This window comes from Candoia aspera, chromosome 7 (assembly GCF_035149785.1).
Source record: "Candoia aspera isolate rCanAsp1 chromosome 7, rCanAsp1.hap2, whole genome shotgun sequence".
In the NCBI taxonomy this organism is placed as follows: Eukaryota; Metazoa; Chordata; class Lepidosauria; order Squamata; family Boidae; genus Candoia; species Candoia aspera.
The window spans coordinates 16,694,832-16,755,779 of NC_086159.1; the positions used below are offsets into that span (position 1 = coordinate 16,694,832).

General features: G+C 38.6%; 2 protein-coding genes across 4 annotated transcripts in view; one reads left to right on the top strand and one right to left on the bottom strand.

Moving 5' to 3' along the window:
- The window catches only part of CCDC77 (coiled-coil domain containing 77), a 19,535-nt gene extending 10,582 nt beyond the window's left edge, over nt 1-8,953 (bottom strand). Inside the window, exons 1-5 of one of the 2 annotated variants that reach the window (XM_063308551.1) lie at nt 8,746-8,953; nt 6,102-6,157; nt 5,423-5,639; nt 3,449-3,591; nt 2,033-2,129 (exon numbers count right to left, since the gene is read on the bottom strand). In XM_063308551.1, the coding sequence (XP_063164621.1) occupies nt 2,033-2,129; nt 3,449-3,591; nt 5,423-5,639; nt 6,102-6,157; nt 8,746-8,760 (528 nt within the window). In that variant the 5' untranslated portion in view covers nt 8,761-8,953. Of the gene's footprint in view, nt 1-2,032; nt 2,130-3,448; nt 3,592-5,422; nt 5,640-6,101; nt 6,158-8,717 lie in introns of both variants that reach the window. The other variant, XM_063308552.1, reaches the window with a different exon arrangement.
- Nucleotides 8,954-13,059: 4,106 nt separating this feature from the next.
- KDM5A (lysine demethylase 5A) lies at nt 13,060-60,746 on the top strand. 2 transcript variants are annotated; one of them, XM_063309264.1, is made up of 28 exons: nt 13,060-13,660; nt 16,237-16,314; nt 17,563-17,685; nt 19,960-20,130; nt 20,557-20,691; nt 24,291-24,396; nt 25,678-25,766; nt 28,054-28,212; nt 28,801-28,920; nt 29,978-30,136; nt 30,727-30,908; nt 31,778-31,940; nt 34,211-34,330; nt 35,837-36,031; nt 36,151-36,332; nt 36,513-36,637; nt 37,532-37,682; nt 39,062-39,176; nt 39,839-40,194; nt 41,293-41,431; nt 42,051-42,230; nt 42,649-42,810; nt 46,245-46,796; nt 47,961-48,104; nt 48,482-48,641; nt 49,655-49,875; nt 50,756-51,166; nt 58,960-60,746. In XM_063309264.1, exons 1-28 carry the CDS (start codon nt 13,484-13,486, stop codon nt 59,170-59,172), a joined length of 5,088 nt encoding a protein of 1,695 aa, XP_063165334.1. In that variant the 5' UTR covers nt 13,060-13,483; the 3' UTR covers nt 59,173-60,746. The 2 variants fall into 2 exon arrangements, with proteins under 2 accessions (XP_063165334.1, XP_063165335.1); XM_063309265.1 differs by lacking the exon at nt 20,557-20,691 and having other exon boundaries at nt 13,061-13,660.
- The last annotated feature ends 202 nt before the right edge of the window (nt 60,747-60,948 follow it).

Sequence of the window (60,948 nt, forward strand, 5' to 3'; positions counted from 1 at the left end):
GTTTTATTGACTATTCTAAAGCCTTTGACTGTGTGGACCATAACAAATTGTGGCAAGTTCTTAGTGGTATGGGGATACCAAGTCATCTTGTATGCCTCCTGAAGAATCTGTATAACGACCAAGTAGCAACAGTAAGAACAGACCACGGAACAACAGACTGGTTTAAGATTGGGAAAGGAGTACGGCAGGGCTGTATCCTCTCACCCTACCTATTCAACTTGTACGCAGAACACATCATGCGACAAGCTGGCCTTGAGGAATCCAAGGCTGGAGTTAAAATCTCTGGAAGAAACATTAACAATCTCAGATATGCAGATGATACCACTTTGATGGCTGAAAGCGAAGAGGAACTGAGGAGCCTTATCATGAAGGTGAAAGAAGAAAGTGCAAAAGCTGGTTTGCAGCTAAACCTCAAAAAAACCAAGATTATGGCAACCAGCTTGATTGATAACTGGCAAATAGAGGGAGAAAATGTAGAAGCAGTGAAAGACTTTGTATTCCTAGGTGCGAAGATTACTGCAGATGCTGACTGCAGTCAGGAAATCAGAAGACGCTTAATCCTTGGAAGAAGAGCAATGACAAATCTCGATAAAATAGTTAAGAGCAGAGACATCACACTGACAACAAAGGTCCGCATAGTTCAAGCAATGGTGTTCCCCGTAGTAACATATGGCTGCGAGAGCTGGACCATAAGGAAGGCTGAGCGAAGGAAGATCGATGCTTTTGAACTGTGGTGTTGGAGGAAAATTCTGAGAGTGCCTTGGACTGCAAGAAGATCAAACCAGTCCATCCTCCAGGAAATAAAGCCAGACTGCTCACTTGAGGGAATGATATTAAAGGCCAAACTGAAATACTTTGGCCACATAATGAGAAGACAGGACAGCCTGGAGAAGATGCTGATGCTAGGGAGAGTGGAAGGCAAAAGGAAGAGGGGCCGACCAAGGGCAAGGTGGATGGATGATATTCTAGAGGTGACGGAATCGTCCCTGAGGGAGCTGGGGGTGTTGACGACCGACAGGAAGCTCTGGCGTGGGCTGGTCCATGAAGTCACGAAGAGTCGGAAGCGACTAAACGAATAAACAACAAACTCCATGCCTATTCACTTTATTACATGTTTTCTCTGGATCAACAGATATAAAAGAAACTTTCTCATATTAATTTTTCTATGACCTGCTGAAAAACAAAAATCTGGTCTCTACTTCTCTGGCAGTAAAAAGCTGCACTGCGCTTCCTGAATTTTTTTTTTCATTTATCATCCTATTTTAATCAGTATTCTTCCAAACAGTTTCCTAGCACACTTAAACTAATTTGCTTCTGACTGTGACAGTACACTGCATATACCTCCAAGCTGATAGGATGTGTGTAACAGTATACTGGCTTGCAAGGTAGTCTTTAGATTAGAGGTCCTAGTTTGCTCAAAATACTGTGAGAATACTTGTGGCACAACTGGAATTAGGTTGTGTTTTTAACATACTAGTCAAATTATGCCAAAACTAAAGGATGCTGTCCTTACCATTTGTAGGTAATGTTGTAAGTAGCACAGCTACACCTTCTCTATCACTAAAAGGCATTCCTGTAAAAGCCAACCTATACAAATTACTTACTTTTAACAACTTGACTTGAATTATAGATTGACCAGCCCTTGGCTTACAAGGCTTTCTGGAATTTGTCACCTAGAAAGCACTGGATTTAGGCCTATGAAATATAAATTCATCCATTCCATTTAACCTTTAATCTGTTGACCTCCATTAGCTTTTGCCTGAAGATTTACGCATATGATTATGTTTATATCCTGCTCTTTCTCTGAGAACTCAATGGTATTTTTCACTCCAAAGATACATTCCAGTTCCTTGAATGCTGCTTTTTAAAAAATATTTTGTTGTGGCTGCATTATTTTATGTCAAACTATGATTGTTTAATCTCCTTTATAAGCCACCAGCAGTAATGTAGCTAATGTAATTTATCTCTTTTATGTTAAAAAAAATTAAGATAAATAAAGTAAAAATATCTAGGTTAATTGATGGATGTTTACCTTATCTGGTGGTTCCTTGTGAAAATAGGTAATTTCACCACTGTCTGTTCCTAATAAAGCCAAAAGATGCTGAATCTTCTTTCTGTCCTCCAATTCCCTGTAATGCATTGAAAATAAGGCATTTTGTTTCTGTTCCTAAATACTGATGTATCCTGCACTTTTTTGTTGACTTCAGGGCCCATCTATCTCTTTGAAAAGCATACCTTTTAGTGCACACACTCTAGAAGTTCTCTTTCCTGTAGAATCTAACCATGCAAGATCTCATGAAAACTCATGGCAAGTGAATGGTTGGAAACACCACCTTTTGAATACAATTTCTCCTCTGCTGAAGATATTCTCTAAGTTTCTTCTATTTCAGAAAGAACTAAGGGAGATTATAGTAGCATCTTATTACTAAGAATGTGAACTTGAATCTTTAGCCACCAGGAGGCAATGTTAGCAAACCATTTTATATAGCACAGCCTTTAAAGTCAAACTGTTTCTGAAATTACTTTTTTGGAAACAAGTCTACATGATGCAAAGACTAGCTTTGGAAGGGGAGGTTCTATTTTAGCACTAAGACACACATATAGCAGAGAAGTTCCAGAGTGTCTCCTGAAGCCCCTATCAGACCAGACTGTAATTCTGAAATTCCTATCATCATGGGATTGTTAAAAGTAACATGCCACAGCATATGCAGGGTAGTCAGGCTGGGTTACAAAAACAAATGCATTACAACAATGGAAGAAGTCCCGTGGGCTTGACTTGCAACAGTGAACAGCTGACAAGTATGAACCATCCATATGTGAATGAGATTGTTTCTTTTTTTTTTCCAAACAAAGAGGCAAGGAAGACGACTTCTGAGCAATTTGATCCAATTTCTTTGGAATTGTTTTTTATGTGAAATGGATCTCCTGGTCCTTTACTTCTTTTTCTGGTTATTTTTTTATTATTGTGTTAGCAGTCTAGTAGTTTGAACCAAACAGATATCTCTCTTATTCAACTAAATGTATTTATTTTCAGCATTTCTATCCAATCAATCAAGACAATGTTTTAGGTAAGAGAAAAAATTATATGCGGTGTCCTACACTGATATATACTGTAGTTCAATTTGTAGTCCAGTGACAAGAGAGAAGCTTCATTTGCGGTCTTCTCAAGACAGCAGCAGAGGAATCAAGTGTTTTTTAAGTTCACCTTATCACTGATAGTATGTACCATGATCTTTGTCACAGATCTTTTCACATGAGAAGCAAATACCAGTTATCTTCATAAAACGAAAAGGTAAGGAAGAAGCATATTGCTCTCCTCTGTAATCCATTCATGCACATCTTACTTTTGTCCATGTGCAAAACTTCAACTTATTTTAAATCTATAGATTCCATCAAAGGCAATCTCTTAGCATCTCCATTTTTCAGTCTTTCAGACCAGGCCACAAACCTGATTTTCAGCCGATCATTTTCAGCATAAAGGCGAAGCACATGCTCTCTTTCTTGAAAAAGGTATACCTGCATATCACTCAAAGCCTTCTGCAGTTCTGCAATTTCTTCTTCTCGCTGACGCATTTCCCATTGTAACTTGTGCTGCACAGAAAAAATATTATTAATCAACTGGCAGTTGAAACAAAAGTAGAACACAAGTTTCCTCATTATCACGTTCCATCTCAGTTCCAAGGCAACTTCCTGGCAGAATGCTAGAATTTAATCTCTTCTGTCAAGAAGGTGATTAATCAAGTTCTACAAATTGTAACAAATATTTTCTTCACTCTTACTACCTATTGTATTTGCTGGGAACTGCCTTCTAGACTTCAAACTTCAATGGAAGTTCTAGTAGCTTTTGAGCAAACTGTCCATGCCTCTCTTAGCCCTGTTACAATTATTACATTCTTCTACACTTCTAATATTTCTCCTATTTTCTTCTATCTAGTTCCACTTCCTTTCTCTTAGCATCTCAGATCAAATTCTCCAACTGAAACTGCTTTATTCTCTTTTCTGCATTTGGTCAAGGCCAAGGATGAGTAGAGAACATTGATGCTGTGGCATCTTCAATAAAATGCTTCTAAGTAACAGGTTAGAGAGGACCTCTACCTAGACCTAGCAGAGCTACTGAGCCAAAATAATTACTATAGTATCGGCTTAGCTGAATCAAAGATCAGTAAATGAATCAAGAGAGAAAAAAAGTGGCTTAAAATATGAATACAAAACTGCTATGCTAAAGGTATCAGCTGTCTACTTCAGAACAGCAACTGTTCTTTCCCATTCTTGAGGAACAGAATCTACAACTAAAATATACAACTGTGGATCAACTTCCCAGCAGGATACGCCAGGAAGGGACTGGGCCATAAAATCTTGCTTCATATTCCTTCTTTACTTGTACATAAAAACTTGCTCACTCTCCTGGCTGCCTCCTTTTCTTGCTGGGAAAGGCAGTACCCTAAAGAAAAGCAACACTTCATCTTGCCTCACAGAACTATTTGTATTTCCCTTTTTCCCACAATGGGAGTATAGGGTGTAATAAAGTAGGGAGCAATAAAGCAGCAACAAAGCTATCAATTAATTAATGTAGCATAGTAGCTTAGGATTCACTAGCAATGCATGTGGACACATAGACACAGATACACACACACACACACACAGCACTTTGAACCTCTTTGACATCACATGTGCTCATCTATAAGAAAATGCATAAATATTAATAAAAACATTTTTTTTCTTCCTGCTTTCTTTCTAAATCCACCTCCCCCCCCCAAATATTACGTATTTTAAAAATGTAATATAGTTTGGCTTAATTTAGGCCAAACTATAATTCATTCTCTTAAGACTCTGAAAGAAAAAGAAAGATGGAAGCAGGAGAATAATGCTTCAGCCCATGTTGATGCTTTTAAAAACTAAGCTGGATGAAGACTTCTTTCACTATCAATGATTTAAAGCAGTTTTTTTTGAAGTATGAGGATTCAGGTAAATACAGTGTGGAGTCAGGGTCCAGATAATTCATATTTCTCTCTCTCTCTCTTTTTAATTATCCTGCCTTTATTATTTCTATAAATAATTCAAGGCAGGAACATACCTAATACTCCTTCCTCCTCCTATTTTTCCCCACAACAACTCTATGAGATGAGTTGGGCTGAGTGTGTGTGACTGGCCCAAGGTCACCCAGCTGGCTTTCATGCCTAAGGCAGGACCAGAACTCTCAGTCTCCTAGTTTCTAGCCTGGTGCCTTAACCACTAGACCAAACTGGCTCTTAATATTTTTCAGTGGAACAATGCCCTCTATGTAGCTTTTGCAGAAAATTCAAAGTGGTAAGGATATCATGATTGCATTAAGAAAAAGGACAAAGGAGTAAGCCTTAAAACTTCCTTAAATGGCTTTCCAATCCACCTATCTCTTGGTGGATTATCACTCCCTTTTTCCTACCTGATCATCATAAGATGCTTTGTAGGTCTCTAACCGTTTCACCAGCTCTGCATGCTCCTCATCATATTCTGCAATCTTCTTTCGATAGTATTCTAGCAACTCCCGGGAGGGGCGAAGATAGGCCAGACGTTCATTGATTGAAGGAAGAGGGGTAGAATCACTTTGGTGAGGAGAAGGGGGCATGGCACCCTTGGAAGAGCCACATGGAGTGTTTGATCTGAGAAACATTATTAGATACCAAAAGAACAGTTAACATTACTAAAACTGTAAAACCCAGTACTTGCATTACAACAAACAAATGCACAGCATGCTATCTTAGACACAGGTGGGACACCTGGGGGAGAGGTATTACAAGGCTGGGACGGATCCCTGACACAGAAGGATTCCTGCCCATGATCTGGGGTTAAAAGGCATAGTATAATATGCGGTTTTAAACCCCCCAAAGAGAAACAATGGCCTGATTGTGGAGTAGGTGTCACACCCAAAACAACAAATAAATTCATAAACTCCAACAAAGGCCAAAAATTTCAGTTCTGCCTATTCCTGAGTGTGTGGCTCTGGAAACTAAAAATGGGGTGCTGGGAGGTCTATATGTGCTCTGCAAGATTCTTACTCTTGAGATAAATGAAAAGGAAAACAACAAAGATATTTGAAGTCAGCATCTAATTCTTTGACTTACTTTTTGGAAGCAGAGGGTGTTCTTGGAGAAGTAGCCATGGTGCATATTCTCACCACCTGCAATATATTCAATATATTGAATTACTGAGCCATAAAACATTTCCCACCATTTGGCCTTTATCCAAAAGATCAGAAAACAAAAATGTTTCTTATGGAGTTCTTTCTTGACAATTCGTCCCTGTATGCCATAATAAAGAACATAAAGAGATGACTTATGCCCATTCAGGCCAATAGTAGGCCTAATCCAACTCAATAAAAAATGGAATGGTTCATGAAATAGAGTCAAATAAGATTAGTCCAGTTCAGCTCTGCTCTGTAACAGTTCTAAAAGCTGATTATTCAAGTTTTCTTAGGTTTATTTATGACACCTACTGTAAAACTATGGCTTGGTTCATATAATGCAGTTATGTGGTTTGTTTGGTTTGTCTTAGAATGCTCTATGAAATATTGCGGTTTGTAAGCTATAGTTTATGGATGAAAGTCTTTTGTGGATCCAATCAATTGTGGCTTGTGATTAAGCAACAATGACCTAAACAATGTGGATATGACAATAATGTTTACATTATATGCTACACAGCTCCTCCATTAATATTTAACTTCATTAAAATGTTCCAATCATTAAAAACAAATAAATCCTCCAGAATCTTTATCATAATTTAAGAACTTGACTCAAGTTAGTTCTTTATTTTCAATTCATATTTACTATTCAAATTGTATGGAGAGGTTTTGTTTGTATTCCAATTAAATTTAGTTGCCCTTTTCAGCTTGGGTAATCCTCCAGTGAAACTCAATCATTCAACACACATACCTACCACCTTCTCATAATCCACTTAATGGTTTCTGTCAGAGTCCTTGGGGTTTATTTAGCTCACTTTTAAATGCAAAATTTCAGTCTGGAACACATTAAATAAATATTTCTTGGTGCATAAAGAGTATCTTGTGTGTAAAGCTACTTCCTCATCAATACAGTGTTATACAACGTTTATATATGTGCAATCACATAGTTTTTCAGTGAACACACTGCAAAATAAATACAAGAAACTTCAGACATAATGCATATTTAATTGTTGCACTGTGCATAACTTCATCATAAAATTAGACTGAAATTATACACAAGCTCAATTTTACCCAAATTAAACATCTAGGATCTCCTACCAGTCCATATTAATAACTATATTAACAAATAATCTATATTATAAAACTATTGTTCTGTCTCTGGGCCTCCAAGACAGCACTTGGAAGTTAGTGTGCCCACCAACATGTTCCTTGGTGCTTATCTTACCCTGTGTCTTACCCTATACAACTACATTCATCTTCCTTTTTAAAAAAGAATGGGAAACTAACATGGTGCAAAGCAAAGCACCAGCCTCAAGTTTAGCAATGCTTTTGAAACCCACATAGATCTTGGAGACGTTCTTAGAAAATAAAATGGCGGGAGACTGCAGCACAGTGCTTTGTCTGTTGGTGGTTGGCTGCAAATATATTTGAAAGGGCCATAAAATGCTCTCAAAATTCTAAACATATCCACTTGCCTAAAACAGTTGGGGATCCATATATGAGTCTATGTATGAAGCAATCCTTTCTATTACAAGTACAAAACAAGAGGATAACTTCTTTCTGCACAAAGGGCACACATTCTTTGCAAAATTAAGCCCCATTTCTTGTGTTTTTGAAAATTAAGGACTGGTATCTAACTGGATAGGTCAGACGACAAAAAGCAAGTTATTCCCTGGAATCCTGTAGCATTCATTTCCTTGGCATTTCACAAAGGGTAATTATGATAAAATATAGAGTCCACTTTATATTTAAATCCTGACTATCAAATACATAGCCTTCTAATCCTTAAGATGTATAATCTGTATAATAATACATGTATAATCTGCCTAAATAAATGGAGGAAAGTAACTCCATTAACTATAACCTGCCTCATCACCTTCCTCTATTCCACTCAAATTAGCAAGTTATTAGTAACAGTACTGGGGAGCACACAACCTGCAATGTTCAAGGATTTGCACTCAGAAGGAAAACAAGAAACTGACAGTGGCCATGTTTAGACAATACTGTATCCCATATTTAACCATGGTTTACTCAACCTAATTTTCTGGGCTCCTACCACATACTGGACTAGAAGCTAACAGTGTGGCTAAGGCTTGCATCAGATGCCAAAATACAGTTGTCTAGTTTATAGTGTTGTATAAACAAAGCCCATAGTGGTATTGGAAAAAATGGCAGTTACATCCAAGACAAGCAGAAGTGAGGTGAGGGCTGAAAGGAAATTTAAGTTCAGCAGGTAAGGGATTCACTGCTGGTGAACTGCTTCTGCAAAGTGAGCAAATGTTCGCATTTTCACCCAATAACCCTGTGAGTTCGGCTGATCCGAGGGAAGGTCACTACACAGCTGGAAAGGGATGACTCCCATTCTCCTCAAGCTCAAATGCCACACCGCATCTATTGCGGGCCTCCACGTAGCCTCCTTACTAAGAACTGGAAACAAAACGAAGCGTGTATAGCCTGGACATCTACCTGGTGGAGAGAGCCATCTGAATGGGATACTTCTGGTTTAATGTCAGAAAGCATGAAAGTAACCAGAAGCTACGGTATTTTCCCCTTATCCTACCAGAACGTCGTGCAACCCCGTGACACACCCTTCTCGGTCCCATCCAGAACACGAAGGTTGTACTTTTCTTCTACGCGCTAACTCTCCCGTTCTCGCCGCTACTACCGCCGGTCTCAACGGAAAAACCAAAAATCAAACAACAAGCTTTGAAAGTCCTCCAATCCGCAGAAAGCAGACAAACGATGTAGGATATTTTGTCCAATCACAACTCTCTACTCATCCACGCGGCTTCTCTGCTAAGAGTTCATTTGCAGACCTCTTCGGGAAATGAAGTCTCGGCGAAAAAACAATGAGGGTTGATAAAAGCCTAGTGGATTGCCTTGGATTATTTTGGCAACGGATGAAGAACCTAAACCGACTGATGAATGGAAAGCAAAGATGGTTTTAGTGAAATTATGTTTCCTTAAGGCTGCCTGGCATCTCAAATTCCTCTTTTAGTAAATAATAATTTGTGTTATCACTCCCGGAGAAAGTCTCTCATTCACTTCGTTGCAATAATAAAAAACGTGTGGCACAATTTTGTCTCAGAGATAAGCATCCGTGAATTCCCCAAAAGTTACTGTCTTTTATCCTGTGATCTAGAAGTCAGCAGCACTAAATAGGATGGAACTTAATTTTGAGCTTACACTCAGAAGGGATCCTGTAGGTTACAGCTCAACTCTGCTGCCTATGTTAAGGTATTGGTGGTTTTATCTCTCAGGACTTTTTAAAAAATCTACATAGAACTGCTGAGCAGTGTCACTTGAAGTTTGGGAGGAGGTGTCATTGATATGTTGGTAACCCCCAAACGTATTTTTCTTTTCTATTGATTCAGGTGTGATAAATGACAGTATTAAATCATTGAGTGGTAGTGGTGAATAAAATCAATAAACTGAAGCACAATCCAAAATTTTGGATTCTGTCCAGATTTAGCATCAGTTCTCCAGATGGAACTGCATTCTTCTGAAAACTAAGTCTAGAAGTCTGTATTGATCCATTTTGGTCCTTGGAAGTACAGATTGGCTCTGTGGTAATCAGCATTTTCTGCCAGTTTAAAGTGGTGTATGGTAGAATGACTACTCTAAATCTAGATTACAGTGGTCTAATACAAAATTTATCAGAGGATAAATAGCCATTGATTTATAATCTAGTAAATTCTAGAATAGACTACTGTAAGGCATTAATACAAGAATTGCATTTGAAATAACTGGCAACTGCAATTATTTGTGCAATATGTTGTGAACTGGAACTGGGTTACTGTTTATATTATATATACATTTATCAACTGAGTTGTCTCTGCTTGTTTCTGGGTTTAACTTATAGTTCTGGCTTTAAATTCTTCCTAGCGCAGAATAAGGATACTTACGGACTTTTTAAAATGCTAAATTATGGGTGATTTTTATATTGTGGCATTTTAATATTACTTTTTTTCATAGTTCATTTTCATGTGAGAACTCCTTGAAGATTAGGCTTTGCATTATATTTATATAATTATATGTATTTTCAGCTCATTTTTTTTTCAAATGCAGTCCTTACAAGGCTGTTCTCATAAGAATGAAACATAATTTGTTCTGATACGTACTCCACCAAAACATAATTGAGAAGTCATATGTTAACAGTTCACGAGTTTGGTAAATTTAATAGCTTTTTGTCTTGTTTGACTAAAACTGGGGATTAACAAGCACTGGGCAGGCATGTGCTTAATTTGGTCCATCAACTGTGCTTAATTTGGTACCTCAAGTTGTGTAACCCTCCATCTTTGAACACATTAACCAATTAATTATTCTACTTAACAGCATGGTTACTAATTGGCAACAGGTTAAATATAGTCAAGGTTAATTGTAACTCTAAATATTATTAGCAATTATAAATGTCAGTAGCATTGCTCCTTATCCTATAAAGCAGAACAATTCTCCTTTATATTTATTGGAAAAGGTGTAGGCAGATCTTTTTGTTCTTCCAAATTGTTATCTGCATTTTAGATTTTGTGATGTTTTATTGCTACTTCTACTTTACAGTATTGTAATGTTAACGTTTTTTCTGGTAATTGCTTAATAAGCAGTGTTGGAAGGTGGTTTATAAATCCTTAAATAAACTTTAAAAACTGGGTGGAGAAGATTTTCTTTCTTACTTCATTAACAAAAGCAGAATTGTAGCACTGTGAAGCAAGCCTTTCCTGGAAGTGATACCTCCTTCCAAAACAAAGTGCATGATTTCTGGCGACTGAGGTACTAACCTAGCCCCAGATCTGTCTTGTTAGTAGTAAAAATATAACAATAAATGCAAACAATCAGCTGCTTGAAAGTCTCCTTTATCTCTCTTTAAGGAGTGAAAGTCAAAGGTTTCATCTGTGTTGTAGAGCTGATCAGAAATGGCAGGATATTTTGTTTTTATAGATTTGGAGACTTCTGCAGGAAATCACCTAGAAAGTAAGTTCTTTACATTATTTGGAACAATGGTCCACTTCCAGATTTGAAGACACTAAACATAAGGAGTTTGGCATTTCTCCCTCAGGGAATCCTTTTCAGGATAAAAAAGAATGAAATATCCTTTGAGTCAAGCTCAACTCCTTCAGGGACATGTCAGTGTAGTCTTTTTGGCAACAATGCAAAAGTGGTTTGCTGTTGCTTCTGCAGTTTGTTGTGCTTTCCTGGTGTAGCCTGCAGTCCTGGTGGTCTCCCAGCCAAGTACTGACCAAAATCTTTTCCCCACTTGCACTTAACTCCATTTTTTTTCTGCTGTGTCTGCATGATGTTCCCTTCGTCATGTCCTCAGCTCATGAGTGAGAGAGACGACAGTAATCCTCACAGGCGTACCTTGGAGATATTGCGGGGTCAGTTTCAGATCACCTCAATAAAGCAAGTATCACAATAAAGCAAGTCACACAATTTTTTTGGTTTGCCAGTGCATATAAGTTATGCTTACATTATACTGTAGTCTATTAAGTGTGCAATAGCGTTATATCCAAACAACCAATGTACATACCTTAATTTAAAAATACTTTATTGCTAAAAAAATGCTAACCTGTTGGAAAATTGGCACCAATAGACTCGACACAGGGTTGCCACCAAAAAAAAAAAAGCAGTATCTGCTAAGTGCAATAAAACGAGGTATGCCTTAACATTTCCCCTTTATTCCAACAAGGTTGAGGATGTCTGTGAGCTGTGTGCAATCACCCATGACCTTGGAGAGAAGTTAGGCGACTGGCAGTGACTTGGCACAGAGGCAGGATAGAGATCAGGAACAGGGGGCACCAATTTCACACTGGTGTAGTTTTCTGATATTTAAAAGGTGGGTAAATAGTACTGTAACTACAGTGACCATATGTGCTTGGAAAAAATAAAGGACAGACCTGAAAAAGGGGCAAATCTTTAAGAGGTTGGTAAGGATAAAGAAAATGTTTATAACTTTGCTTTACAAAGGAAAACGCAAGAGCAAAACCAAGAAAATAATTATATTGAATAAATCTAAAGAACACCTTTCTGAAAAGAAGGATGCATGGTCGTTGCAACTATAACTGAAGACCAGGAAAGAGGCCCCTGGTCTGACCCTGCTTAGCTTTTTCAGAGCCACCGACCCAAACGGATGAACCATCCAGGCGAGTTTTTTCGGGAAAAGGGAGGAAAACAAATGTAACCATTCCAAGACACAATAACTAGTTAGGCTGCATGGATGTTCTCCTCAGCTGATAAGCAGTTTTATGGCATGGCGTTCAAAGATGCTGAGGGAATGCTAATTACAGTTTTGCAAAAATTCTCCTCTCAGGAACCCAACACCGCCAGCTCCCCTGAGGAAGTTCTCCGAGGGACTGAGAGGGGGCCGGGGAACTGCGGTGCCGTGTTTTTGGTGGGGGGCGCGAACGGTTACCGTGGAGACGTGGGTGGGCGGGGCCTAATGGGGAGTTCAGTACTGTACTCGGAGAGGCTACGAGAGGCTTGTGGGAATTGAAGGTGGGCGGAGTCCAGGTTTCTCTCTATCGGCGGGAGGGGAATGTAAGGAAACTGACGGGGCTTCTGAAGGTAGCTTGGTGAGAGAGGAGCGTGCGACGGCCGGTGGAGGGGCTCGCGGCCCCGCGAAGATTCTACGGACGGGCGGGGCAGAATTTGTTCACAGATCCCGAAAAGGGGAAACGAGCTTTCGGCACCGGAAGTTCTTGTTGTAGAACGTCTCCGCCGAAAGACAGACGTGCGCGCGCACATAACACCCCCCCCACCTCCCCCACGCGCACCCTCGCTCCGCGAAGCTGAAGGCCCCGGCGCCCTTGGGTCTCCTGTAGCATTTGCTGGGGCATCATAGCTTCGTTGGATGAGGTGCTAAAGCTGATAATGCGGATGGAGAGACGCGCTTCAGACCGGGCGGGAGAGAAAAATAGAGAGCCGGGACTATAAACATATTTTTTTAAAAAGACCAGCGGAAGGATATGATTAGTCGCTTCCGCAAGAAAGGGGATTTAACTGAGACGCGTCACTTCCGCTGAGCCTCAAGAAGGGTAGGAAAAGGGAAGGGGAAAAAAACATACACACACGCAAAGCAGCAAATCCTTGTGGGGGGGCGAACAAAAACAAACGGGGCCTGGACTGGCCGAGGGAGCTGTGGGCCTGCCGCCGAAGCACTGCGCTGCTCAGGGGCCGGGATCGCTTTTGCTCCGCGCCGGGTACCGGGATGTCCCTCCGCCCCCTGGTCCATCTTTGAGCGGTTTCGCCTTCCCTCTTCTTCTCCACCTCCCCGCCAGCCGAGCTCCCCCGTCCGGGTCCTGAGGCAGCGGCAGGGACGACGGCGCCGCCGCCATGTCGGGGGACGACGACGGCCTCGATGGACCGCACTACGTGGCAGAATTCGTGCCTCCGCCCGAGTGCCCTGTCTTTGAGCCCAGCTGGGAGGAGTTCAGCAACCCCCTCGGCTTCATCGGCCGCATCCGACCCTTGGCTGAGAAAACGGGCATCTGCAAGATCAGGCCGCCCAAGGTACGCCGGGCAGAAGGGCCGGGCCTGCGGGATGGAGGTGTGCGGGGTATCCTCGGCGCTGGGTCTTGGCTCTTTAGAAGTTGCTTTTTCCCCCCTGAGCTGCCCCAATGGCCGTCAGCCGCCCGCCGCCTCGGCCCTGAAGTCGGATCCCGCTCGGCAAAAGGTGGTGAAGGGGACCTGGGCATTTTTCGAGGGCTTTCGACTTTTCCAAGGTCTTGATCGTTCACAGCAATGGCGCCTCTGTCACGATGGGCCGGCGCTGAAAGAGGAGAAAAAAGAGCCCTCTGTTGATTCAGGGTTAACTTTGCTTACAGCCCGCTAAGCCTCCCTTGAAACGTTTCGGAAAGCAAGGATGAAGTGGAAACGGAGGAACAAAATGCTAAGCGGGGAAGGATAAATTCTTACTCCCAGGGAAGGATAGCGAGCTCGTATCAGTGATGCTTAAAATACCGTATCTATCACCAGTCTAGCCAGATGGCTAAATTTATCGGGGGGGGGGGGGGTTGAAGAAGGGTTTTGATTTTGAAGCGGTGTGGTGAGCTAAGTTCTGTTCGTGCACGGTAGGAAGCGGTGTTGGCTTTTAAAGTATATGGTCCATTAATAAAACGCATCTGTGTCTCCTGTATCGGACTGAGTTGACCATTACAATAATTTTGCCTTTTTGTCGATCTCTTTGTCTGGAACTATATAGTCGCTATTGTGCTATATTGTATCGTAGAGTCCAAGTAGTGTTGTATGTGTCTCTGTACTCATTTTCTTGGTTGTATGTAAATATTTTAAAAATACTCATTTCAGTGTCTTTTTCTACTCTATTTTAAGAGCTTCGGTAGGTTAAACCACAATGTTAATTTGAAGGAAATCTCTTTAAAAGAGATTAGAATGTATAGTCCTGAACTACTCTTTTCTAGTACCTAATAGACACTCCCCTTCATCACCCAAGGTCAGTCTAGATCAAGGCTTCCATCTTTGCTTTTTCTGGCAAGGTTTTACTCACCTTGCTCCCTTTTACTCCAGAAGTGATGTGATCAGCTTGAGATTCAATTCCTTTGTCCTTCTTTTCAATCTTCTACCCCAGGAATCTGGATAATGGGGAAAGCAACTATTGTCACTGTAGTTGCCAGCTTTTTTCTTTGCCACTTAGCTATTAAGAGTTATGATAATCAGGACTTTAATTGATGCTGATGGAGGAGTTATAGGCTTCAGTTTGCAAGGCAGATGGCTTTTCAAGTATGAAATAATATATATTTAAAATAGAGCAGCGACAATGGATAACAATTAAAAAATTCATTGGGAAGTAGAAGTCTAAGTCATGCAGGTTCTCCAGGTGTAGGAAAAAACTGCCATTACGTTTGTACCTCTTGTGTTTTTCTTTCATTTGCTTTGTGTTTGGAATTCATGTATTTGGCCTTGTGACATGTTACTCTGGAAGGAATGCTTATTTTTGGATCATGTCAAATACATTAGATTGAAATATCTGTTGGAATGAAACAATCATTCAGTCTTACTCAATTTAAATGTTTTAACTTTAACACCTGCACAATGGATAGGCTACATGGTCAAATAAGAGCTTAAAAAGTAATCAGTGATGAATAACAGATGTTCTGATTCATATTATTAAAAACCTTTAAACTGTCATTCTATATGCCAGTATGATTGACTGCATTGTAACTCATTTTATTGCATAATTACAAATACAATTACCAGGAGAAATACTATATTTTCGATTTTTTTTAACCATCACGAAGAATAGCAATCACTCCTTTAGTTGTATGAGAGAAGGCGGGGGGTTGCAAAGAAATGAGCAGCTGGTGAGTGGCACGTAGTTTTTACAGTATTTATAGATTTGTAATTTGGGTAGACATGGACCTGAAACACACATTTTCTGGGGAAAAGTGTTCCAGGATGGGACATGGGCAAAGTCAAAGTTTTTCATGGAACAAGGCAGCAGCTAAGGGAGTTATAGGGAAGGAAGGCACTGGGAAAATGGGGAGGGACAGGTGAGCCATTGAGTGTGCTGTACTTGAAGTGTGGTGCACTTATGGGTGAGGAAGATACTGGGAAGATGAGTGAGCATACTGGTGCACTACCCATGTGGAAGAGGAGTGGAAGAGGGAAAAGATACATTACCCGTGTCCTACTTACCATGCAAGATCCCTCTGGAATTTATCTCAGCCAAAATCCAGAACAATAAAAATACTTCAGGTTTGGCCAAACTGTGTCATGCCCAAAACAAGCAAGCTAAAGTTCCAAGAAAGTCAGACTTGAAATAGGGTTGCAGCATTGTAAATGCCTGGTTTTGTTCTGATAATTTTGGATGATTTTCTTTATGTATAGTAATAAGCTATATGATTCTGGAGTTACTAGGATTAGGGCCATATATAATCTCAGGTGGCCTAAAAGCTTCTTCATTTTGTAATACCATTTCTGCCTGAAATATTTTCAACTCCTTATGGAATGCTTGCAAATCATTCAAAAATGGGGGAAAAAAAAGAGAAAATGTATGAGTGATATGGTGTGTTTGTTGTTTTATTGAAGGCTTGTATTTTAAATGTAGCTTTCCTTGTTTTCCCTTTTAGGATTGGCAGCCTCCTTTTGCATGTGATGTGCAAAACTTTCGTTTTACTCCACGGGTGCAGCGCTTGAATGAACTGGAGGTAAGTTTGTAATCATCGATATATGGTCTATTTGTTTAGGGTTTTTTGGGAAGTTTTTGCAATGATTGACCTGAAAAGCCCACCCAGCTTCTTACAGTTTCACCATATGTATCGACATAATTACATAAAATAACTCTCCAAATATTTATAAATAAACTTTTGTTTTATATGTGCACATATTAAAGAACTTTTGATGCTCTAGTAGAAATTTCAAATAAACTGCTAGAGCTGTCTAATTCCTATCTGAATTTCTTTCTCAGAGCCAGTAGCTCTGTTGGCACTCCTTGTTATGGCAGGAGGAGAACACACATGTATTCATTATTTAACCATTATTGCATTCCTGATGGTCTGCTTTGCAGCCCTTTATGAGTTAGAATATAACACCAAGGGTGTGATTATGACCCCTGTATACTGCAAAGGGAATCTACAGGAATATATTAACTTAAAGTAGTTGAAATAGGGGAGCTAATAAGTGCACCTTATCTCTTCTGCATCATGCAGTAGGGAGCGCATGTGAGAAATGCTAGGCAGCACTCATGTTTCATGGATTTTGGTGAAACTTAATATTGGTAATGACCAATTCCATAGTAATGAGGGTTTGTGGGAGATGAAGCTGGTTCAGAGTTAATGTTAAACCATAGTTTAAGATTGAGAGATTATACTGTATTATTTTGCTCTTCCAGTCTTGCCAATTTTTGTTTTCTACTTTTAGTTAACTTTGTCTTGTTAGGGCTCAATAAACATTGATTAATTTCAACTATGGCTTGTTTCAAACAAGCAATCTTTAAAGTAGGGTTTCAGCTAATCATAATGAAGATTAACCAGTTTGATTAATTGCCCTTAAACGCCCCCCCCCCGAAAAAGGCAAGGTGGAAGCAATACCTTTGCCAAAGTCTCCTAAAATTTTCTTAGGAGGAACTAGAAGTATGGAGATTATTATACAATTTTTTGTTGTACCTGGATATATCCCTCTATTTTCATAATTCATTAATGCTTTCCCCTGCTGTTGTCAGCCTTCACCAGAGTGTGGAATTTATTCATTTATCACATTTTAATACCCGCTGACTTCGTAGTATTACCATAGGAAATTTGTGTTCACATCTGGCAGAGATCCTCAAATGTTTCTCCTTTTCATCAGCTGAAATTGCCTTTGTTCTGATTTTCCTATTGTTTTTGTTTTCCATGGACAGAGAACTTTACATGTCTTAATTTATATGATACCTTTTTGTTGGTTTGATTTATTAATAGGCAATGACTAGAGTGAAGTTGGATTTCTTAGATCACCTGGCAAAATTTTGGGAACTTCAAGGGTCTACACTGAAAATTCCAGTGGTAGAAAGAAAAATATTAGATCTTTATTCACTGAGCAAGGTAAGTGGGGAATCTGTAGTGGTTTGGTGGGCACATTGTGGATAGAATGCTCTTCCATTTTAGCTTTTTCACTGTAGAGGGTGCATCGCCCTTTTGTAAAGGAAGTATTCACATTATGGCTAGGATAGTCTGTAACATACATTAGTACATTCTTGTAATCAGAATTGCATTGTTTTTGTCTGGTTACTTAAGGCAGCAAGGATTTTTGTGTGTGTCTATATTATTCTGTATCAGCAAGCTATAAAGCAGTGTTTTAATTTTGAAATCATCACATAATGTTTTGATTTTTGTTTCAGCAAGGCAATACAGGTTCAGGTTAGGGCTGGGGCTCAGTGGTAGAGCACCTGATGTAAACTGAAAAGGCCCCAGGTTTAATCCTTGGCATTCTCCAGTTAGGATTAGAAAAGATTCTTGTCTGAAATCATGGTGAGTTGCTGTTAATCACGACTGGTGGTACTGGGCTAAATGGATCAACGGTCTGATTAAGTCAACTTTCTGTGTTTTGATTTCCTTAGAATCATTATGCAGTTTCTTAGTGTTTGCTTATAAATTCATGGCATATATGTAGTGTAATATCACTGATAATTACTTTGCTTTTAAGTGGTTCATTGTTCTTCACATTTTAAACATCTAAATTCACTTTTTGAAAGCTTGATATCATTTAAAACTTGCAATTACATTAGGGTACTAAAAATACAGACAGCCTTTACTAATACATCAGTACTTTATTAGTACTCTTAAAACTAATTGTTAACACTTGTGACTGTCAAGAACATTGGTAGTATACACAGTTGTAGGCCCTAGTGTGACATTAGTACATTTCTAAAAGTTTATACATACTGGGTTTTTATTGGAAAATCTAAATTTTGAACTCACAATAATCACATCAGAAGCAAACATTAGATCCATCACTGGATTTAGCTCTTTCACACATTCATTTGTTCAACATGCAAAGATCATGATTTCCTAACATTTGCAGTGGCCAAAAAAAAAAAAAGTCAAGGACAAATCATAAACATTCTCATATGGACAATTAAATGTAAAAATATCCAGAAAAAATAACTTTAAAAATAACTAGATGATTTAAGGACTTAAAAGTATGTTCTTGGAAAAAGGGAAATCTGCTTCAAGCAGTCTTCAAAGAAGTGATACACCACTGTAACATTTCATTTGAGAAATTAAGTAATGACTGGATAAGGATTGTAAGAGAAATGTTGAGATTTTTGAGAAGTCGCTTTTGTTAATTTACCGTGAAATCAATATATCAATAAAAACTTCCCAAAATATCCCTAACTTTTTTATGATTCTTTTTAAAAGCGTTAATCTTTATTAGAGTGCCATAGTCAGCCTAAATTAGTACTGCTTATTGTTGATCAAATCTTTGTCCAAGATTCTCCCCATCCCACAAGTCACCTTCATGCTACCTATAAATGTCCTGCTATTCCCTCCCCAGGATGTGATATGCTTACTGTTGCAGGATCTACTTGTTTAAAATGAAGTTTTAGCAAAATCTAAATAGGAAATATATTAAGTACTCTATTTTAAAGCTGGAATCAGCTGTTTTTACTTTTTTTTCAATGTCTATCCTTCAAGACAAAACTTCTGGTTGTTAAACCAGTGCGAGTGAGTGGAAGAGAACAAAACAACCAGTAATGATGGCAAACATTATTTTGAAAAAACTGATACTATTTGGTCTAGTGGTTAAGGTGCTGGCCTAGGAACCAGGAGATTGAGAATTCTAGTTTTGCATTAGGTATGAAAGCCAGCTGGGTGACTGTGGGCCAGTCACACTCTCTCAGCCCAACTCACCTCACAGGGTGGTGGTTGTGGGGAAAATAGGAGGAGGAAGGAGTAGTTGTTATGTTCGCCGCCTTGAGTTACTTATAAAAGAATAATAAAGGCGGGATAGAAACTAAGTAAATAAATAAATATACTTTGCTGTCAAGCATACTAATGTATGCTTAAGGCTCTTGATATAAACTCATGTGAATTCCAGATCTTCTGAATTAGATAATTGCAAGTTAAATTAATGTGTTTCAGAACATGACTAATCAAGTTGTATGTTTTAGGCTCTTGTGTGGTTAAATGGCAGATGTGCAAACTGCTTAGCTAGTCCTGTACATATGTATTTGAAGAGAAATTTTGGAGGAAGAAAAAAATTCCAGTGTTATTTAAACAATGTTCTGAGCTTTATATCACAGGTGCTTTCTTTGTATCTGATCTGTGATTTGTACTTACGTGTGCAGCCACATTTGTTTTGAACTTTTATTTCAGATTGTTGCCAGCAAAGGAGGATTTGAAGTGGTCACTAAAGAGAAGAAATGGTCTAAAGTGGCTAGCCGATTGGGTTATTTACCAGGAAAAGCAACAGGTTCGCTGCTGAAGTCGCACTATGAACGGATCTTATATCCGTACGAACTTTTCCAGTCTGGTGTCAGCCTTATGGTGAGAGGATTTTATTTGAAAGAGATTAAGTTTACACTTTTTTTTTTAAAGTGTATACTCTATTAGGTTGACATGTTGTTCTCATGTGCATTTACCTTACTTGAAACTTCTTGCTAATGAGAACCATATTATTTGGTGTTCTGGTCTCTATTTATGTTCTGTTTATATATCTTTAGCTGGATAGGATGGGGACTTTGTTGAAAGAAAGCCAAACATAAAGAAGTTTTGTTTTTTCTTGGCTAAATAAAAGCATTTGGGAAATCTGTTTATTTTAGGTTACATGGACGAATCTACTCAAATGACATATGTAATATGATGTGTCATTATTGGCAGGCCTTTTTCTCCCAGTAGCTATGCTCATTTTGAAGCCAGAGTGACATCTCAGATTCAATCAGCCTGTTGTCCTTTTTTGCTGTGATTCCGTAGGGCATCCAAAAGCCAAACTTGGACCTTAAAGAAAAAGTGGAAGTTGAGGACCTTGGCATTGATGCTCAGTCTCCTCCAAAGCAGGGTACAAGAATGAATGTTGTGCTGAAGAGAACCAGACGTGTCAAGTCCCAGGTACCCAGGCTATTAGCCACTGTAGACAGAATACTTTTAGGTTTTTTACCAGTGTAGTGCAGAAGCATTAAAAATGCGACAGCCTTTATCTGGTCATAAGATTTGTTCAAATATACCACAATGAGTCATTTCAAAGTGAGTATGTTAGATAAAAATGCAGTAATTGTGCAGCTAATCCTTTAGCTGATAAACATATTAAAAAAGCCAACAGATTTTATTTGTGATAGCTGTTGGGCTTTGCATCAGCATCATCTGGTATAGCATGATGTTTCATACTTTAAGCTGGGAAGTCTGATTTTCTCCTCTAAAATAAACTTAGAGGCCTTAGGCATGCGAATATCTCTCATACTTAGTTCTAAACATGCTGTGTTATGACATAACGAACTATGAGATGATGTTTCTTATAACAATAGAATGTGTGTATTGAATACTGTCAGAACATTTAGTATGACATATACATCCATATTATTTCAAAGTTTTGATATATTTGCTAATTTTTAGTATATACAAATAGGCTTATGCTACACTAGCATAAATAGATTTAAAAAGACAAGGAATTTGGATTCTGCTCAGGCTCAATATTCAGAGAAATTTTTTGGTGCGGGGAGTAGTGAAGAATTAAGAAAGTGTTGGCAGCAAGGAATACTTTCTAGACGATGTCTGGTTCTTCTGTACAATTTCCCCAGACTTTGGTAAAATAACTGTTTTCTCCAATGTGGGATAGGAGGTTTTTCATCAGAATTATGTGCTACCAAGAATTATTTGAATTCCACTCCCTTCCTGTTTGACTCAAAGAAGCCCAAGATAAAAGTTGTGTCTAGCTTTGACCACGAGTTCATTTCCCCACAATTGTTAAAACTTTAAAATTGGCGTACGGTTAAGTTACTCAAACACAAAAATTATGTGTGTAAGAACAATAGAAGGATCAGGCAAAAAAAGTAAACAAGGATAGGCAAACAACAAACTATAACTTCATGCTTTAATGGTCCTATGTTTATTGTCAACATTTCATTCACATTTCTAAGAAAAAATGATTTTGATGTTTTGTATTTTGCTCTTGTTTGTTTCCGCAGGAAGGTCAAAACTCTTTCATTATAGGTCTGTTTGTCTCCTAAACCAATTCTCAGGGTTCATCTTGTTTTGCAGCTGTTTTTGGAATTGGATATTTAAATTAGTTAGACGATTCCCAGTGGCATACTTTTGTAGATTAGAGTGGTTTTCCCCAGAGTCTACTTAAGTTTCCCTTCAGGCTTAAGGCTAAAAGTATTTTTTTAAATCTTTTCACTTTTTTAAATCTGGATTTTATAAATCTATAGCCAGATGCATTTGTTTTGAGACATGTGTCCTTTAAAGCAGTGAGTCCTTTAAAATGTACTAGTTAAGACTGCGAGAGATCATTTTTGTGTCATTTGAATGGCCATTGTTCCCAAATTTGAAAGTTGTATGAAATACACATAATTTCAGCTGTATTAATATAGCCTTAATAGTAAAATGTTGATAGTTTTAACAGACATCTGCCCTGTACCTTTACAGGCACTTCAAACAGCCAAAATAAGCAACCCTGACTCTGAAGAATATAATTTAAAAATCAGGATACTTCCCTAGTAATCTTTGTACCATTTTTTATCTCCTCCTTAATACCCAGTTGCTGTCACTATTAGCTTTAATTGGGATTGTTTTAGAATAGAAGTAGTCAGGTTCTGGCCTTGCCATCTTCAGTTAAAACTGTGTTGTATACATAGAAACCTTGGAGAAGCAGTTCTAGCCACAACAGAAAAAGACATAGTTTGCACTTCACACAAAGCTATGATGTAGCTTATTTAGTTTTAGCTTAATGTATTTTGAAAATTGAAAAAAAAATTGTTATTTTTATTTAGTAACCCGTGGGAAACCTACTATGCCCAGGATCATATTAATACTGGGTTATGTGAACAGTGCGTCCTGGAATAAAATTGCTACTGATGTACTTACCACATTTAACTCATTGTGCATACAGGTAGTCCTTGGCTTATGACCACAATAGGGACTGGAAAATTTTTTGTTAAGGCATCACGTGACCGCACCTGATTTTAATGACATTTTTGCAGCAGTTGTTAAGCTAATCACTGCGGCTGTTACGTGAATCACGTGGTCGTTAAGTGAATCATGCAGTCATTAAGGGAATCATGTGGTTCTCCATTGATTTTGCTTTTTGGAAGCTGGCTGGGAAGGTCGCAAATGGCAATCATGTGACCCTGGGACGCAGCAGCTGTTGTAAATACATGCCAGTTGCCAAGTGCCCAAATTTTGATCACATGACTGCAGGGACACTGCAACAGTTGTAAGTGCAAAGTTGCTTTTTTCAGCGCCATTGTAACTTCAAATGGTCGCTAAATGAATGGTCATAAGTTGAGGACTGCCTGTATTTATTATTGTAGTTTGCATCTTACAACCTGATTTATTATATTAGTGTGATTTGAATATTCAGAACTAAATTTAATGATTAAATGTTTTCAGAAATACTTGGCTTGTGGATAGAATTATAAAATCATTTCAAAATGTTAACCAGACAAACAATTCTGTATATTTGACTATGAATTTCTGTATACAGTATCAGATTGTGGAATTGATCAAATTTGTTTATTTCTTGCTACTATCATAACTTAAGAATAGAGTACAATATTTATACTTCAGTAAAACAGGCATGACCCCCACATTTTACTAAGCAGTAGGAGGTTTTTTTTAATTTGTAGTTGATAATGGATTTTTTCCTTTTTGCCAGTCTTTCTGCCAAGCTTGAAACAAAACAGGTTTTGACTCTTTCTCTTTTAAGCAGCTACTAAGTTGAAGAAAAAAATCAGATCATGTAAAATGAAAACATTTTAATCTGATTTTCTTCCTTTATATTTGTTGTCTTCCAGTCCTCCACACATTACATGATCTCTTCACCACCAGGAGCCAACTTGTTTGGATTTTCAGCATTTTCTTAAGAATATGACATGTTAAACATTTATTTAGGAAATACGTGAAAAATATTTACACCTGTCCAAAGGAAAGCCATTATTGAATGTATAAGAAATTGTAGATTAGAATATTTTATCAGATGGAAGAAATAGAGCAGTTGATGCTTATTATGGCTATAGATACTGTATTTTTGCTGACGGTACATAAAGAATATGCATGTCTTCAAGTCTAAATCAAGCAAATTAGTAAGCTATAAATGATGATAGTAAATATAATATCAAGAACTTGCTGTTTGTTTCAACATTTTCCTTTAATAGATAGTATTTTTTTTCCTAACCATTTGGGGAATTTATTTTTAGAAATGCATTAGTAGATGGACTCAGTGTATAGAAATATGTAATTTAATTATCTTCTGCTATTAGTAGTTTGGATGCTATTCCAAGAAAGGCAATTTGTATCATTAATTTGAAACGTGTTGAAGATGGTGGTAGAAATTAAAATAATGTTTATCCTTTGAAGTGCCTTAGTAGCAGTGATCTTGAAAAAGTCTGTGAAATTTGACTTTGATCCAGCTTATACTTCTTAGTCATCCAGCGTGAAAAATAATTACCTTCAGCCTAAATACTAATGGTGAGTTTATGTAATCTTGTCTTTAGGGAGAGGCAGGAGAGATGAGTAGAAATACTGAATTAAAGAAGCTCCAGATATTTGGAGCAGGACCAAAGATGATGGGATTGGCATTGGGGACAAAGGAAAAGGAAGGTAAGATTGCAATCCAAATTAACTGTGGACTTTTTATTGTTGGCAATGCAGAACTTTACCACTATTGGCACATATAACTTCTTAACAAACTGGTGCAATGTTATAACAAGGGTATTTTCAGTCTTGGTAAAATGTTTGTCTGCTAGCTTCATTTAGAGTTGTAAATATTGGATATTGCAGCTTCATTTAGTGTTATAAATATTCGATATTGCACAATGTGTATGTAATTAGTTGTCATTTCTTGAAGCAAATGCAGAATGAATTACTGTGAGGCCTTTAAGACTTTAAGAAAGTGGTGGTCTCTGATAAACTCTGTACTCTTGGTTGAACAGAGTAATGGGGTATCTGTTAAATTGTGAATGGGAGTTTACATATGCATAGAATGGTATTACATAGGCATAAAATAGTGAATGATCTAGTAAATCAAAGGTTTATTGGAGTTTGAAGAGATGCATTGCTGTAAATCCAAGGTAAATTTAATTGGGAAGGGTTAGGTAAAAGTTATTTTCTTGGTCTAGGGTTTGAATACCTATGATACTCTATTTGTGAATCCAGCAACAGTTGGCCAAAAAGAACTTGCGCAATTATATATCTGGATTGGGTTTACTCCATCCAATCTAGAAACACATTGCTAGGAATAGAGAGCCAGTTTGGTCTAGTGGTTAAGGTGCTGGGCTAGAAACCAGGAGTCTGTGAGTTCTAGTCCCCCCTTAGGCATGAAAGCTGGCTGGGTGACCTTGGGCCAGTTACTCTCTCTCAGCCCAACTCACCTCACAGGGTTGTTGTTGTTGTGGGGAAAACAGGAGGAGGAAGGAGTATTAGGTGCAGTATGTTCGCTGCCTTGAGTTATTTATAAAAATAATAAAGGCAGGATAAAAATTAAATGAATAAATGATTTGTATGTTTTGGTCTGAAAATTGTGGTCCCCAGATTTCCAGCTTTGCAATGGAAAATAGGACTGGTTTATGCAGTACCCCATATTAAACAATATTAAAGAAAAAAACTACAGATCTGTCCTGTCCATATTTTTCTGACTGCCATTTTTTAAAGACATGATTCTTTGAGCTGATAGGATAGAGAAACAGCTTTAGATTTCATAGGGAAATTTTTTTGTGAACTGCTGTGTTGTTGCCAGGTATCTGACTGATGAGTCCTTTGTCTATTGCTTAATACATTCAAAACTTATGGCATACATCTAATAATTCGCTTGTGTTGGCTGCTGTATTCCAGATACCAGAAAGAACTTTTGTGATTTATGCAGTACAGCATTCTCTTTTTCAGATGATGTACCTCGGAGACGCAAAGGTACCAGATCTGAGGCTTTTGGTATGCAGATGAGGCAGCGGAAAGGGGCACTGTCTGTCAACTTCGTAAGTTTGCTCTCCAGCATGCCAGTCATTGATATACTGCTGCTTGTCTAGGTTGGTAAGGTGTAGGTAAAGGTATAAGAAAATGAAATGCCTACATATTACTAAAATTGCTTGAAAATTAGGGAAGTAATATCTATTGCTGTGCTTTTGAATAGTAATTCAGTGTTCAAACTTATAGTTCAGCCTACAGTTATTGAAGTCCAGTTTTTACTCAGACTAAAGATCTAGTTTGTACATTATCTTCCCAAGAGCTACTGACAATATGAAAACTGTTAATGCTGCAAGTATTGGTCACAATTAAATTGTTGGACAGCTGCCAAGTGGTGCCTGTACTAGTCCTGAGGTTTAATTATTGCTATGCTTATGGCTGGGGAAAATTATTCAATTACCAGTTTTCTATATTGTTGTCAAGTAAGGTTGTGTGCTGTACAGCTTTTAGATCATTATTACTGTACGTTACCAATATTTCATTCAAGACGCCTATGTGAAATGAAATAAAAATAGTCCCCTTCCAAATTTTGGAATCCATGAACATGGATCTTATACAGGAAGTTCTCATTGAAGGACAGTAATTGGGACCGGCAACTCTGTTGCTAAGCAACATGGACGTAAAGTGTGATGTCATGTGACCACACTGACTTATGGTAGTTGCAGCAGTTCTGGTTGCTAGGCAAACCTGTGTGGTTGTTAGGCGCGATGTCATGTGATTGACATTTGTGTCCTCCTGCCAGCTTCCCGATTGACTTTGCTTGTCGGAAGCTGGCAGTGAAAGACACAAATGGCGATCATGTGATCGTGGGATGCTGTGACTGTCATAATTGCGAGCTGATTGCCAAGCGCCTGTATCGCAATCATGTGACCATGGGAATGCTGCAATGGCCACAACTATGAGAATGAGTTGTAAGTCTCCTCATTCAGCACTGTCATAACTTCGAACAGCCATTGAACAAGTGGTCGTTAAACGAGGACTATCTGCACTAAATACACTGAAAAATGTATGAATTTGTATTTCATCCTAGGTACAGCTTTTTAGATTCTGATCTTACCTGAATGATCTAACTCTAACTGAATGTTTAACCTGTTGTAGTTATGAATCATTGGATAAAATTATGTTATGAGCCATTTACAGTGATGAATTTGGTTTGGTTTGTGACTCTACAGGTTTTTAAAGATTGAAATCTGGTATATGCTTACTTGATTTCTGTAAGTTCCTGGACTTCTGAATAGAGATGTTTCTCTCTGAGTGAATCAAATTGTTTAACTGGTAGGATGAACTTGGCTTTTAGGTTGCAAAGGTGTATTGTGGTTTGTTTAGTTTTGGCCTACTGTGTAGTATGAATTTAGTAAACCCTGTAATACTGACTTAGTATGGCCTGTGAACCAAGTCTTTGTGGCTTGTTTTACAAACCAATAGATTGTTAGAGCAAACAAAAGGTATAATGCACAAGCCTAAACTTAATTTGCTTTCTGAATAGAAAACGGTGTTCCAGTATGAGCTAAGATTTGTTAAAGAGCACTGTCCTTGAGTTTAGAATTCAACTCTGAAGTTCTGACAATGTTAAACTTCTTAGTGAAATTTATAGGTTCCAAAAATAGAATTAATTTCTTCATTAAAATATACCAAAATTCAGAAGTGCAACTAACATTGGCAGACCTATGCGAAATTTTTCATTAATATAAAGGAATTAGATTTTTAACTAAAGTTTCTCCATAGGGGATGTTTAGCGATGTGTAAAACATTTCAACATTGAGCTGTTTTTAGGTATGAAAACAATGCATTTCAAGTGTCCAACAGGCTATTTTGAGCATTTTGGAAGTGGTTATAGGTTGAAAAAGAGTGTTTTATCCTCAGAATATTTGGAATGCTGAAAGCAACCTTCTTTTCCCTTCAAGCAGAGACATTATGAATTTCAAATGGTTCACACACCGCTGTTGTTTAAATATAACATCCTGGAAGCTATAAATCCAAACCTGTAAGGAAGAGACTGCTGTCTTTCTGTCTCTGACCTCAATAACAGCTCTCCATTTTATGCGCTTGTTTGCCTGATGCAGATATACAACTCCATCCTTCATCACTGTCCACTGTGGAGAACCAGATGTTTCCCATGTAAACTTTGGAAACTGTGCTGCTGCATGAAGGATAGAAATGGGTTTATGTAGTAACTGTTGGATTCTGTATAATGCACAAGCCTGGGAGGAGATGGGTGGGGCCAAATTAAATAAATAAATAAATAAATAAATAAATAAATAAATGTCATGAGCTTACAAGAAGTTTACTTTTCTCCAGGTTGACTTATATGTCTGCTTGTTTTGTGGTCGGGGAAACAATGAGGATAAATTGCTGCTGTGTGATGGGTGTGATGACAGCTACCACACTTTTTGCTTAATACCTCCTTTGCCTGATGTTCCCAAAGGTGACTGGAGATGCCCCAAATGTGTTGCTGAGGTACAGTTTTTCTGACATATATGAAGTATTGAGGCAGCATAGCACAAAACTCATATTGCCAGAGAAAATCATGTGGCTTGTTTCATTCATTCATGTGCATGTACACACATATGCACAAGGAAGCCTCTGTTAATTATGGCTTTCTATCACAAATGTAGTAATATGTGGCATTTAGTGCATTATTTTTATGTTTCTTCCTATTAGATGAGGCATCTGGAAAATAATTGTAAAAGGCTTGGAGAGGCACTAATTTCAGCTTGTAGCTGAAAAAACTTGTGGGCTTAGTTTAGTTCTAGACATTACTAAGGAAGCTGTGGAACATGCTCCTGTAGGACTGTGGTAGATGTTTGTCTCTCTTCAAAGCTCACAAATTGATCTTAGTTTGCTTATCTTTTTTATTCTACCTATAATGCACAGCAGTAAGTGCAAGCTTCAGATTTTGAAAAATGTGGCTACCTGTTAAATATTCTAGTTGGCCTGTTTTACTTAAATCTCAACTTAGAGTTGTTTCATCTGTGGAAATAATGAGAACTTTATTTTTCTCAAAACTCTGCCATAATAAATGCTACTTTTTTTTTCTTCTCCTAGGAGTGTAACAAACCACGTGAAGCCTTTGGATTTGAACAAGCTGTTCGAGAGTATACCCTCCAAAGCTTTGGTGAGATGGCAGACAACTTCAAGTCGGATTATTTCAATATGCCAGTCCATGTAAGTGGGTCATTGTTAATATCTTCATGAGAGCTGATTATATGTATGTCCTTTTGTGCTGAGAGGTATGGTGAGACTCAGCATGATGCAGTCCAAGTGTTCTTGTTAAGGTACCTCAAATTCTGCAAATTGTGGAGAGTTTTATGAATAACGTAATTAATGGTATATTTTTACAACTTTGCTTTCAGTTATGTGTTTAGAATTATATTAATTTTATAGAAATTAGAAAATAAAAGTTGAGTTTTTTAGAACAGTGTGGATTATAGATTGTTAATGGCCAGGAGTATCTGAGAGCTCATTGGTGTGGTTGTATAAAATAAAATTTGAGATAGTTCTCTCCAGGTTGACAGACTTTTGTATACAGAAAACTTACTTTCTTTAAATCCAAATCAAGCTTCAAAAAGCTTTGAATTTGAGCACCATAACAAAACTTGCCAGAGCAAAGTTTTTCCTAACTCCCGCTTATCTATCTTATGAACCCTTTGTTGTTGTTATTACTAGATTCATATCCCATCTTTATTTTGTGCACGCTACAACAGCATACATAAAGCTCCTGTCTCCTGTTTTTGCCATAGCAACCACAACCCTGTGAAGTGGGTTGGGATGAAAGAGAGTGACTTGCCCAAAGTCAGCCAGCTAGCTTTCAGGCCCGAGGTGGGACTAGGACTCATGGTTTCCTGGTTGGTAGTCCAGCAGCTTAAACACTGGACCAAACTGTTGCTTCAGTAGGCTATGAATCTCTGCATGTAATCGTGGAATATGGAAAATAACAGCTATAGAACTCCACTTGTATTTCCAGCTACATTCTGTGAAGAATAGCACAGGGCCAAATTACATTAAAATTGCTTAAAGCCCAAGGAAAATGTGGTGCTTTCTTTACATTTCTTTTTATCAATTAGCAGTGCTGTCCTTACAATATGCATCAACATGCAAACAATTTAAATGCATTCTGAGAAGACTAACCCTAATGAAGTTATGAGAGCTTGGCTTAATTTACTATGGCTTGCAAACCTCAAAGCCTGAGCACTTCTTGATGGTTTTTTCTTGGGCTTATCAGATGGTTCCTACTGAATTGGTGGAGAAGGAATTTTGGCGACTTGTGAGCAGCATTGAAGAGGATGTAATTGTGGAATATGGAGCTGATATCTCATCCAAAGACTTTGGAAGCGGCTTTCCTGTAAAGGATGGGAGGCACAAGCTAATGCCAGAAGAGGAGGTGTGGCCAAGATATACAACCTGATGTAGTTTTGCATGCCAAAAAGCAGTCTCTTAACTGGGTTTAGTCTTAATGTATTTATTTTTTCAGTACTGAGAAATGATAAGAGCTTTAATATATAGTTTAATGTTCTTTCTGTTATTCTGTTGACTGTAATTACATCTGGCATCAGCATGCTGGGATCCTATCAGGACTGAATGATGTGGCTGAGCTGTATCACGTAGTGCTGAGCTGGGTATTCACACATCAGGGATGAATTCAGTGTAATTGACATGCTGGGATGTGGGAACGTAGTTCTGCTTTGGATTGCATACTTTGACCAACTAATAAGTGTTAGAGTGGTAGTGCTGGTGGGGGGTAGGGAGTGCAGACGTGAGAGGAGGATATTCTCATACTGCCTATTGATTGCACCTGGTCTGGAGCTGGGCCCTAACCCCATAAGACAGGGTTTAGAGTGAGGCAGAACATTATGGCATGGCTATGAAGTACAAATGCTGAAAAGTGTGAAATATTTGTTCTGGTTTTGAGTAGTACATTGATTTTTTCCTGATCACTTCTTTTATGGACTTCTTTGTTCTTTTTGTTGGCAGGAATATGCTCTTTCTGGTTGGAACCTCAATAACATGCCAGTCCTGGACCAGTCTGTCCTTGCACACATTAATGCTGACATTTCTGGCATGAAAGTGCCTTGGCTTTATGTGGGAATGTGCTTTTCTTCTTTCTGTTGGCACATTGAGGATCACTGGAGTTATTCCATCAATTACCTACATTGGTATGGAATGTGTTATATGGGAGATGTGTGTATGCATGCCCCTAATGATGATGATATAATGATAATGGTGATAAGGATTGGCACTGTTTCTTATTTTCTCCAGCAAAGTGTAAATCGGTTCTTTGCACAGGATTGAAGAGTAGGCATTTGCCTCAAGCGTACGAATAAAGTGTGGGAATGGACATGCGTGCTCACAAGCAATATTGCTGTATGCTATTGCTTGAAAATGTGTTCACGTGTGTTGTGGGAAAATCAGTAAGAAAGCTGGAAATTAGATAATCTTAATGTGCTTATACTGCTATCCACAGTTGGCTCCTTCTTACAGCTGTTTTGCAAATATGCATGCTCTTAAGTATGAAGGTTTGTCCAAGTAGCTGGGAATATAGGGTAGGACTTGTATATATTCCTATGTCCCACATTGCACTATATGCCAGGGATGATCCTCCATTTGTAATTAAATTACAACCTCCAGGATCTCCACAGTTTGCTCATCCCTGGCATTTAGTCCATTCTAATACGTGAGAAGGGATGCATCTGGTTATATTAAAACTATTGATAGTCCACAAGAGAAAAGTGGTTCATAAGAGAAAGTACACATCTGAGCTGGAAAATATTTCAAATACATTTGAAGGACAAAGTATCGTTGATAGACCTTTTCAGGTGTGCAGAATAAATACTGTGTGTTGAATAATTTTTTAAAATCATTTTATATAATTTGGTTAGTCAACCTTTGGCTCGAAGCATCTTGTTTTTGGCCAGGTTCCAACATTGTTTTTAAAATATATTTGCTTGTATTTGTTGGTTATAGTTGGAAGTTTCAGAAGAACATGCTTTATACCATATGTTTTCTTTTGGATAATGGATTATAGGGGGGAACCGAAGACATGGTATGGAGTTCCTTCTCATGCAGCAGAACAATTAGAGGAAGTTATGCGAGAACTAGCTCCTGAGCTGTTTGAGACACAACCTGACCTTTTGCATCAGTTAGTCACCATCATGAACCCCAATGTTCTCATGGAACATGGTGTGCCTGTAAGTAATGCAGAATCTTTCTCTCTCCATAACTTTAACAACTTCTGCCCCATAGAATAAGTTAGAAGATAATTATTTAAACCTTTCAGTTCATCTTCTGATTCAATTTCCTAGGTAGAGAGTGCATTGGTAGATCTTACGGATATTCTGTAATTGCTGATTTCCTGAACCACTCTTCCCCTTTCAGTGCTGTTGTCTGTAGTGACCTTCAGGGTTAGAATCTGAATACACTGTTTTACAGTGATTTCATTCCTCTTTGAAAAACTTGCTTCAGAGAATAGTGTGCCTGTCTTTAGAGAGGATGGATCTGGCCATAATACTACAGTAAACCCTAGATTGTAGACTTTGTATGCAACAGACAAAATTGCTTCATACATTGTATGCTTTCATGCATGCCTAAAATTCCATTTGTCATTTTACATATGTCTAAAATCTCTTAGTTTTAACAGAATTCTACTTTAACAGGTATCCATTCTCCCTATTAGTGTATTCAACTGAGGGTTTATTGTACACGCCACAATTATATAAAGATTGAATCGCTACAGTATGCTTTACGGGGAGCTACTTGGCAGTGGAAGGGAAATAACAATTCCTGGTTCTCAGTGTGAGCTAGAATTTTAAACAGAATTGGTTTGGGGAACTTCTTTTATGACAATTTCTCTGGCTTTCATTTATCCTTGAAGGTTTAAATGGATCGTGATTAGAGTGTACAGTGATGCTAAAAAGTTTATGAATCCTTTTGAATTTTCAGTATTTTGTCATAAATACGACCTAATATGTGATCTATTTTCCACATCCGTTTTCTAGTCCTAAAACTAGATAAAGCTTTGGATCATTTTCCTCAATGAATAAATGAACAGATATAATGTTTTTGACTCATTCGTTTAATTGAGTTCTCTCACCTAGTTTTAGGACTTGTGTGGAAAACAGATCATGTTTTAGGTCATATTTATGCAGAAATACTGAAAATTCAAAAGGGTTCATAAATTTTTAAGCAGCACTGTAACTGAAGAATCATTTCCCTCCATATAAGACTGCTTGCTCATTAAGATCTTTTTCATCAGTTATTAGGCTTGCCTAATTGATAACAATATTAAATGTTATCTGGATGAGGAGCATTCTTCAGTGTTGTACCTGTTATGACTTTAGATTTGTGTGTGTGTGTACGTTTAAAGATTTGTTAGCCACTGTGAGTCTTTTTAGCGGAAATACAGGGTACAAATATTTAAGTAAATGCTCATAGCTGAGGTGATAGCTTTCATTTTCAGTTATGTAAGTGTGACTGTTGTGACCATGTAGCATTCTACACAAAAATTGCAGTTCAGGTTTTGTAGAAGTTGCAGTTCACATTAGTGATGCTGGTTCATTTATAGATTGCCTCAAGATCTAAGCACTGTACACTGCATTGCTTTGCTATAACTGAAGTTGAATGCTTTAAAAAACAATACATCTAAGTTTTCAGAAGTATGGGGACATAATGTAGATATATGATTATCATTTTTTTAAAAATGGGCATATTCTGGAATTAAAAAGCGTTGCAGACCTGTTAAGTGGTATTCAAATCTATTTTGTATTTTTTCAATGGTTTCTCTATTTGTTGAGACAAAATCATATATGTTGCTTTCCAAAAGCTTTTAACCTTTAGGTAGGATTTCACTTACAGGTAGAGGAAAAATGTTTCTTTAGAAATCCATAGCATGGGATTCAAATCACATGTAAACTGAAATGGAACCTCTTTTATAATCCGGGCCAGTTGAAGTAGTTGCCTGCTGAATAGACTCTCTGAAGTGCTCGAGGAAGCACAAGAAGAGATGATGTGCATGCGATATAGGAAAAGTTCGAGCACATGTTAGATTTCCCTGGCAGGGAAATCTAACATCTAGAAAACATCTCATGATCATGTAGAATAAATGGCTGCCAGAAGGTCGGTCTTGCCTGCTGACACCAGGAGTGCTGCAGTAGTTACGGCCAGTCCCAAGGCACTGATTTATCAGCAAGCAAACTGGTGAGTTGCTTCTGGCTGTCTGTAGCCATACGCACTACCAATTCCCAGCTTATTTTCATCCTCTTTCTGGGTAAATGAGCATACTTACAAGTGACTCATAGTAAGCCACCGTTTTCTTTGTCTAAAAGTAAGGGCATCCAAGAGCAGTCTTGGAAATAACATTAATTCGTTAGCAGTTTTGCTGGTTGTTCAATTTTACTTTGGAAAGATTGTGAATTGTGTAATAATTTTTTTTTCCTCCACATTTTTTATTTCTTGTTATTAGGTGTACCGGACCAATCAGTGTGCTGGTGAATTTGTTGTGACTTTCCCCCGTGCCTATCATTCTGGATTTAATCAAGGCTACAATTTTGCTGAAGCTGTGAACTTTTGCACTGCTGACTGGGTCTGTATGCGCCTAGCGTAACCTAGATTATTACTAATAATTTTCCTGGGCAATAAAAATTAATGTTATATTGATTGACTAAAGTATCAAGGGAACCTAAATAGTGTTCATCTGAAAGGTATTTTGGCCAAACTTTAATCAACTTAGTTTGTAAGTTGATTGTGTTGGATTGGCATGATTTTAGCTGTTTGTTAATTGGCTTGTCAGTTTCTGTTTGTCTTTAGTTTCTTGCTGCTAGTGTGGGAATAGGCAGCCAATTATAATCATAATTTGACATGAAAAATTTAAGTTTTACTTCTTCATATGCACTCCTCATTTAGCTCCTTTGTACACCTCACACTCTTCATACTTCCCAGTCATAATATTGTGATAAATATTTACAGATGATGGAATGATCAAAAACAGTTTTAAAACAATACTCTCTTCAGGAACTTGAAATCTTGCAACTTTTCTAGCAGTTGTGAGATGTGATATTTGGGTTGGTATGTGGAGGTTGCTCCATCCATTTGGAAGTTAAATCCTAAGCATTTGGGATAAATAGAAATATGTTCATTAATAATTTATTGGGTCTAAACTAAAATCCATGCGTTGCATTGTAGAGTATATCAATCAGCTATTCTATCAAATAGTCCTACTTTTGTGCTGCTTGAAGTAAGCAAGATATATATTCACCAAAATAATGTACAGAAGAGGCATCTTATGCAGTATATTTGCATTTGACAAGCGGATAGAAATAAAATATGAAAATAGACAAATGTCCACATTGCAAATAAAAATAGCTTGCAGAAAACGTTTATCTCTTAGTTATGATGAATAAAGAGAAGTTCTTGTTTCATTAAACCATTTTTTTAAGATGTAATGTTGGCTTCCTATTAAGTAATATGCAGGCTGTAGGAATCTTACTAAATGAACAAACTTGCTGTTGCCCTATGTCTATATGAAAACATACTGATCACAGTATTACTGTGTCACCTGATTTAAAAATGAAATCTATTGTTTTAATGGCTTTAGATTTTCATGTAGGGTATTGTTGTTATTGCTATTGTTATTTTTAGATTAGGTTCCTCAAGTTAACATAAAGAGCTGGCATCTTGTTGTTGAGTTTGTTTATGCTTGCTGTAGTGCAGCTTTTTTGATCAACTGATGGGAGAGCATATAGCTTCAGTCAGGAAAGGTTGATTTGAGATTGGCAATTTCAAACTTGTTAAGATTGAAATTACATCTCTTGAAATCCATTTCCTACAGCCAACCACTCAACCATTTCCCTTGTCATGATTTTTCATTTCATTTCAGAGTTTTAGTCACTATGACCTCTAGAAACATTATCCTTGGATATTGCAATACATGATGCCTGAAGTAATTTCTTACTTCTTCAATTAGCACCATTTTTACCTGTTTTTCTGTTTCTCTTCTGACCTCCTGTATGTCAGTCCAAGAGGAGAAGTAGGTTGGCAGTCTACTATGGCATTGTTCTAAACCAAAGCTGTGTGTTCCTTGCATATCTAGCTTCCAATTGGACGGCAGTGCGTAAACCATTACCGACGACTGAGACGCCATTGTGTATTCTCTCATGAGGAACTAATCTTCAAGATGGCTGCAGATCCTGAGTGTCTGGATGTTGGGCTAGCTGCCATGGTCTGCAAGGAAATGACTCTCATGACAGAAGAAGAGGCACGCTTAAGGGAGTGTGTTGTACAGATGGTGAGCTTAGTGGGATTCTGAAGGGCTTGGGGCTGAGCAAAGAAAATGTATGACCCTTTCAGGGAAGATGCACAATTCTTGGTTAAGATCTGTATCAGATCTTGCTTCTTTTACCTCAGGGAGTGCTGATGTCAGAGGAGGAAGTGTTTGAGCTGGTTCCAGATGATGAGCGGCAGTGTGCAGCCTGTAGGACCACATGTTTCTTATCTGCTCTTACATGTTCCTGTAATCCTGAGCGGCTTGTATGCTTGTATCATCCAAATGATTTGTGTTCGTGCCCTATGCAGAAGAAGTGTCTAAGGTATGATTGCCTGATAATTGCTCTTCTTATACCCTCCATGCCTTAAAAATTGGGTACACTTTTCCATTAAAACAGCAAAGAATCATTGTATATTGTGACCAAATTCAGAATGCTAACATCTGTCCCACTTCTTCCTTATTGAGAGTTGCAAGATCTGTGAAAGTTCTTCTTTCCTTCTAGATACCGATACCCACTAGAAGACTTCCCTTCTTTGCTATATGGAGTGAAAGTCAGAGCGCAATCTTACGATACTTGGGTCAGCAGGGTCACAGATGCACTGTCTGCCAATCTCAACCACAAAAAAGGTTAGATGCAATTTTGTTCCCTAGAATAACTTTTTCGGGGAAATTCTGGACAGTAGATTGAAATGTTCCAGCTTAAGGATTTCACTTTTCCAAACCCAGATTTGGAGGGTGGAGAAACGTGAAAGTGAACCAGCTGTTCACTTTGTAATTGTGAGCTGGTTGCCAAGCTCCTGAATCGCAATTACATGGTCCTGGGGACACTGTGGCAGCCGCAACTATGAGGAACAGTTGTAAGTCTCTTTCAGTGTCATGGTAACTTCAGACAATTGCTGAACAAGTGGTCGCTGAACGAGGACTACCTGTACAACAATCATCATTCAATAAATATATAATATTAACAATATGTAATAAAGCTATAACTTACATACATATACATACTATATCATACACACACATATCTATGTATTATATAAACAATATTTAAGAAAGCTAAAGTTAAAATTATATTGATATATGCCACCCTGAGCTTCTTGGAAGAAGGGAGAGATGAAAAATATAATAAATGTAGCATGCAAACAATCCTTTTATTAGGTCTTAAATATTGATGAAATAATAGGTTTTCTTTTTTTCAACCTTTATCTTGTACAATCATACATGGCTTTCAAGAATGTTAGACTAGTTGGTGCACAACTTTGTAATGTAGCTCAAACTTCCATTAAGCAAAAGTCATATGCACAGGTATATAAATCTAAAAATAAAGTCTTAATCAGGAAATCCTCTACACTCCAGAATCAGTGAATAAGGATATGCATAGGTCCCAGAGATATTAATCAGGTTCTGCATTCAGTCCTTTGAAAGAGATGAACGTAGGCTTTTCAATTTATCCAACACTTGCTGAGGGCATTCTGTGAGATCTGTATTAGAGCAGATGACTTAACAGCCAATTTGTTGCAGATGTGATTGAGCTGAGAGTGATGTTAGAAGATGCCGAAGACAGGAAATACCCAGAGAATGACCTTTTCCGTAAACTGAGGGATGCTGTGAAAGAGGCAGAGACCTGTGCTTCAGTAGCGCAGCTGCTTTTGAGCAAAAAACAAAAGCACAGGTATGAACAGAATGTAATTTCAGCAACATGAAATGTTCATTGTCCTTTGATAAAAGAATACATTGCACTTTGCCAAATGGACTCTTTTCAAGTGGAACACATCAGCTGATATATTGTCGGAAGAACAAAAGAACGGAAGAGATACTTGCAGATGTCTGAGTTGTGCTCTGAAGAAAAGTTGTAAGAATGAGTGACTTGGAGAACTTGTGTGATGTTTTAATCAGTGTGGCTATTAAATTTTTTTGCAAATTTATTTAATTAAAATATAACTTAGCGATTGGGAGTTGCAGTATTGATTATTTTTAGCCAGTTTTTAAGTGCAACTAAAGAGATGTCATCTTCCTACTTCTACTAAGCCTGCCTTTTGTCAAGATCGTTTATGGAGACCCAGTATCTCACCATCAGAACTTACAAGGCACTTCTCCTACCTCGTGCCTTGCCTTGAAATACCTGCAGTGTGCAGACCCGGTGCTGATTTAAGCTTAAACTGATGAATCTTTCTGGACATTTTTATCTCTTTTTTTCACATTATATTTAATGTTACTATTGTAGTGGAACAGAGAATTAATAACAAACCAAGGTATTAAATTATAAATATTTGTGGGAGAGGAGGAATAACTCAGCCTATCCTGCAAAGGCATTAATCAAGAGGATAATTCCATAATCAGAGTTTTTCGGCTAAAAGGTCCTTTCTTTCATGGCCACTTGCCTAACTTCACTGGAAGGCCTATCCAGAGTAGAGCTTCCTACAAAGACACAAATGTCAGGCAAATATACAGGTAATCCTCGGGTTATGACAGCAATTGGGGCCAGAATTTCCATTGCTAAGTGCAATGTCATGTGACCGCATTGCTTAGCAATGGTGATTCTGGCTGTCCCAGTTGCCAGAACGGTGACTTCCAACGTCCTGCTGGCTTCCCCATTGACTGTGCTTATGAGAAGCTGGCACGGGATGTGGGAAATCGCAGTCACAGGACTGTGGCTCCCTGTGTTGCAATTGCCAGCTGGGCAGGGACACTATGATGGCCATAACGATGATGGCCTGTTGTAAGTACCATTTGTTCAATGCCGTCATAAGTTTTGAACAGTCACTGAATGAATGGTCATAACCTGAGGACTACCTCTGTACGGGAAGACACATTTCTTTAACTACCCTTACCTCTAAGCCAAACTGCTTATTTTTATTTACTAAAAAATTGTTAGTCTCTCCAGCATCAGTTTTGATGGGATGATACTTCTGAAACTACATATAGTAAATTTCTTAAGTTCATGTTATAAAGCCTTATTTTAGTTTAAGGCCTTAAATAAAAATGCGTATGAAATTATTATCAGGAAATATAAATGCAATTTACACAATTCTCTTTTCTTTTATATAATAGACTGAGTTCAGACAGCGGAAGGACACGGACTAAACTGACTGTGGAAGAACTGAAAGCTTTTGTTCAACAGCTGTTTAGTCTTCCTTGTGTCGTCAGTCAGGCTCGACAAGTAAAGGTGAGTTTCTGGAGAAGGCTGCATTTGGATAGAGTTAGCTATAGGAATACTTCTTCAAATGAAATTTTATAAATTAATCTGTTAGAGACTCTTGACAATACTTTAAGGGGCAAGTTGCAAATATTACGTTTCCTGTTCTGTTTCGTTCAGGGAATTTTTGAACTGTCTTGAGCTGCTTTAATTTTTCTAAACTGTTTTTTGTCCATTTGAAATGTAATGAAAATAAAATAAAGATCGATGGTTCAGCTGGCAGTGGCTGTTTTTCTTAGGATTTAAGAAGTAGACTGAATTAAAACAAACAGTAGTCAATTGACTATTGCAGTATTCCAGGAAAGCCAAATGTGTGCATTGAGGAAACTAATAACGATTAATTCCAGTAAAACAGTTTAAGATTTTGACTGTTGTTTTGAACCAATATTCTTTGGAGCAGGTGAACATTTTGTTTCTAGGTCTTTTCAAAACCTTCACAAAGTGATTTCCCTTCCTGTGAATGGTTGATTTGATATTGTTTGCTGCAAGAAGTTACTGTTTCAAGAATACTGGTTTGTTTGTTTTTTGTATGCCTTAAACGAGCCTAGCTAAACATTCAGGTATTCCTTTGATGTCTGTTGCTACCTCCATCACTGTGCTAAATGGCCACTTTGTTCTAAACCCTTTTAAAGAACCTGCTGGATGATGTTGAAGAGTTTCATGAGCGTGCCCAAGAGGCCATGATGGATGAGGTCCCAGACTCATCCAAGCTGCAGGTGCTGATAGACATGGGTGCCGGGCTGTATGTGGAACTTCCTGAGTTACCTCGTCTGAAGCAAGAGCTGCAGCAGGCACGTTGGCTGGATGAAGTGCGGGTGACTCTTTCAGATCCTCAGAGAGTCACCTTGGATTTGATGAAGAAACTTATAGACTCAGGGGTGGGTCTAGCACCACACCATGCAGTGGAGAAAGCCATGGCTGAATTGCAGGAGGTGCTTACAGTTTCAGAGAGGTGGGAAGAAAAAGCCAAAGTCTGCCTTCAAGCAAGGTGAGGGGTGTTTTGTTCATTGTATTTATGGGTCCATTAGGAGTTGAGCTTGTTTTCAAGGCATTCTACCAAAATACGGTATACAGTTTTCTTTGGATAAAATCATAGAGCGAAGGGAATCTAACAGTTAATTTTTTATTAATGGGTTCAGCATCTCTGAAAAAGTTACACTGCTAAGCCTTTCTGAATGTAGTCTTATGAACTTGCTTTGAAAGGCTTTCCTGTGTTCTAGTTTAGGATTCTGGGTTAGATTGGATAGAATATTTGCTTGAGGAGTCCTGTTTCCAAATACCTTAAACTTATTGATACGATTGGGCAAATCATTTTCAGCCTTGCATAATTGACAGAGTAACTCCAAGGATAGAATAGGGTAACCTCATATATGTCTGTGTTAAATAAACTCAAGTGGGAGGACCTCGTAAGAGGTCATGCCCCATCACCACTTGTCTGGATTAATGCAATGTGCTGTATGCAGGGCTGCCTTTCTAGACTACTCATAGTCCAGAACGCTCTGGCTTGTTTATTAGGATTAGCATTTATCACCAGGATCATATTACACCTGTATTCTAGACACTGGTTGGCTCCCAAATGTAATTCCAGGTTCTGCTCATTATCTATAAAACTTTGTATGGCTTGGTATCAAGATACGTGCAGGACCAGTTTTTCCAGCTGGAATCAATCTGCCCAACTCTTAAATCTTGGGTAATATCAAGTGTGATATTCTTCTACTCCACCTCCCCCTAGAAATTAGATCTGCCCTCACTGTTTTGGCCTTCTGGAAGCTTTTGAAAACTTAATTATTCCAGAGGACCTATGGTGAGTGCTTAGACCCAACTGAATTATTTATGACATTTTTGGCTTTAGTTTAATTGTTTGATTATGTGCCATCAAGTGCCCTCTTTTGGGGGAGATGGGCGGTAGCAAAATTTTAATAATAATAATAATAATAAATAAATAAAATACTATGTGAGGTTAGCTGAGGAGATGGCTGCAGGTATAGTCCTGTTTTATAACTGAGTCTTTATTCTTGATTTGGACTGGGAAACAAGGATGTATTCCAACTGGGTTAGGATTTCTTTTTTTTCCCTCCACCCTTAGACCTCGACAAAGCATTGCTGCTCTGGAGAGTATTGTGAATGAAGCGAAGAATATCCCAGCTTACTTGCCCAACATTCTGGCATTGAGAGAAGCCCTGCAGCGTGCTCGAGATTGGACAGCCAAAGTGGAGGCCATTCAGGTATGTTTGACTCCAAACAGTTCAGCAAGTGTTCAGCTTCTGCCTCTGCATTTCATTATAAAGAGTCAAATAATAACATTGTGAAACTCTTGGTGCTTGCTGCAAAATTTACTTGTTTTGCATGAAGTAAGGATTCTGTTCTCTGGCTCAGGCTGTAGTTAACTATGATAGGATTTAGCGTTCTGATCTCTGCACTGATCTTAAAATTTAATTGCGGGCACTTATCCTGGGGTTAATTGTGGAGTCTGAACATTTTTAATAAACAAGCCATCTGCTAACTAAGAGACTAATCCAGTAATGCGTAATGGTGTTTGACTCATCTAAAAATGTATCTTTAGACAACACCTCTTACTTGCCCATGCCCTTCATTAAAATGTGGTTAAAGTTTGATTCTGCAGTGATTTTGTTCTCTTACTGTATTCTTGTATTTGTGTTTCCTGGGACGTTTTATTGTATTAACCCATTTTATCTTACTGGCTATCCTGATAATAGTAATATTGAAGGCCAACATAGGCTTTAAAAAATAATGCAGTGATTGAAATCAAGTTTTAAGCTGTGATCACTTCCTTTTGCTCTATTGTGAGAGTGCACTGATGAGAATGACTTTTTGTTCATGCAGAATGGAAGTAATTATGCATATCTCGAGCAACTTGAGAACCTGTCTACCAAAGGCCGCCTCATACCTGTCCGTCTGGACGCCCTGCCACAAGTTGACTCACAGGTAGCAGCAGCCCGCGCGTGGAGGGAACGCACAGGCCGAACTTTTCTTAAGAAAAATTCAAGTTACACACTTTTACAGGTGAGTTGTGGAAAATGTGTACCAGGATCCAGAGAAGCAACTTAGAAGACAATGCTGCAATTGTTGTTGATTATTTTCTTTTATGTAAGCGACTGGTGTAGCCTTAAAACTTATGTCCCTTGGTCACAGTGAAGAGTTTAAAAAGCAACAGTTTTGCCCAGGGCTGAGGTGAATATAAAATTTCATTATCGTATAAGCGGATTGTCTGTAAGAAAACTTACTGCTTTGGCTGAAACTAAAATGTTCTCCGTTTGAATTCAGCTGATCAGTGCTCTCTGTAAAAACCCTTCTAAAATTAACATGGCCCAGGCCCTGTTGAAACTGTGGCTGAATTTGAGTTCTAACAAAATTTGCCTAACAGAATTTCAAGGTTTTATAAAAGCGTTTGTATGTCTGCTCTTTTAATTTTTTATTCTAGGTTCTTAGTCCTCGAACTGACATTGGTGTATATGGAAGCAGTAAGAATAGACGAAAAAGAGTAAAGGAGTTGATAGAGAAGGAGAAGGAAAAAGAACTTGACATGGAATCCTTGAGTGAACTAGAAGATGGACTAGAAGAGTACAGGGACACTGCAGCTGTGGTAAGGGCCCATATTCTTTGGGCTATCCTTTTTCCCAATAGCAGGTTCTTGTGTATTTTACTTTACTGTGAATCTAAAGCCTGTTGTTTCTAGAGCAGGCGTTAAATCTTGATTTAATAGACCACTGTCAGTGTCTGTTAAATCCAAATATCCATTAAATCAGAATTACATTGATGTAATTACTTCATTTGTGCAATTACATAAGTGATGTTTTTATATCATTTGTGCCAGCTTATGTCAAATGGATGCATAATGTCGAATAATTTTGGAATTACACAACTAATATAAATTATATCAGTTGCATGGAAGCTTCTGAAACAACAGATTTGGTCCATTGTTTGGGGCTGAAATCTGAGGTAAAATTTTGTCTGCTCATTGGAGGTCCAGAGAATCCAGATTTTACAGTACTTTAGAACTATTAGAATAGTTATTACTTAAAACTAGTAGTTATTAGAATACGTGTATTGTAATAGAAGCCCCAGATGTCAGAATGAAAAATGTTCATTCCATGGAGACCAAGCCTGAAAGGCATTCAGTAGAGTTGGATCTAAGTTTAATATTACTGATAATTCCATTGGTAAAATGATAGAATTTTCAGGATTTACAGTCTTACAAGTTAAAGTTAAGATCTCAGTTATTTTTTTATTTTGATCCATGGGCCTGAACTTATGCTATAATTATTAGTCTTATTTTTTTGGCAGTTACTTTTTCTGTAATTGTATCCTTATTGATAAGAAACTTCTGTTTCTAAGAATTATATTTTATATATATACATATTTTTAAGTTTGATTGTTGATTGATATATGCTATCAAGTTGTTGTCAACTCTTAGCGACAGCTAACAACAAACTTCAGAGCTTTGCAACCATTATTATGTAAGCATCCTGCATTTTATTCAGTTACTAGCATTTCCATACTTTGAACATTCAGTGGGCATTACACTTTTACATTGGATATTGTTTATTACTAACCCTTAGAGATAACATATGGTATTGTCCGCACAAGCCATCATTCTAGTTACTGATTTATATGTGACTAGTACAACTTAATGATACTATAATAAAACATACTTTTCAATCTTAGAACTATTCTTTTATGCTGTCTTGGGGTTTTGAAGCTATCGTTCTTTTCTGAACGTCCTGCTAAATCTTTGGTCTTGAGCATGAAATAAATACTGCAATTGTGCAGATCACTTTAACAAACATGAATTCATTTTGGAATAATTACAGAATCTACTAACTGCAAACTTAATTTTTCTTTGTAGCTTTAAATTTATAGGTACAATACTAGTGAAATATCTGACAGCTCACCAAATACTATAGAACTCATAGTAAAAGAGATTAAAATGGGGACATGAGGATTTATAGCTCAGTAATTTAATTACTAGGCAAAACTTAACTGGAGACATGATAATACTGATGACACTGAGCTCTGTATCTTTTTCAACTGATACCAAGAAGGCTTTGGGAGTCCGAAGTCTGTCCGGACACAGCGAGGAGTTAGATATGGTTATGTGAACTGACCTACAGCCTAGAGAAGATGAAAGCCTTGATGGTCAATTGGTGAACCAGTCTGAGATTTGGAATTATCATGTGTTCTTGATGGAGTAGCATTATGAACAGATGTCTAATCTGCAGGTGCTTTGGGATCTGGCACTGTGTGAGTAGGTATAGCTGCTGCAGAATATCTTAGCCAGATTATTACTTAGCGTACATCTTACATTAGGGTTATACTTTGAAAATGGTTTTGAAGAGGTCTTTTGGAATATGCAAAGAGCCTGGAGAAACAGGTGGTTGTTTCAACTCACTCATCTTTGAAGAAACTCATTAAAAAGCGATATCCTTCTTTTCAGGCTCATAGGGTTTGAGTCACTCATAGTCTCATACGTTCTAAAACATCTCTTATATTTCTGAAGCATACACAGCCCTACTTTACATAAATCTGATGTAATGGAAGGGTTCAGCCCATAGGACAGAAGGTTAGATATCTCAAGCCTTCTTTCCAAGAAGCCCTCTGTCTTCATAGCCACCTCCTTCTCTTGGTTAGCAGTTTGCTGGTTTCCACCCATGCTATCTGTCTTCCAGGGAGTGCCTCATTTGGCTTCCCACCCTAACCCTGGCATGTGTGAGAGAGAGAGCAGTGAGTAAAATGTAAAAATGAACAAAAAGGAAAGAATTTTTATAATGGAGTCTCCTGGCTCTGTAGCTTATAAGCATGCAAGCAGGGTTTTCCATCCTTCCTCTCCTCCTTGAGAGACAAACCAATTTCACTGGATATAAGCAAACTACTTTTTTTTAAAAAAGGAAGAAAAGATACTGTAATAACTCCTGTTAACTTTAGAAGTTCAGATGCAAACATTCCCTGTTAAAGAAGATAGAGTTGTCAGTCAGCAGTCAAATAAAAAATCCGAAGACAATCCAAAATAAAATGGAAAAGATACGCTCCTGGCAGATCACAAGATGGCAGTGGTCTGCTACAAATGGTAAAAAAATATTAAAAAAACTAAGAGAAAGAGAGGGAAATTAGAGAATACAAGATTCTATAGAAGTATTATAGCTACATGAATACGTTACATATGTTAAATGGAGAAATAGAAGCAGCGGCTTTACCACTGCACAATAATACAAAGATTAAACCTATGCGATACATCTAGCTGTTTCCCAAAACATATATTCCCTCGTTTTCAGTTGTTTTTGGACTTTCTGGAGATACTAGTAATTTAATGCTGAGGCTCCCGGAGAGAAAAATACAACCTCATTTCTTTCTCCTGCTTCTTTCTCCAATTTCTCCCCTGGTTTTGCCCTCTGTGTTCTCCCTTTGTTTGGAAAACAATTCAGGCATTCTGTCTCTGAAGGAATGGCTGGGTTATCTCTCTCTGTCAATACGACAACCAGCAGGTCTCTCTCCCCAAGTTATTGATTCTAGGTCTGCACCTGTCTGACAGGTAGATTGGCAGATTGTGAATATCCGCTTGTAGCTTGTCATTCACAGCAACTGGTATGAAACTGCTAGTATGGTGCAGCCATCTTTAAAAGCCCTCTTGTGTTTCTTGTCTTGTGATGGATGAGGTTAGGTTGATGGATGTTTGGAACAAGATCTTTTCAGTAGCAGAAATCTGATTATGAACGTTTTTCCCTATGGAAGCCAGATTAGACCTTCATAAGTAAGTTTCAGATGGTAATTAAAGATGATATTCCATTGAAAATGTTAATGATTTCAGGTTCCACATGATTTTTTTTCACAATAAGTTTTTTTTTTAAATTTGATCAGGTATGTTAGATTTTTAAAATTTTTGCAGCTTAGAACAAGCATTTGGCTTGTTTATTTGTACTGTGTATCACCTTGTGAAAAAAAAAAATCCTGCCAGGTCTAAGAATGTGAGTCCTGCAAATGAAACACATTGAGTGGTTCTCAACTGTTCTCCCTGTTGAATAGGTGGCTGTCTTCAAAGACCGTGAACAGAAAGAGGTTGAAGCCATGCATGCCCTCAGGGAAGCCAACCTGGCCAAGATGACAATGGTGGATCGTATTGAAGAAATCAAGTTCTGCATCTGCCGCAAGACAGCCAGTGGATTCATGCTACAGTGTGAACTCTGCAAAGACTGGTTTCATAGCACTTGCGTGACCCTTCCCAAAACTAGCTCCCAAAAGAAGGGTTCCAGCTGGCCCGCCAAAGAAGTCAAGTTCTTGTGCCCGCTTTGTATGCGATCTCGAAGGCCTCGTCTTGAGACTATTTTATCTCTATTAGTGTCCTTGCAAAAACTCCCAGTACGGTTGCCAGAGGGTGAAGCATTGCAGTGCCTAACAGAGCGAGCTATGAGTTGGCAGGACCGAGCACGGCAAGCCCTGGCCACCGATGAACTATCTTCTGCATTGGCCAAACTTTCTGTGTTGAGCCAGCGCATGGTAGAACAGGCCGCACGGGAGAAAACAGAGAAAATAATCAGTGCAGAGCTCCAGAAGGCAGCTGCCAATCCTGATTTACAGGTATTAGTTCATTTCTCTGGGGCATGTAGTAGTCATCCCTTCTCTTCCTGTGGATAATGGCCTTATTGCTCAAGCATTGTCACATGGGTTGATCTGAATGCTTCGTTGTGGAACCTATAAGTCGATGGTTTTTTTGTGTAGATTTCTTAGACACCTTGCACATTTTTACTGAACAGATTGAGTTGGAATAGAATGATAATATGAATGAAGTCCAAATGATCAAAACACTAGAACATATTGAATACACATTAACCAGCAGGGGCTTTACAGATTATAAAGACCTAGGAACAAATGGTTATATTTCACAGCAAGAAAGTCCAAAATCTTACAAACAGCACAGTGTTTAAAACATGAATATGGTAGTTTTTGTATCACAAATCCTAACAAGAAGTTAGTGTGACATCTTTTTTCCTGTTGGCTACTCTCTTTGCTTACTAGAACATTCTCTTTGGGATTTGCATCCCTTTAATGCTGAATTCATTTTTTATTTGAGTGATCTGTGATCCTGCAGATACTGAATGCAGTTCCTAGCATTCTTCACCATTAATTTTGTTAGCTAGAGCTGATAGGATATGCAGTCCAACAATTGTAGAACAGCCACATATTGCCTGTTTCTGATCTGTACCTTCCTTTGCTATGCAGTACAGAGATAGCCAGGGGAATTCCACTTATTTTGAGATTTCTGCTCACCTCTCGGCAAGAATTGTGTAATAAGATATTTTAAAACCATTCTTATTGTTTTTCTCTGCTCAAGTTATGTAATTAGCATATAACAGAAATAACTACATCAATCCCACCTGATTATCAATTTTAACTGATTATAAACATTTGTCTTAGTTTGATGCCTTCGGTGTCTACAAAATTCTAATATTTTCAGGTATTTTGTCAGTTATCAACTTCCACAGGTATCGGGGGCAGTGGTTATAAAAGTGAAGAAGCGAGTGATGATGGGGTTCTCAGCCTCTGAACAAGGGAGAGTCTTCATAGTTGTGTCTTAGAAGCTTAGAAATGAAATTTCTACTCTTATTGCAGAAATATAATTTTAAAGCAAAGATTAGTTTCTTATCTGAATTGTAACTACTAACCAACTCAAGTAAGTTTTGTGACCTTGTACAAGTTTTACTGGATGCTTTTTTAACTCAGAAAATCTCTTTCATCACGTAGGGTCATTTGACTAGTTTTCAGCAATCTGGGTTTAATCGGGCCACGAGTAGTGTGTCTTCATCTCCTCGACAGACTATGGATTATGATGATGAGGAGACAGATTCAGATGAAGACATTAGAGAAGCATATGGCTATGACATAAAGGTTAGTCTTGCAATAAAATTTCTGAGCTTACTATCGTTAACAATTGTTTTATTCCTTCAGTGAGACTTCACCAGTACCAAAGCTTACAATCATAACTATATAGTTGTTTGGTACAATGAGATGATCAGAAGTCTTTTGGGAAACTTTTGACTTTTTAAAAAAAAATATGGGGCAGAGTTTACATTTTTAGAAAAGCAAAATGCATTATCCCCCTTTTCGTTCTAAGATAGCATGCATTGCTGTAGTAACTGAAATAAAACCACTAACTTAACCCTTGTTTAATGCAGGTAATTTCTGTTAGTAAGCCTATGAGGGGTCCTATTAAAATGATTAGATCCTGCTCTATAATCTCATGTTTCTGCTGTATTTTTCTTTAGGACAACGCCAGTGTAAAATCTTCTAGCAGTCTGGAGCCTAACCTCTTCTGTGATGAAGAAATTCCCATCAAATCTGAAGAAGTAGTAACACACATGTGGACAGCTCCCTCTTTCTGTGCTGAGCATGCATATTCATCAGCTTCCAAAGGCTGTTCTCAAGGTAATCCTATTTTTCTGTATAATACAATATCCACAGTGCCATTTATTTGTTATTGCAATTTATAAGCTTCTCAGTCCCAAAAAAGTGTCTAAGCAGTGCACCCAACACACTTGGGGCCACACTCCAAAAATTAGTTGGTGGGGCCAAGATGAAAACTAGATTTGATTAACTTCATTTGCAGATAGATAGATAGATAGATAGATAGATAGATAGATAGATAGATAGGGAGGGAGGGAGGGAGGGAGGGAGGGAGGGAGGGAGGGAGGGAGGGAAGGAAGGAAGGAAGGAAGGAAGGAAGGAAGGAAGGAAGGAAGGAAGGAAGGAAGGAGGGAAGGAAGGAAACTTCAGAAATACCCTCGATAGAGTGTTTTGGATGCCATGTGAGCATAGTACTCTCCATTATTAAGTACTGCAGCCATGTCTTTTCCCAGGCTTCTGCATAAACCTGAAAAAAGACATGGCTATCTTAATGAGTTAAAATGATTCTTAAAGCAGCAGTATCTTTTCAAACAAACATGGAAGCTTGAAAAGCAATGTGGCTGCATTAATGAATAGTAGACAGGTGGTGGCTTAAACTTCTTCCAAATCATTTTCAAAACACAAACAGACTAGTATTTAATCATGTGCTATTTTTGTCGCATTAAAAACTGTAACTTGTTAGCAAATTTTGAAGGTTTCAGAAGTTCTATATATCTCTGAGGTCATAGGATGTGTACTCCAAATAAGTGCTTAGTGGTACCGGGGTAATAATTAACTACAGATTCTGAGTCTGTCTGTGGTGTTAAAACATCCAAATGACTTCATGTTCTACCTTTCTATAATTAATGACAAGAAGGTCTTCAACTACTAGGAAACTGCATATTTGATTTTTTTTCAGAAATCAAAACTTCAGTCCTTTTTATGTTTTATGTTATGTTAATGGTAAATTAGAACATTGGTTTGTTTTTTACCTTTATGTCTTAAACATGAATTTTTTTCTTTTTCTTTTTTTTCTTTTTGCTTCTTTTTGAAAGGTTCCAATACCCCAAGAAAGCAACCCCGTAAAAGCCCTTTAGTTCCTCGCAGTTTAGAGCCCCCTGTGCTTGAACTGTCTTCTGGAGCCAAATCACAGCTAGAAGATCTAATGATGATAGGAGACCTCTTAGAAGTATCTCTTGATGAGACCCAGCACATCTGGCGGATTTTGCAGGCAACACATCCACCCTCTGAAGATAGATTTCTCCATATCATGGAGGTAAAAATAGAAAAATTCACAAAGAAAATAACGAAGTCATGTGTAAAATGAACTTTGACAAAGTGGTATTGCAGAGGGTAGATGATTCCCACTGCTGGTTTCTCATTTCTTTATTGGATTGCCTCCTGTCTAATTTACTCTTCAGGATTTGCTTCCTTGCCTTCCTTGAAGCCCTATAGGCTCATCGCACCTGCCCTTCCACTGTTATTTACTCCATTTTCCATTTCTCACTGAATCCCTACAGTTGAACATTTTACCACACATTCTTGCTCAGAAGTCAGGTGCATTCTGGGGTAAGCAACTCATAATTTGATGCAAAAGATAGTCTGTCCCTATTTTAAGTGCCAGGAATGTTGGGTCATTCCCATTCACATGCTGCAAAAGGCTTGTTGCTTGCCATTAGTGGAGGGAGCCCGGCAGTCTAAGGCTCTGTGATTGTAAGGTATAAGGAATTAGCCATTGAAAGTGAAATGGTCAGATCCTGCCTCCTGAAAAGAATTAATTGCATCTTTGGTTGTTGATGCAGAGGAAGAAGAAATACATAGACTTTGTAGAGCCCCTTTTAGCAAATCATGAATAGCTCTCCAATGCTTCTGATTGGCCCTTCCCAAGAAAGCAAATTACTGGCTAGGGGTATGTATGTTATCTTACAAATTGTTTAATATACACTTGGTTCCAAAATAGTGTGTGCAACTTTAGATTTTATGTAGTAAACTGGCATTGTGATTATTATTTACTTTGCCTCCTCTCCCCTTTGAATGAGCTTGCTTACTCACTGGAAGTGCTGTGTGCTTATGGAAACTAGTTTTTTCACTTTGCCAGATTATTCCCTTGCATATCATAAGAGCAATCAGCAACATCTTTCGTTTGTTTCTTGAAGGATGAGAGCATGGATGAGAAGCCATTAAAAACACGAGGAAGAGATGCTTCTGAGAGGAAAAGGAAGCGCAAACTAGAGAAGGTAGAGCAGTTCTTTGGTGACATGAAGCAGAAGTCTAAAGAGCTGAAGAAGTTGGAGAAACCAAAGAAAAAGAAGCTAAAACTGACAATGGATAAGACAAAGGAGCTGAACAAACTGGCCAAAAAGCTGGCTAAAGAAGAAGAACGAAAGAAGAAGCGAGAGAAAGTGGCTGCAACAAAGGTAGAGCTGGTGAAAGAGTGCACTGAAAAAAAGAGGGAGAAGAAAGTTTTGGATATCCCCTCCAAGTACGACTGGTCAGGAGCTGAAGAGTCAGATGATGAAAATGCAGTGTGTGCTGCGCAGAATTGTCAGAGGCCATGCAAGGACAAGGTGGGTCGCCTTGGCTGATGTTTTCAAAGATCATTGCTAGTCTGCTTCAGACTCCAGGGCTGTATCTCTGAATGTTTTGGCCATTTGCTTTATTTGAAGTGTGTTTGTTCTTTAACAAGGAATTTTATGGTATAAGTACTCCTTCATTATGTATATTTGACTAGGCATTGCTAAAGCAGAATTCAGTCTTGTCCACTGGATTCTGAATTTCAGCAGACAATTAAGAATTGAAGTAAAGAAATTTAAATTTGCAAGTTCTTCCATTTTGTAAGTTTTTCCCATTGCCTCAATTTCCTTCCCTGCTGATGCTGAAGGAATCTGCTGACATCCAGGAATCTGTATTTCAGTACTGTTCCTTGGTACTGCCATCTTTGTCTAAGAAAATTAATTTTCCAAAGGCTGTTGCATAACAACTTTAAGGCATGAGTCTGCAGGTTGAAGGAAGCCACGTGCCTGGTTGTCCTGTAGTAAATCTGTGCAGGTTTTTTGAAGGGATTGGATTGGATTATAGCAAATTTCTCATCCCCCTAACATGGACCCCCCCCCCCCACCCAGTCATGCAGAGAGGGCATGCTACGGACCCTGCCGGTGAGGGAATTCCACCTGGCGGGGTCCAGGAGGCAGGCCTTCTCTGCAGTGGCACCCGCCTTCTGGAATATTCTGCGCTCGGAGGTGGGACAACCCCATTTGCTCCTGGCCTTCTGGAAGAACTTAAAAACCTGGTTCTGCAATCTGGCTTGGGGTGGGAGAAGTAATAGCTCGTCTTGGAGGTGGCTAGTATCATAGATCTCTCCCCAACAAACAAGATCTGCGCTGCTTGGATTTTATATTTTATATCTATTTTTTACTGATCTATTTATATTGTAATTTATATGTTTTAATTGTGATTTTATTGTAAACCGCCCAGAGTCCCCTTTTTGGGAGAGATTGGCGGTGATAGAAAATGTTAACATAAATAAATAAATCTTCCCCTTTGGGAAGTTTTGCAGGTTTGCTTGCGACTCCCATGGATTCCAGTGTCAGGAAGAGCCTGCTCAGAGCAGCACTCAAACTCTCAGTAGTGTTACGATCTTGCTTACGGAGCATCCCACAAGTCAGAGTTGGATGTGTATACTGTATATATGCATCCTGCCAGGATTCCCTTCTATATCAACAGAGCCTTAAATATCAGCTAATGCGTATGTGCAGTAGTACAACTGATCATCCTTGGGGGGAAAAGGGAGATGAAATGTGTTCGTGCAGTAAGAGAAGCGATTTGTTAACCAATAACAAGTTTGCGAGATTTGTGAACAAACAACATTGTTGGCAGAGTGAAATTTTTGGGGAACACAAAGCTATTCCTTTGTGGGAAATGTTAATCCTGCCTAAGGACTGAAGCTGGTGCAAAAATTTCCATATGCTGCAAAAGACAACTTTGCTGCAGCGTTTAACTGCAGAAAACTAAGAGGCACATTCTGAAGAAAGTAAGTCATTTTGTTTTATGGACTAATCACTTACACAACAGATTAACATATAAATGCACCGGCCATTTTGTTTTGTATACATTTTGTGAATATTTGTAGAAACCAATTTAAAATGTACTGCCAACTTATGACTTTTTATTAAATGCTTATCCAGCTCAGAGCTGTCTACTGTCAAGAGACTGGTAGGTTTTCACAAATCACAGGAAAACCATTCCCTGGCAGGAAACAGTTATGTATGGTTGTGTCCTGATTGTTTTATTGTTATACTTATGAAAGCACCTTGGTTAATGTGTTTGAGATGTCACAGGTTGACATGTCTTTGATAGTAGCGCTAAGGAAGCACAATCATGGTTGTCCAGTGACTCATTCCAGGAGATGACCTGGAATGATAGTCTAAATCATTCACTGGAGTTTACTACATAGTACTCCAGCTTCAAGGTTTAATTTAATTTAATGTATTAAATTTGTAATGCCACCCAATTCAAAATGACTCTGGGCAGCATACAATACTAGATGCAAATAAACAACAATTACTAAATATCAGCTACACAGAAAACTTAGCATACCCTGGCAACCAGTGTAGCTCCTGAAGCAGTTGTGTTATATGGGCATACTGAGGCATGCCCATAACTACCTGGGCTGCCACATTCTGGACTAACTGTAGCTTCCAAGTGGTCTTCAAGGGCTGCCGCATGTACAGTGTGTTATAGTAATCCACACACAGTGTGACCAGAGCATGAGTGACTGTCCCAAGGGCCTCCTGATTCAGCAATTAGTGTAATTGGTGCATAAGATAGGTCTGTATGAAGCAGGAACTTGAAGACCTCTAAATTGCATGCCAGCTTTGAGTGAACTAACGGCTCACTGATCAAGGCTAAAGATGTGGAATCTCTGGATCCAGGAAGAGCTAAATACCCATAGCCACTCAGTCTTGCCAGAGTTGAGTCTGAACCTGTTGCTTTTCACACAGCTTAAGAAGATACGAATAATTCCCTAATTTTTAATAAGAAGGTAAAGCTATAGCTGCTTTAAGAAGTACAGTGTTAAAAGGTAACTCTTGACAGCTGCAACAAGCAGTGTTCCAAATTCAAGGTACTGAGCTTGAGAAGGTGGCCACCCCCCACCCCCCTAGCTCTTTACTGAAGGAGTTTTTTTTTAATCTGGCTTGGTAGTCATCAGAGCATCTGCTAATCATGACCACTTTAGCTTTACTTGACTATTAGTTGGCATTTTTCCTTCATACCTTGTCTCTAAACATAACTCTAAAGGTAAAGGTTTCCCTCGACGTAAAGTCCAGTCGTGTCCGACTCTAGGGGGCGGTGCTCATCTCCGTTTCAAAGCCTTGGAGCCGGCGTTGTCCATAGGACACTTCCGGGTCATGTGGCCAGCATGACTCACGGAACGCCGTTACCTTCCTGCCGAAGCGGTACCTATTGATCTACTCACATTTGCATGTTTTCGAACTGCTAGGTGAGCAGGAGCTGGGACGAGCAACGGGAGCTCACCCCGCCGCGCGGTTTCGAACCGCCGACCTTCCGATCGACAGCTCAGCGGTTTAACCCGCAGCGCCACCGCGTCCCTCTACATCATGTGTATTGAATAAAAAACATAACTCTCTCATCTGCACATGGATAATATCAAGTACCAATTTTTGTGTATATTAGTGATATTTAGTGCTGTATTTCATTCTAATTTCTTCCAGTAGTGAGAGTGCAATCCATCCTGTAAAGATTATCTAGTGAAAAGGCACAACTGGCCTCATTTTACAAGCCTTTGAGATTTCACCTGGAATAATGAACCAAATGACTAAAGTGATTTTATGAATGCTAACTGCACTTATGATGCTTGTGTGTACACACCCATACACCCATCCATCAAATGTGTAGGGCCATCCAACTCCATAGCAACTCTGGGTGGTGTACAATATAAAAAATTAAAAACTTATTAGTTTACCTTATCTTAGTAAAAATTTAAAGGTGCCGAAAAAGGCAAGAGAGAAATTAATGGAGAAAACTACAGGCAGTCCTCGCTTAACCACAATTGGGACCAGAATTTCAGTTGCTAAGCGGAGTGGTCATTAAACGAATCCGATCCGATTTTATGACATTTTTTGCAGTGGTCATTAAGCAAATCACCATGGGCATTAAGTGAACCACATGGTTCCCCATTGATTTTGCTTGCCTGAAGCTGGCCAGGAAGGTCAAAAATGCTGATCGCATGACCACAGGATGCTACAACAGTAATAAATGCGAACCAGTTGCCAAGCGCCCAAATTGTGATCATGTGACTGCAGGGCGCTGTGATGGTCATAAGTGTGAGGGCCGGTTGTCAGTCAGTCTTCCGGCACTGTCATAAGTCTGAACTGTCATTAAACAAATTGTTATTAAGCGAGGACTACCTGTATTGATTCTAAGCATGATAACTGTTACCTCTAGTATCGGAAACTAGGCTGCTTAATACAAGTTATGGAGGAAAGTGAGCAAGAGGCTAATATTCACATTATAGTTGAAATCTGAAATATTTTTGGCCAAAGTAGGAACAGGATGCTGGGCTGGACTGGCCTTTGGTCCGATCCAAAAGAGATGGTGTTATCTGTTTATTTCCCGGGTAATTGTTCCAATCTGCAGAAAAATCTTACAAAGATATATACAAAGAAATCAAGTTAAAGAGTCACAGTCTTGGTCTTCGTTGTATTGGTTATAAGCCAAGTTAATAGAAATATTTTTTTAAATACTGTAGCTTCCAAGTTGGGTTTCATCACTTGGAAATACATTCACTGGGTTGTATTTTGCAGAGAACAGTGGCAGCAGATACAGAATACAGTATCTATTAATTAGCTTTGAAAGCACTTGTCCCTTTACTCTTATTCCTGTGGTTATCCACAAAGCAGAGAGTGTGCCAGTAAAAAGGTGAAAAAAGCTACTTGGGAACAACTGTTGCATTTGATGGGTCCAAGGAGGCGGGCCTTCTCTGCCACGGGCTCCCTCCTTATGGAAGCTTCTCCCCGCTGAATTTAGGCTCGCTTCTTCCCTGCTATTCTTTAGGAAGTTCCTCAAGGCCTGGTTGTGTCATCAGGCCTGCTGTCTTTGGGAACTGGAGACATTCCTAGAGGGCTCCACTGTGCTTGATATTCTTGCTCCATGGGATTTGTATATATAAATTTTTTTGCTAATGTTTTAATTTTAATAACTACTTTTTTCTCTCTTTATAATGATCGTTCTTATCTGTTTGCTATTTTAACTCATTGTATGCTGCCCAGAATCGCTTTGTGTGAGACGGGCAGCCATATAAATATGATAAACAGACAAACTCTGCCTGAAGGCAGCCTGTTGCTTTTCACACTAAGGCCATTGACAAGTAAAAAGTTAGTATATTCCAAGAGATGTGGAATCTTTCATGATGCATCATCTGTTGCAGCTCATCCCGGTTAAGCAAGTGTAGAGATCTCCACTTTTCAAGATAGTCATATCTGCCCATGACAAAGGTGCTGCCTTTCTTCTGTAATCTATTATCCTGATTTCAGATTTAGACAAAATACAATATTGAAAGTCTCAGTCTCTCCCTCTCTCCCTCTCACCTTCAAGTTAGTTTTGACTGCTGGCAACTGTATGTATGAGCACGTTAATGGAATTAGTTATTGGAATGGACCTAGAATTCTCATGGAGACCTAGAAGTTTGCTGATAATGCTGAAAATCCTGCCTTGGTGTGGGTGTTGGGACTACCCAGTTTTTGGGGTTTATCAGGGAAGTTAGCATCATATTTCTTAATGTAGAGCCATGGTGGTGTGACAATAACTGCAACTTTTCTCTTCCATTGCAGTTTGGATAGTTGAACAAAATCAAAACAAAGCCTTATTCAACCAAGTCTTAAAATGTAAGCAAGGCTACTCTGTTAACCAGAATGAAATACAGATTTAAATTCCTGCCCCTTAGAATGCCCTGCATTGGCAGGATGTTTATACAGGATAGCATCTTTTCAGAGCTGCTACTGCAAGTGAGCTACTTGGAGACAAGACAAACTGAAGAAAATGGGATTGGATTAGAGTATCTGTGCATTCATTGTAGTTAATTCACCCTTTTGGTTGCATTAAGATTAGACTTCCAGTGTTATCATCTGAAACAAACTCTTCTCTGTACAGAAAATTAAACCATTCTTTACTTTTGATGTCAGAATATTTGTTGGTGGAATGATTTTTTTCCTCTCACTGCTATCGTTTTATCAGTTCCATCCGCTTGAATGTCCTCCTTTGTCCCAGTTCTGCCAATGTATGGTGGCCATTAATCTTATACTACATTTTTCAAAACCAAAACAGGAAAACAAAACTGGGATCCTTTGAATAGTGTCTATAAGCACTGCTGGAAATCAAACGCTGTGATTAGAACAGCAAAAAGAGAAAGGACTATTTTCAGCATGGATGGAAATTTTACAGTAGGTTTACAACCCCAGTGGGTGAATGATGAAACTAATTTCTCTTAAGAGTTCATGGTGACAAGGGTTCTTGGTTATGTCAGCCTTAGTGGATTATATGTATGAAACTGCCTTACAGTGAGTCATGTCTTTTGCCCAGGTAGCCTAGTGTTGTCTGCTCAGATTGGGAGCAGGTAAGCTGTATTCCTAGATAGCCTAGTATTGTTGGATATTGAACTTCCTTCCTACAAAACATTTGTTCTATCCCTGAACTGTAGAATTTCCCCTTACATGTGACGTTTCTTTCCAGTTTACTGTTAGAAAAAAAAATACAGATTTCACTTTTGAACAGGAAAGAGAGATCATTTTAATTTGCAGCTTCTTGCTGAGATTATGAGAATAACTAAATGGGAAATGAACAATGAGTACCCAGCTTGCTGGGGAAGGTGACGGCTGGGGAAGGCAATGGCAAACCACCCCACTATAGTCTGCCAAGGAAACGTCACGAAAGCGGCGCCCCCCCCAAAGGGTCAGACATGACTCGGTGATTGCACAGGGGACCTTTCACCTTTCACTTTCAATTATGCAAAAAAACATGTTTGGGTAAAATTGCTTTGACTCACTCTTAGCTTCTGTTGACTCTGGAAATTTCCAAGTATGGATAACAATATGGGATACCATTGCTTTCTTCCAGTTTTGTTCCCCTTTGCCCCTTCCCACTTTAGCCTCCAGCCCTGGGATTTCTTGGTCTCCCATCCGACTATTAATCCTATTTAGATTCCAAGCCCTACACACATTTGTCTAGGTCGGTGTTTCTCAACTTGGGCAAATTTAAGATGGGGCAAATTCCCCAGCCAGCATGCTCTGGTCTGGGTACTGCTACCCCCATTGTTAAATGGATACCACCTGCCATTTCTAGTATTGCTCTCATGGTTTATCAGAATCTTAGTGATAATAGTGCTGATGTACTTTCCTGTATTTATCAAAATTGTCAGATACTTTGCAGATAATGGCTATTCAGAACACAGGTAGTGTATACTATAATGTAAGAAAGCTAAGATATCTGTATAGATCTTGAATTCCTCTGGATTTTCATGTTTTACAAAGCTTAATTGTATATGAATGACAGTTGGAATATAATTTTGGCACTGAAACTATAAAATACTCACATGATACTTTGATTTAAAAAACAAAATATGTTTAGGTTACCTAAGAGAATAGTGCTGTTTTTTTCTTACACACTCCTTGGATTCCATCCACTCAACCTCTAATCATGGTGTTTAGAGTCTTTCCTGATAAACTTCCAGCCCCGACTTCTGCATTCCTCAGTCTGTCTATTTGAACTACTTTGACATTAGCTGAGAAGTGTGACACAGATGTAAGAGCATCTGCCATCTGTTTCTGTATTAGAGGTGTGAAGTCCGTGATGTTGTCTGAGCTTGGTTGTTTGCTTGCAGACATTTCATTACCTGGCTAGGTAACATCATCAGTGCATCATAATGATGGTAGCATGATGATCAGGGCACTGATAATGTTACCTGGTTGGATAATGAAACATCTGCAAGCAAACAACCAAGCTCAGAGAGCGCTCTGTAGTTCAACCCTGAGTTACATATATTTTCTTCTATTGGATATTAGAGGTCCAGGCTGAAGGTCTGGATAAGAAGTTCTGAAGATACCTGGTTTGATGGTTAGCATCCTGTGGAAGAAATGAGTAGGTACTTGAGGGAAATGGAAGAATTATGAAAGTTATATCAAGCTAATTTAGCTACTTGAAAAACTATTGCTTTTTCTGGATGTATGGCATTAAACTTGCTTCTTCAATGATATCTTAGCACTATTTTACTTTCTATGTTAATTGTCCTTCTATACTAAGTGGTGAACACATGCAATATTGCTAACGTGTGTATTGTGTCTTACAGGTAGACTGGGTGCAGTGCGATGGTGGCTGTGATGAATGGTTTCATCAAGTTTGTGTTGGTGTTTCACCAGAAATGGCAGAAAGTGAAGATTATATCTGTATTAACTGTGCAAAGAAACAGAAGCAGGGAGCAGGTAGTCCAACACATGGGCCACCACCTCATTTCCTGCTGAGCTACAAGCTACCCATGGAGGACCTCAAGGAGACAAGTTAGCAGCTACTTGGACTTGATGGGACTTGAGGGAAATGGAACACTAAGAAGGTGTGAAGCTAACACGGCCGCTTGGAAAGCTGAACTTCCAGCAGACATACAGCCCTATAGTGGAGCTGGCCGTATGTAGCTGGCTTCCATTACGTGAAGTGGATGTCACGGGTATGGGGTACTGGCCCAGCTATGCAGATACCATCTTGTTGGAAGGCCCTGTCAGTATTTTTACTCCTGTGTTTCCTGCATAGGGCTGAGCGTAGCTGCTGCCTTCAGACTAAGCAGATGTGAGGCCCATGGATAATTTTTTTTTGCCTCAACAGTTTAAATTGAGAGCACTCTGGAGAACCTTGAGCCTCATGAGTTGCCCCATAATGGCATGTTGGTTGAGAGGAGATGGTTTTCTTTCAGTCTATTCATGTCATTGAGGCAATGTTATGTGGTTACTGAACCTGCTTTAAGCACCACACCAGGAGGATAGAAAACTAGTTTCTCTTCTGTTCCTGGAAGCAGAAGAACCGTAGATCTCAAAAAACATTGGTTTTGTATTTACCCCAAAGGAATTAGGGCCATTGTCCTCCTTGGGGAAAGCTCACATATACATGAATTCAGAGCTAAGGCATGTTTCCTTGGCAAAGCACTCCTTCCTGCTCTGGTAGCTATTTTTCTCTGTCTTAAGCTTTCCCAACACCCTGTCACTAAGTTGTTTAAAGCAAGGTGCAGCTGGTTATGGGTATCATGAGTGCATGGGATTTCTAATGGGTTGCAAGCAGCCCAGCTTTCTCTTGATGCTGCACTGATATGCTTCTGTGAAAATCGAAGTCACAGTATTCCCAGCATCATCAAATTAGTCTTGCAGTACCGGTAGGCAGTCCATAAGATGTGGTTTGCAGTTACGCTTCCTTGCCTTTAGTTTTTGATGAATTTAAAGGCCTTCACTTGGCTACAGATCCACTTCAACTTCCCTGCCCCTCTGTTTTCTGGAAGATCGGTGGCTGAGGACGGGGGGTATTCCCAAATAACAATTGTTTTAGTAAACCCATTTTTTTAAGGACTGGTTTTTACTTTTTTCTATGTCTCGGACTACTGACTTGTTCTACAAAATAAATAGATTATTTTTCTTTGTTTTTATACTTACCACGGTTACCAGCAGCACAGAAAGAAAGAAAGAAAGAAAGAAAGAAAGAAAGAAAGAGGCTCACTAAACAAAAACCTGCCTGCAGGCTTGGGTTTTTTACTTCATTCCTTCCTTGTAGTACAAGGAACTTAGCAGTTACTCCCCACATCCTTATTCCCCCTGCTACCTGTGTTTTAAATAGGTAAAAAAAAAATCATGTGCTACTTTCCTATTGGGGTATGTTCAGTTAGCAAGGCATCTTTGTCCTTGCTGTGTCCCAGTTTAGGCTGGGTTTTCTGTAAGTAAATGGCTGAAAATAGCCATAGTGGTGTCTCCCTCACCCCATTTCTCTATTGTGTTTCCATTCTTCTACAGCTCTAGGTGTGTTGTAACTATAGCGTCCAGTCTTATTAGCTGCAAGGGTTGGGATTTTCTAAAAGATAAAAACTGTAGTGTTCTGCCTTGACTGTTTTGTGTCCCTTCTGTTATACCTGGAATTTACACAGTTCATTGGTAGACATCACTATCATGAGGCGCTGTGTAGACCTCTGCGTCTGTATGATTCAGTTAATCAAAATGTGGGATCAGAGGAGGATTTTGAAGTCCGGGGTTGTGCTAATGGCTTACAGTTGCAAGGCTCATGGTTTTTCCTGGGTGCCTTTATTTGA

Bases quoted from the DNA above. Each gene is read 5' to 3' on its own strand.
- KDM5A (XM_063309264.1), top strand. From the start codon at position 13,484: ATGTCGGGGGACGACGACGGCCTCGATGGACCGCACTACGTGGCAGAA. The intron at 20,692-24,290 runs GTACCCAGGCTA...TCTTGTCTTTAG, and splicing joins CCAGACGTGTCAAGTCCCAG to GGAGAGGCAGGAGAGATGAG. The intron at 37,683-39,061 runs GTATGAACAGAA...TTTATATAATAG, and splicing joins AGCAAAAAACAAAAGCACAG to ACTGAGTTCAGACAGCGGAA.